The following is a 72,089-nucleotide window of genomic DNA, read 5'->3' as shown; positions in this document are numbered from 1 at the left end:
GTGACGGTACCTTAACCCGTCTACAGATGAGTCAGATAGCCTTTCAGACGATTACTCACCTAACAAAGACTAAAATTGAACAAGTTATGAAATTTCCTCTACACTTATTAGCTTTAATAATTAACCTCCCTCTGACCGAATCATGGAACAAATCTGGCATTAGGAGAATTGGGAATATTCACAATGGGATTAAATTCCTTACATTCCGCAAGATAAAATCTAAATACAACTCACCCTCTTCTGAACTGGTCCTTTTTACTATGCTAAAGGACAGTATACAAAAACTCCTGACCGGTAAAGCCTTGAATCTTGAAATCCTTTCTTCACTGCTGTGCAACCTAAATAATAAAAACATTTGGAGCCGAAGTAACCTATATAGTTACAGTGCCTTGCGAACGTATTCAGCCCCCTGGAACTTTTCAACCTTTTCCCACATATCATGCTTCAAACATGAAGATACCAAATGTAAATTTTTGGTGAAGAATCAACAACAAGTGGAACACAGTTGTGAAGTTGAACGAAATTTATTGGTTATTTTAAATTTTTGTGGAAATTCAAAAACTGAAAAGTGGGGCGTGCAATATTATTCGGCCCCTTTACTTTCAGTGCAGCAAACTCAGTCCAGAAGTTCATTGTGGATCTCTGAATGATCCAATGTTGTCCTAAATGCCTAATGATGATAAATGTAATCCACCTGTGTGTAATCAAGTCTCTGTATAAATGCACCTGCTCTGTGATAGTCTCAGGGTTCTGTTTGAAGCACAGAGAGCATCATGAAGACCAAGGAACACAACAGGCAGGTCCGTGATACTGTTGTGGAGAAGTTTAAATCCGGATTTGGATACAAAATGATTTCCTAAACTTTAAACATCCCAAGGAGCACTGTGCAAGCCATCATATTGAAATGGAAGGAGCATCATACCACTGCAAATCTACCCGGCCATCCCTCTAAACTTTCATCTCAAACAAGAAGAAGGCTGATCAGAGATGCAGCCAAGAGGCCCATGATCACTCTGGATGAACTGCAGAGATCTACATCTGAGGTGGGACAGTCTGTCCACAGGACAACAATCAGTCGTACACTGCACAAATCTGGCCTTTATGGAAGAGTGGCAAGAAGAAAGCCATTTCTCAAAGATAACCATAAAAAGTGTTGTTTAAAGTTTGCAACAAGCCACCTGGGAGACACACCAAACATGTGGAAGAAGGTGCTCCAGTCAGATGAAACCAAAATTGAACTTTTTGGCAACAATGCCAAATGATATGTTTGGCGTAAAGGCAACACAGCTCATCACCCTGAACACACCATCCCCACTGTCAAACATGGTGGTGGCAGCATCATGGTTTGGGCCTGCTTTTCTTCAGCAGGGACAGGGAAGATAGATAAAATTGATGGGAAGATGGATGGAGCCAAATACAGGACCATTCTTGAAGAAAACCTGTTAAAGTCTGCAAAAGACCTGAGACTGGAACGGAGATTTGTCTTCCAACAAGACAATGATCCCAAACATAAAGCAAAATCTACAATGGAATGGTTCACAAATAAACATATCCAGGTGTTAGAATGGCCAAGTCAAAATTCAGCCCTCAATCCAATCGAAAATCTGTGGAAAGAGCTGAAAACTGCTGTTCACAAACGATCTCCATCGAACCTCACTGAGCTCGAGCTGTTTGCCAAGGAAGAATGGGCAAGAATTTCAGTCTCTAGATGTACAAAACTGATAGAGACATACCCCAAGCGACTTGCAGCTGTAATCGCAGCAAAAGGTGGTGCAACAAAGTATTAAGTTAAAGGGGCCGAATAATATTGCACGCCCCACTTTCAGTTTTTGAATTTCCACAAAAATTTAAAATAACCAATAAATTTCGTTCAACTTCACAATTGTGTTCCACTTGTTGATTCTTCACCAAAAATTTGCATTTGGTATCTTTATGTTTGAAGCATGGTATGTGAGAAAAGGTCGAAATGTTCCAGGGGGCCGAATACTTTTGGAAGGCACTGTACTTTATCAAGGACAACGTTAGCGCTAAAAACGTATATATGAAGAGGTGGAAGTCCGACCTTGGTACAGACTTGGGAACTGAACAATGGGACAGCGCTACAAAAAACACATGCCAGTCAAACATATCAATGGCTTTCCATGAGTCCTACTTTAAAATAAGGACAAGATGGTATCTAACGCCCATCATCTTTGTCACATATAAACCAGGAACACTCTCCCTTATGTTGGAGAGACTGTGGACAACAGGTTAATCTCTTTTACTTATTTTGGGGTTGTCCGATAATAAAAAATCTCTGGTTCCAGGTATCGCGCCATATTAACTCCTTTTCTGAAATGTTGTGATCACCCCTCAAAGGGCGCTTCTTTCCCTTGACATGGAGCAATTTGACCCCTCGGTTAGATATGTCATCATACAGATACTCCTAGTGGTCAAAAATGCATTGGCATTCTGGTGGAAAAAAACCCAAACACCCAAATTCTCAGATATTTTGGATAAAATTCACCAACATAGCGCTCTGGAATGGAGATTTGTGGCTAACAATAGCAGTGTTTATAAATATTCTAAGAAATGGAAGATCTGGAACAGCAAATTTAACCCCTTCATGACCCAGCCTATTTTTTAAAATAAATTATTAATTAATTATTATTAATAATTATTATTACTTATAATTAATTAATTAACTATTAATTCTGACCAGTGTCCCTTTATGAGGTAATAACTCATAAACGGATCCTAGCGGTTCTTAGTTTGTTTTTTCGTGACATATTGGGCTTCATGTTAGTGGTATATTTAGGTCGATAATTTTTGCATTTATTTCTGAAAAAATTGAAATTTGGCTAAAATTTAGAAAATTTTGCAATTTTCAAATTTTGAATTTTTATTCTGTTAAACAAGAGAGTTATGTGACACAAAATAGTTAATAAATAACATTACCCACATGTCTACTTTACGTCAGCACTCTTTTGGAAACAAATTTTTTTTTTTGCTAGGAAGTTATAAGGGTTAAAATTTCTCATTTTTACAACGAAATTTACAAAACCATTTTTTTAGGGACCACCTCACATTTGAAGTCAGTTTGAGGGGTCTATATGGCTGAAAATACCCAAAAGGGACACCATTCTAAAAACTGCACCCCTCAAGGTACTCAAAACCACATTCAAGAAGTTTATTAACCCTTCAGGTGCTTCACAGCAGCAGAAGCAACATGGAAGGAAAAAATTAACATTTAACTTTTTAGTCACAAAAACGATCTTTTAGCAACAATTTTTTTATTTTCCCAAGGGTAAAAAGGGAAACTGGACCCCAAAAGTTATTGTACAATTTGTCCTGAGTACGCCGATACCCCATATGTGGGGGGGAACCACTGTTTGGGCGCACGACAGGGCTCGGAAGGGAAGGAGCGCCATTTGACTTTTTCAATGAAAAATTGGCTCCAATCTTTAGCGGACACCATGTCGCGTTTGGAGAGCCCCTGTGTGCCTAAACATTGGAGCTCCCCCACAACTGACCCCATTTTGGAAACTAGACCCCCCAAGGAGCTCATCTAGATGCATAGTGAGCACTTTGAACCCCCAGGTGCTTCACAAATTGATCTGTAAAAATGAAAAAGTACTTTTCTTTCACAAAAAATGTCTTTTATCCTCAATTTTTTCATTTTCACATGGGCAACAGGATAAAATGGATCCTAAAATTTGTTGGGCAATTTCTCCTGAGTACACCGATACCTCATATGTGGTCACAAACCACTGTTTGTGCACACGGCAAGGCTCGGAAGGGAAGGAGCGTCATTTTACTTTTGAATGAAAAATTAGCTCCAATCGCTAGCGGACACAATGTCGCGTTTGGAGAGCCCCTGTGTGCCTAAACATTGGAGCTCCTCCACATGTGACCCCATTTTGGAAATTAGACCCCCCAAGGAACTTATCTAGATGCATAGTGAGCACTTTGAATCCCCAGGTGCTTCACAAATTGATCCGTAAAAATGAAAAAGTACTTTTTTTTCACAAAAAAAATCTTTTAGCCTCAATTTGTTCATTTCCACATGGGCAACAGGATAAAATGGATCCTAAAATTTATTGGGCAATTTCTCCTGAGTACACTGATACCTCACATGTGGGGGTAAACCACTGTTTAGGCACACGGCAGGGCCCGGAAGGGAAGGAGCGCCATTTGACTTTTTGAATGAAAAATTAGCTCCAATCGTTAGCGGACACCATGTCGCGTTTGGAGAGCCCCTGTGTGCCTAAACATTGGAGCTCCCCCACATGTGACCCCATTTTTGGAAACTAGACCTCCCATGGAACTAATCTAGATGTGCGGTGACCACTTTAAACCCCCAAGTGCTTCACAGAAGTTTATAACCCAGAGCTGTGAAAATAAAAAATCATTTTTCTTTCCTCAAAAATTATTTTTTAGCCCGCAATTTTTTATTTTCACAAGAGTAACAGGAGAAATTGGACCCCAAAAGTTGTTGTCCAGTTTGTCCTGAGTACACTGATACCCCATATGTGGGGGTAAACCACTGCTTGGGCACACGTCGAGGCTCGGAAGCGAAGTAGTGACTTTTGATGGAATGGTCCGCGGGCGTCACGTTGCGTTTGCAGAGCCCCTGATGTGCCTAAACAGTAGAAACCCCCCACAATTGACCCTCTTTTGGAAACTAGACCCCCCAAGGAACTTATCTAGATATGTGGTGAGCACTTTGAACCCCCAAGTGCTTCACAGAAGTTTACAAAGCAGAGCCATGGAAATAAAAAATCATTTTTCTTTCCTCAAAAATGATGTTTAGCAAGCAATTTTTTATTTTCAAAAGGGTAACAGGAAAAATTGGACCCCCAAATTTGTTGCCCAGTTTGTCCTGTGTACACTGATACCCCATATGTGGGGGTAAACCACTGTTTGGGCACACATTGGGGCTCGGAAGGGAAGTAGTGACTTTTGAAATGCAGACTTTGATGGAATGGTCTGCGGGCGTCACGTTGCGTTGATAATTGTTGCCCAGTTTGTCCTGAGTATGCTGTTACCCCATATGTGGGGGTAAACCACTGATTGGGTGCACGTCGGGGCTCGGAAGGGAGGGAGCACCATTTGACTTTTTCAACGCGAGATTGGCTGGAATCAATGGTGGCGCCATGTTGCGTTTGGAGACCCCTGATGTGCCTAAAAAGAGGAAGCCCCTCAATTCTAACTCCAACACTCACCCCTACACACCCCTAACCCTAATCCCAACTCTAGCCATGACCCTAATCACAACCCTAACCCCAACACACCCCTAACCACAACCCTAACCTCGACACACCCATAACCCTAATCCCAACTCTAACCCTGACCCTGATCCCAACCCTAACCACAACCCTAACCCCAACACACCCCTAACCATAACCCTAACCACAGGCCTAATCTTAACCCTATTTCCAATCCTAGCCCTAATTCCAACCCTAACTCTAATTCCAACCCTAACCCTAAGGCTATGTGCCCACGTTGCGGATTCGTGTGAGATTTTTCTGCACCATTTTTGAAAAATCCACAGGTAAAGGGCACTGCATTTTACCTGCGGATTTACCGTGGATTTCCAGTGTTTTTTTGTGGGGATTTCAGCTGCGGATTCCTATTGAAGAACAGGTGTAAAACGCTGCGGAATCCGCACAAAGAATTGACATGCTGCGGAAAATACAACACAGCGTTTCCGCGCGGTATATTCCGCACCATGGGAACAGCGGATTTGGTTATCCATAGGTTTACATGGTACAGTAAACCTGATGGAAAACTGCTATGAATCTGCAGCGGCCAATCCGCTGTGGATCCGCAGCCAAATCCGCACCGTGTGCACATAGCCTAATTCTAACCCTAACCCTAGTTCTAACCCTAATGCTAACCCTAGCCCTAACCCTAACCCTAGTGCAGAAAAAAAAATATTTTCTTTATTTTATTATTGTCCCTACCTATGGGGGTGATAAAGGGGGGGTTCATTTACTATATTTTTTATTTTGATCACTGTGATAAGTTTTATCACAGTGATCAAAATGTACCTGTAACGAATCTGCCGGCCGGCAGATTCGGCGGGCGCACTGCGCATGCGGCCGCCATTTTGAAATATGGCGACGCCCATGGAACAGACGGACGGACTCCGGGAGGCTCGGTAAGTATGAGGGGGATATCGGAGCACGGGGGGGTGGATCGGAGCACGGGGGGAGCAGGCAGGAGGACGGGGGAGCGGACAGGTGGACGGAGGGGACAACAGGACAGAACGGAGGACTGGGGAGGCGATCGGTGGCGGTGGGGGGGCAAATCAGGGTTTCCAGCCATGGCTGGATTGTAATATTTCACCACTTTTTATAGGTGAAATATTACGAATTTCTCTGATTAGCTGTTGCACTTTCAACAGCCAATCAGAGCGATCGTAGCCACGAGGGGGTGAAGCCACCCCCCCCCCCCGGCTGAAGTACCACTCCCCCTGTCCTTGCAGAACTGCAGGGACGCGATCCCTCCATGACGCCACATAGGCGTCACAGGTCGGATTGGCACCGACTTTCATGACGCCTACGTGGCGAAGGGGTTAAGGTTTAAAATTGCCATTTTGTGCCTCTTTCCTCGGAATTGTATACATTTAAGTATGACATCTACATACAACATTCTTCAAATTGCAAATCAGTATTTGTTTGTTAGAGACTGTTATTAGGTTTCTCTAACTTTATTGATCCCTTCCTCTGTCCACTGTTAACCCTTCCCTTCCCCTCTCTCATTTCCCTAATCCGTTTTTAATACAAAAACCTAATAAAAATATTTTTAAAAGAAAAATGAAAATATGGGACTAGTGTATGCAATATTACTGTGCAAAAAGGGAAATAATAAAAGTGCAGATGTGCTGCTAAGTGCTAAACTGATAATTATCACACACATGTCCTTTGTATTTTAGGTATATATATATATGTAAGCAAATTTCCCAGCTTTGTAAAAACCCGGCCTCCTCTAACCTTGTGCAGCCATGGGTTCTAAGCAGCTGCCGAGCTCTCTGACAATGGTGGAGGCCACGAAGCAGGAGAAGGATATAAGAAGATAACAAAGCGTTCTCAAGTTGCCCTTTCCTCAGTTCTAAATGTTATTAAGAAATAGCAGTTACCAGGAAGACAAAGCAATATATTTCTAATATTAATGCGCCAGTAATGGGGAATCTCCACATACCTTCACCTGCAGAGCCGCACACCACATATATGGCTGCTCTGTGCGCACAGGACCTGTGATGAGGTCACAGGAGGGAGGAGTCAGGGGTCACATGATCAGGGGCCTCAGTGTGTGCAGGACTGTGCTGTGCTGGTTGTCATGGTGCTGGATGAGGGGAAGTTTATGTGTGGGGTCAGGAGGGGTTTACAGTGTGGATGTAGCAGAGCCGTGTGTGTACGAGGTGTACGGAGCGGAGCCGTGTGTGTACGAGGTGTACGGAGCGGAGCCGTGTGTGTACGAGGTGTCCGGAGCGGAGCCGTGTGTGTACGAGGTGTACGGAGCGGAGCCGTGTGTGTACGAGGTGTACGGAGCGGAGCCGTGTGTGTACGAGGTGTACGGAGCGGAGCCGTGTGTGTACGAGGTGTACGGAGCGGAGCCGTGTGTGTACGAGGTGTCCGGAGCGGAGCCGTGTGTGTACGAGGTGTACGGAGAGGAGCCGTGTGTGTACGAGGTGTACGGAGCGGAGCCGTGTGTGTACGAGGTGTACGGAGCGGAGCCGTGTGTGTACGAGGTGTACGGAGCGGAGCCGTGTGTGTACGAGGTGTACGGAGCGGAGCCGTGTGTGTACGAGGTGTACGGAGCGGAGCCGTGTGTGTACGAGGTGTCCGGAGCGGAGCCGTGTGTGTACGAGGTGTACGGAGAGGAGCCGTGTGTGTATGAGGTGTACGGAGCGGAGCCGTGTGTGTACGAGGTGTACGGAGCGGAGCCGTGTGTGTACGAGGTGTACGGAGCGGAGCCGTGTGTGTACGAGGTGTATGGAGCGGAGCCGTGTGTATGAGGTGTATGGAGCAGAGCTTTGTTTGTTTAATAAGTAGATTTTTTTTATAAAACAATGATTGGATCCATCTCAATATTACATGTATTGTTTTCCAATATTTCCTCTCTATTATTCCTATCTGTGTATTATCGTCTTGCGTCTTTTTCCTCCTTCCTAATATTATTCTGTGTTCCGCAGCTGCAGGAGAAAATGGCGAAAGTGATGACTATCATGAAGGAGAATCTTCTCCAGACACAGGCGAGGGTCTATGACCAACAGCGAGACTGAGGCAGTTCCAGCCCGTGAACCCCATGTTAGTGCTTTCACATGTAAAGCACCATGGAATAAATGGCGCTATAAAAATATAATAATAATAAGATAATAATAGTGCTTATCTGTATGGTGGAGAGCAAGTTCCTAGCTAAGTGGAAAGGCCCATATGAGGTGGTGGAAAACTGGGTGAAGATAATTACAAGGTATACAGCTGGGCCGAAGGAAGCCGCACCAAGTCTTATCATGTGAACTTGCTAAAACTTTGACGAGACGGAGAATTGCTCGACGTCCCTTGCCTGGGAGCCAGTCCCTAAGCCACAGTGGACAATGTCACTGTTGCGGAGACTCTAACTCCCACCCAGAGGCAACAGTGTCGGGAGCTGTTGCAGCAGAACCATGACCTGTTCTCAGAGCTGTCAAGGCATACTCAGGTGGTAGAGCATGACATGTTAACAGAACCGCATGTCAGGGAGAACCTCAAGCCCTATAGAATTCCGGAAGCACGTCAGGAGGGGCTTTCAAATAAGGTGAAGAGGATGCTAGATCTCGGGGAGATAGAGGACTCGAAAAGTGGATGATCGAGTCCAGTCTTCCTCGTGCCAAAGCCTGATGGTGAGTGGCGGTTCTGCAACGACTACAGCAAGCTGAATGAAGTCTAAAGATTTGATGCATACCCGATGTCTTATGTGGACGAGCTCATTGAGAGACTTGGTCCCGCCAGGTACATTACAACCCTAGACCTGACGAAGGGCTATTGGTAAATCCCGATGTCCCATAGTGTCAAGGAGAAGATGGCCTTCTCGATGCCTGATGGGTGTTTTCAATACAGCAGAATGTCCTTAGGTCTTCAGTGGGCCACGGTAAATTTCCAGAGGGCGATGGATCGGATCCTGACTCTGCATAAGAAGTATGCCGCAGCGTACTTCGATGACATTGTGGTCTTTAGGCCTGACTGGGCTAGTCATCTGCCAAAGGTACAGACAGTTAAGGATGCTTTAAGAAATGCGGGGTTCACCATAATTCCGAAAAAGTATGCCACGTACCAAGGCTATGTCATTAGGAGGGGTGAAATTAAGCTACAAATAAACAAGATCGAGGCGATTCAAGAGTGGCTGCAACCACTCTCCAAGAAGCAAGTGAGGGCGTTTCTTGGAATTGTGGGGTTACTATCGGCTATTCATTCTGAGTTTCGCTATAACAGCCGCGTCATTCATAGAGAAAATAACAGGTGCCTTTAAGAAGATCTAACACTTTCTTACTTTTTAGAGGATAGAAATGAAAACAATATTGAATTGTGTGGATAAAACAAATCTTGTTTAAAGTTCATTCAAAAAATTGATTAGAAAAATGAAAAGTAAGTTCATAGCGCACAAAAATATGTATTAGATTATAGAAGAGAAAACAAGCATTCAGTGGTTCTTACATATGGTCTTTAGGTATGATGTGGTCCAGGTTGGAGATTCTCAAGGTCTGAGAGCTCTGTCTGAACAGGAGTTAGGTCGTCTTCTGTACTATTTTGACCCATAGACTTACATTGGTTGCTCTTTTTCCTGTCTCATAACCACATATGGCGATTTGCCGCTATGTTCATAGCCTCTACCATATTAGAACAACACTAGTAACTTATGGAATATGATTTTTAATTATTTGCACATTACCTCATTTTGAAATACTTAAGCCTATAGCCTATGACCTTTGAGAACCATTTACTATCTCCAAATAGCTACATATTGACAGTTCTGACAAAAGCCCTATAGTCCTGACAGAGAACAGCTGTATCTACCAAAGTCCTCAGAATAACTCAGTCACCCACTAACCAGAGTAAAACTTAACTGCGTGTGTTAAGTAATCTATATTTTTCATTCGTAAGAAGATGGCAGGCCCCGGACAAGACCGCGACGCCCATCGGACCGGATCACAGCGGGACCGCCCCTGGGAGAGTATAATCTAACCTCTTTTTGTTATCTTTCAGGTTAAATTGGGGGCTTATCTACAGCATTACAGAATGCTGTAGATAAGCCCCTGATGCCGGTGGCCTTAGCTCACCTTCGATTTTGGGGGTGACAGGTTCCCTTTAACAAACCCTTGTCTTTCTTTATCTCATTTGTCCACATATACCAAGGAAAATTATTTATTTGTGACAAACTGAACTGTATCGGGAGGATTTTCAGATTTCTTGTGCCTGTTGATGTAATATTTATACTTCCTACCTTTTTTGAGAGTTTTAACATTTTCCCCAATACAATATAAACCGATGTTCAGACTTTCAGCTTGTACACAAGATGAAAAGAATGCAGAAACAACTTCTTTTTCCGACATAACTTGGAAACAAATCTTGTCAGCACTTACTGGTGTCACCAAGTCATGGATCGTGTGTACATTCTCCACTCTGGCATGTGATGAGGTATGATTATGGAAACATTAATAATTAATGACTGTATCCTGTCCAGGTAGACACATTGCCTTAGAAACAACATTTAAGAATGAGGAAATATCTAATTGTTCAGTGTTTGTGCCATCAAATGCAAAATCTGTGTCCTGTAACTGATAATATAGCAATTGTGTTTGACGAACAGGAATTCCCAGAACAGTTATAGGGACCAGGGTTTCTTCTCTTCCCGACAACCATTGTTCTATTCCTATTTCCATGCTAATGAGATGTGATTGACACTGGGGATATGTAGAAGATATTTTCCCATTAGACATGTTAAAAGTCCATATTATAGTCATAAACACTCCATCTCATAATGAAGGTTTAGCTTGGAACTGAGTGATTTGGAAAGGAGTAGATGGTTAAAACCTTGTCTACTGCTGACCATCCATTTCATTCACATCTTTACATTGTTTGTAGTTATTTTTACTTAAAACGCAACACTGGTAAAGTCCAGAATCCTAAGGAGATGGATTATCTACAGAGAAAATAAAATTCTTATTCAACCAACTCACATTACCGGATTGACCTCTGTGTATAACATTTGTTGGACGATTAGAAAAACTTCCCAAAAATAATCTATTTATGGTCCATGTTAATGGAGATTCTCAAGGTAACTCTAACCTTGTGTTGCATTTTAATAAAAAAGGAAACATTTTTTTGAATATGTATTGCTTGTGGAGTAACCCTTACTTCTGGAGCTATAGTATTTGTTACTGTAATAACTACAGCTACCTGTACTTGTACTGGTTCTCTGTAAGTTCCATGTTTTTACCCAATCTTCATCTCCTTCTGTAACAGAAAGTAATGAAGGATCCAAAATGTTCCCAAAAAGTTGTGTCGTTAAACAAATATTTGTTTTGGATCTTCCATCTTTCTGTTTTGTGATCACATCATTTGTAATATCACCTGAGCACACAGCTTTTTCTTCACCTCTTACCTCTATATTCCAGTATAACAGATCTGTACGATTATATTCCCATGTGCCTATCTTATTATTGTGTATGCAGCGCCCCAGAGTCCTGGTCGTTGCAGTACTGACGCTCCGCCGCTAAGGGGAGTGATGATACGTCTGATGGCACCTAAGGAGTTCACCTGACCAGGTATCACAGTCACACATTACACGTCACACTCTGGCCACCAGGGGAGCAAAGGGTTCTATGATTAGGCCACTCCTCACAATCTGGTAAAACTGGGGGCCGGACAGAAAGTTTGAGAGAAGCTGACTAGGTTGGAACCAGGCAACATCCTGTGGCAGAGAGAGTTGCAGGGGAAGATTCAGGGGGGGTCCCTGTCAGGGGTGGGTGTTGTGAATTCGGTTTGTGGGCTCCCCCGGTGGTCTGTTATGGTAGTGCCTCCTATGTGCCTTCCTCCATCTCTGATTACCTGTCGCCACCCTCTAGGGGAGTTTCCTATTTAAGGCTGCTTGGCTGTTAGTCATATGCCGGCCAACAATGTGCTAGTAGCATTCTGTTGCATTCACCTGCCTCAAGTTCCAGTTCAGCTAAGTTGTATTTTGTTTCTTGTTTTTGCTATTTTTGTCCAGCTATCTGCAATGTGACTCTTCAGTGCTGGAAGCTCTTGTGGACAGAAAATTACTACTCCAGTGGCATGAGTTGTCACTGGAGTTTAAAGTAATTTCTGGATGGTGTTTTTGAATAGTGATTTTTAGGTCGACCGTGAAGTAACACTTTCCTGTCCTTCTGCTATCTAGTAAGCGGACCTCACTGTGCTAAATCTGCTGTTCATCCTACGTATGTCATTTCCTCTGAACTCACCGTCAATATCTGTGGGGGCCTACTATCATCTTTTGGGGTTCCTCACTGGAGGTAAGGCAGGCCTGTATATTCCTCTTATAGGGGTAGTTAGATCTCCGGCTGGCGCGTGGTGTCTAGGGCATCGTAGGTACATCCCCCGGCTACTGTAAGTGTTGGGTCAGGTTCAGGTCACGGTCGACCTTAGTTTCCATCACCCGAGAGCTAGTCCGTTTTGTATTTTTATTCTCCTGGTCATTGGGGTAACCATAACAGTTTGGCCGGCCTGTAAAAATCTATGTGTTAAAAGATGCACTAAAGCAGGAAGGAGGAGAAAAGGTTTTTTTTTTTTTTTTTTCTGTGTTTGAAAGTGCACCTTAGTTTGATCATTTGTATTCCTTGCTTAAACTGCAGTCTTCAGCCTTTTTTTTTCTCCTCTCCTCTTAACCTCTGAATGCTTGGGTTACACCCATTTGAATATGGATCCACAGAGTTTAGTTGCAGGTTTGAATAACCTTGCGACAAAAGTACAGAACCTACAAGATTTTGTTATACGTGCTCCAATGTCTGAACCTAAGATTCCTCTGCCTGAATACTTTACCGGAGACAGATCCCGGTTTTTGAGTTTCAGAGAAAATTGCAAATTGTTTTTGTCTCTGAGATCTCACTCTGCTGGTGATCATACTCAACAAGTTAAAATTGTTATCTCTCTATTGCGCGGCGACCCACAAAGTTGGGCATTTGCATTATCGCCAGGGGATCCTGCGTTGTTAAATGTAGATGCGTTTTTTCAGGCTTTGGGGTTGCTTTATGAAGAGCCTAATTTGGAGATTTTGGCTGAGAAAGCCTTGATAGCTCTTTCCCAAGGGCAAGATGAAGCTGAGATATACTGCCAGAAATTCCGTAAATGGTCGGTGCTTACTAGATGGAATGAGTGCGCTTTAGCAGCTAATTTCAGAGAAGGTCTCTCTGATGCCGTGAAGGATGTCATGGTGGGGTTCCCTGTGCCTGCAGGTCTGAATGATGCCATGAAATTGGCTATCCAGATTGATCGGCGTTTGCGGGAGCGCAAATCTGTGCACCATATGGCGGGGTCTTCTGAGGAAAAATCTGTGCACCATATGGCGGTATCTTCTGAGCAAAAACCTGTGCACCATATGGCGGTGTCTTCTGAGCAAAGACCTGTGCACCATTTGGCGGTGACCTCTGAAAAGGCATTAGAGCATATGCAATGCGATCGTGTTTTGTCTAGAGGCGAACGTCAAAATTACAGGCGCAAAAATGGATTGTGCTTCTACTGTGGAGATCCAGCTCATGTTATATCAGCATGCTCTAAACGTATAAATAAGGTTGATAAAAAGGTTGATAAATCTTTTTCTACAGGTACCTTGCAGTCAAAATTTCTTTTGTCCGTGACATTGATTTGTACCTTGTCATCTGTTACTGTGAATGCTTATGTGGATTCTGGCGCCGCTCTGAGTCTCATGGATTGGTCCTTTGCCAAGCGTTGTGGGTTTGATTTGGAGCCATTGGAAGTTTCTATTCCCCTGAAGGGTATTGATTCTACACCTTTGGCTAGCAATAAACCACAATATTGGACACAAGTGACTATGCGTCTTACCCCAGACCATCAGGAGATTATTCGTTTCCTTGTGTTATATAACCTACATGATGTCTTGGTGCTTGGATTGCCATGGTTACAGATTCATAATCCCGTCTTGGACTGGAAATCTATGTCTGTGTTGAGCTGGGGATGTCGGGGTATTCATGGGGATGCACCTTTGGTTCCTATTTCTTCATCTACTCCCTCTGAGATCCCAGCATTTCTGTCAGATTTTTATGATGTCTTTCAAGAGCCTAAAGTTGATTCTCTCCCTCCTCACAGAGAGTGTGACTGCGCTATTGAATTGATCCCCGGTAGTAAATTTCCTAAGGGTCGCTTGTTTAATTTGTCTGTACCTGAACATACTGCTATGCGGGAGTATATCAGAGAATCCTTGGAAAAGGGTCATATTCGCCCCTCGTTGTCTCCACTAGGGGCAGGATTTTTCTTTGTAGGTAAAAAGGATGGTTCATTGAGACCTTGTATCGACTATCGACTTTTGAATAAGATTACAGTTAAATACCAGTACCCGTTACCTTTACTGACTGATCTGTTTGCTCGTATAAAGGGGGCTAAGTGGTTCACTAAGATCGATCTACGTGGTGCGTATAATTTGGTGCGGATTAAGCAGGGGGATGAGTGGAAGACCGCATTTAATACGCCTGAAGGCCATTTTGAGTATTTGGTAATGCCTTTTGGTCTCGCAAATGCCCCTTCCGTTTTTCAGTCCTTTATGCACGATATTTTCCGTGAATATCTGGATAAGTTTATGATTGTGTATTTGGATGATATTCTTGTTTTTTCGGAGGACTGGGAATCTCACGTTCAACAGGTCAGGAGAGTTTTTCAGGTTTTGCGAGCTAATTCTCTTTTTGTAAAGGGTTCAAAGTGTAGTTTTGGAGTTCAGAGAATTTCCTTTTTGGGATATATTTTTTCCCCTTCATCTATGGAGATGGACCCTGTCAAGGTCCAGGCCATTTGTGATTGGATGCAACCTACTTCTTTGAAGAGTCTGCAAAAGTTCTTGGGTTTTGCTAATTTCTATCGCCGATTTATAGCGGGTTTTTCTGCCATTGCTAAACCTTTGACTGATTTGACCAAAAAGGGTGCTGATGTTGCTAATTGGTCCTCTGCGGCTGTGGAGGCCTTTCAAGAGCTTAAGCGCCGCTTTTCTTCCGCTCCTGTGTTGCGCCAACCTGATGTGTTACTTCCGTTCCAGGTTGAGGTGGATGCTTCGGAGATCGGAGCAGGTGCAGTTTTGTCGCAGAAAGATCCTGACTGCTCAGTAATGAGACCATGTGCGTTTTTCTCCCGAAAGTTTTCGCCCGCTGAGCGAAATTATGATGTGGGAAATCGGGAACTTCTGGCCATGAAGTGGGCGTTTGAGGAGTGGCGTCATTGGCTTGAGGGTGCTAGACACCAGGTGGTGGTCCTCACTGACCACAAGAATCTAATTTATCTTGAGTCGGCCAGGCGTCTGAATCCTAGACAGGCGCGCTGGTCGTTGTTTTTCTCCCGATTTAACTTTGTGGTGTCATATCTGCCTGGGTCCAAGAATGTGAAGGCGGATGCCCTCTCTAGGAGTTTTGAGCCTGACTCGCCTGGTGATTCCGAACCTACCGGCATCCTGAAGGATGGGGTGATATTGTCAGCTGTCTCCCCAGACCTGCGGCGTTCTTTGCAGGAGTTTCAGGTGGATAGGCCTGATCGCTGTCCGCCTGGTAGACTGTTTGTCCCTGATGATTGGACCAGTAGAGTTATCTCGGAGGTTCATTCTTCCGCGTTGACAGGTCATCCTGGAATTTTTGGCACCAGGGATTTGGTGTCTAGGTCCTTCTGGTGGCCTTCTTTGTCTCGAGATGTGCGCATGTTTGTGCAGTCTTGTGATGTTTCTGCTCGGGCCAAGCCCTGCTGTTCTAGGGCCAGTGGGTTGTTGTTGCCCTTGCCTATTCCTAAGAGGCCTTGGACGCACATCTCTATGGACTTTATTTCTGACCTTCCGGTTTCTCGTAGGATGTCTGTCATCTGGGTGATTTGTGACCGTTTTTCCAAGATGGTTCATTTGGTACCTTTACCCAAATTGCCCTCCTCCTCTGAGTTGGTTCCTCTATTTTTTCAGAATGTGGTGCGTTTGCATGGTATTCCTGAGAATATAGTGTCTGACAGGGGTACTCAGTTTGTGTCTAGATTTTGGCGGACGTTCTGTGCCAGGATGGGCATCGACTTGTCTTTTTCGTCTGCATTCCATCCTCAGACTAATGGCCAGACTGAGCGTACTAATCAGACCTTGGAGACTTACTTGAGGTGTTTTGTGTCCGCTGATCAGGATGATTGGCTTGACTTTTTGCCATTGGCAGAGTTTGCCCTTAACAATCGGGCCAGTTCTGCCACTTTGGTTTCTCCATTTTTTTGTAATTCAGGGTTTCACCCTCGGTTTTCGTCCGGTCAATTGGAGTCTTCGGATTGTCCTGGAGTGGATGCTGTGGTTGATAAGATGCATCGGATTTGGGGACAGGTTGTGGACAATCTGAAGTTGTCCCAGGAGAAGACTCAACAGTTCACTAATCGTCATCGGCGTATTGGTCCTCGTCTTTGTGTTGGGGACCTGGTGTGGCTGTCTTCTCGATTTGTTCCTATGAAGGTCTCGTCTCCTAAGTTTAAGCCTCGGTTTATCGGCCCTTATAGGATTCTGGAGGTTCTTAATCCGGTGTCCTTTCGTTTGGACCTCCCAGCATCTTTTAATATCCATAATGTTTTCCATCGGTCATTATTGCGGAGGTATGAGGTACCGGTTGTTCCTTCTGCTGATCCACCTGCTCCTGTGTTGGTTGAGGGTGAATTGGAGTACGTTGTGGAAAAGATCTTGGACTCCCGTGTTTCCAGACGGAAACTTCAGTATCTGGTTAAGTGGAAGGGTTATGGCCAGGAGGATAATTCTTGGGTGACAGCATCCGATGTTCATGCTCCTGATTTGGTTCGTGCATTTCATAGTGCTCATCCAGATCGCCCTGGTGGTTCTGGTGAGGGTTCGGTGCCCCCTCCTTAAGGGGGGGGTACTGTTGTGAATTCGGTTTGTGGGCTCCCCCGGTGGTCTGTTATGGTAGTGCCTCCTATGTGCCTTCCTCCATCTCTGATTACCTGTCGCCACCCTCTAGGGGAGTTTCCTATTTAAGGCTGCTTGGCTGTTAGTCATATGCCGGCCAACAATGTGCTAGTAGCATTCTGTTGCATTCACCTGCCTCAAGTTCCAGTTCAGCTAAGTTGTATTTTGTTTCTTGTTTTTGCTATTTTTGTCCAGCTATCTGCAATGTGACTCTTCAGTGCTGGAAGCTCTTGTGGACAGAAAATTACTACTCCAGTGGCATGAGTTGTCACTGGAGTTTAAAGTAATTTCTGGATGGTGTTTTTGAATAGTGATTTTTAGGTCGACCGTGAAGTAACACTTTCCTGTCCTTCTGCTATCTAGTAAGCGGACCTCACTGTGCTAAATCTGCTGTTCATCCTACGTATGTCATTTCCTCTGAACTCACCGTCAATATCTGTGGGGGCCTACTATCATCTTTTGGGGTTCCTCACTGGAGGTAAGGCAGGCCTGTATATTCCTCTTATAGGGGTAGTTAGATCTCCGGCTGGCGCGTGGTGTCTAGGGCATCGTAGGTACATCCCCCGGCTACTGTAAGTGTTGGGTCAGGTTCAGGTCACGGTCGACCTTAGTTTCCATCACCCGAGAGCTAGTCCGTTTTGTATTTTTATTCTCCTGGTCATTGGGGTAACCATAACAGGTGGGATCCTGATGGAGGCCTAGCGAACAGAACAGAACGTTACGTAACCGCGCCTGCACTTCATTGCGGCGGTATCTTAAGAAAGGACAAGAAGCGAGGTTTATTGTGGAGAAGTGAGAAACGAGATCGCAGCACAAAGGAGATAAAGCCAGTAGGAGTCGTACCGTAAGATCGAGGCACCATCCTACTGAGGCACGTAGCCGGTGGTCGGAACGCAGAGGAAGTATTGGGCTCCAAGCATTACTTCAAACCACCGGCAGGACAGTTAACTATAGGTTGGCTGTCTCACATAAATCACCTAAGCAGACATAGGGGGCAATTGTGGGAGAGGGGCGACTAGAGTCCCGGAAGAACTCCAGGCCTACCCGTCATACGGGTGCGTCCTAGCCATATCATCTGGGGGACGGAGAAGAACATCAGAACAGATACGAGTTGTGAGAAATAACATCAGAACAGACACAACAGTTGTGAGGACTATCCCGTGATGCTCAGCAGGGAGGTACTACAACACACAGGCGCTAGAAGGTAGGCACTGATTTCCACCTGCGAAGGGAACTCTGGATGTGCCTTCGGACCGGCCGGTCTCAGCCAGCCCTGTTAGCAGTGCTCTGGATTGCGGATCCTGAAGCCTTCAGTAAAGAGGTAAAGAGACTGCAACCCTGTGTCCTCGTTATTCATCGCGACTTGCACCACGCACCACCATCACACCTTTCATTGGACGCCCCTTAGCAGGGTCACGGACCGAGCCTAGCCACCGTGACAACCCCAGAACCGAGACAGAGGGGCCCGGTACCGAGTACCCCGCGGCCCTGCGTCTGGGGGCGCTCCATGTATATAATCTCCTTGCAACTGTGTAAACCCAGTCTTAGGTCCTGTGGTAGCATGTAATATTATGTCAGTGTCGTGTATGAAGTGTAGCTCAATACAGCATTTTACACCAAAGCCCATGCAAATGTTTCCGGTAATATTTACTGAATCGTCCAGTATTTCTCTATCTATTAGGTTTTGTAGACTTGATCCTCTTGGTATCCGTGAATGTAGAGTTCTTTTGAAAGGTTCATTCATTTCACTAGTATTCGTTCCATGATGTAAAATATCTTCTGCATAGATCACAGTTGAAATAATACAAAGTAGCAGAAATGTAATTCCCATCAGATAGTAGCTTTTCCTGGGAAATGTCTTCTTCTCCTGAAGGATTGATGTTGAATCCCTTCCATCAAGGACATGGTGTTTCATATTCCAGCTCTTATTGGAATCCATTTCTTCCTAAAAGAAATGCAGTATCATTATTTTGCAATATACAATTTGCATTGATAGACATGTACCCACACTGTTGTCTGCGGGTATTTTTAACCACATTAGATGCTTGTTGTACAAGAATCATACCTTGTCCCATGGTTTCGATTATCTGCAAGGGACCTTCCCAGTTACTTTCTCATGGTCCACTCTCCCTGAAAGTTTTAATCATGAACTTGAATTTGGATTCATATGGTGGCTCCATTCTCTGCATTCTTGATGCAACATGTGGAAGAATAGTTTTCCGGCAACAATTGCAACCATTTGGACCTTGCAACAGCATCTTTTTGAGGTGTGAACAAAAATGGTTCATGTGGAAAAATCAATGGCATTTTTCTTCCTGTCATTAGTTCAAAAGGAGTAAATTGAGTTGTGGAAGAAGTTGTTCCTCTCACACTCAACAGTACAAAAGGTACGGCATCGACCCAAGTATTGCCTTTGTCCAATAACATCTTGGCAATTCGGGATTTTATTGTTCTATTCATCCTTTCCACAATACCAGCAGACTGTGGATGGTAAGGTACATGGAATTGTTGTTGTACCCCCAGAATAGTACAAACTACAGGAAAAATCATGCAAGCAAAGTGACTTCATTGATCAGAGGAGATCATTCTTGGGATCCCCAAGTACAAAAGACATGTTTAACTAATGCTCTAACTGTAGACAAAGCATCATCTTTCCTGACATGTAAAATTTCTATCCATTTAGAGAAAACATATACTACAACCAATGCATACCCGAGACCATTTTTACGTGATGGTAACAGACCAATGTAGTCGATTTGTAATGTGGACCATGGACCATCTGCAGGTGTGGTTCGGAGTAGTGGCGGTTTCTGTCCTTTTGGTCTTGGATAAATTTGGGCACAAATGAGACATAATTGAACAATACTTTATACAGTCTCTTCCATCTTTTCCCAGTAAAATATCTCTCTGAGAAAGCCTAACAATTTCTGTTGACCCATGATTATATTTTGTGAACTCAACCTATAGATGTTTTGGTAGAACAGGACACAACTCCCCATTTAAGTCCTGGCACAAAACCCCGTTTTCACAAACAAAGGGAGGTTTTGGATCAACCTGGGAAGCAACAAGAGATGTGTCTTTTTCTTGTTCTTCCACAAAAGAAGGGATATGCATGTCTGTTCTTTAACCCCTTCATGACCCAGCCTATTTTGGCCTTAATGACCTTGCCGTTTTTTGCAATTCTGACCAGTGTCCCTTTATGAGGTAATAACTCAGGAACGCTTCAACGGATCCTAGCGATTCTGAGATTGTTTTTTCGTGACATATTGGGCTTCATGTTAGTGGTAAATTTAGGTCGATAATTTCTGAGTTTATTTGTGAAAAAAATGGAAATTTGGCAAAAATTTTGAAAATTTTGCAATTTTCACATTTTGAATTTTTATTCTGTTAAACCAGAGAGTTATGTGACACAAAATAGTTAATAAATACCATTTCCCACATGTCTACTTTACATCAGCACAATTTTGGAAAGAAAATTTTTTTTTTGCTAGGAAGTTATAAGGGTTAAAATTTGACCAGTGATTTCTCATTTTTACAACAAAATTTACAAAACCATTTTTTTTAGGGACCACCTCACATTTGAAGTCATTTTGAGGGTTCTATATGGCTGTAAATACCCAAAAGTGACACCATTCTAAAAACTGCACCCCTCAAGGTGCTCAAAACCACATTCAAGAAGTTTATTAACCCTTCAGGTGTTTCACAGCAGCAGAAGCAACATGGAAGTAAAAAATGAACATTTAACTTTTTAGTCACAAAAATGATCTTTTAGCAAAATTTTTTTTATTTTCCCAAGGGTAAATGGAGAAACTGGACCACGAACGTTGTTGTCCAATTTGTCCTGAGTACGCTGATACCTCATATGTGGGGGTAAACCACTGTTTGGGCGCACGGCAGAACTCGGAAGGGAAGGAGCGCCATTTGACTTTTTCAATGAAAAATTGGCTCCAATCTTTAGCGGACACCATGTCGCGTTTGGAGAGCCCCCGTGTGCCTAAACATTGGAGCTCCCCCACAAGTGACCCCATTTTGGAAACTAGACCCCCCAAGGAACTTATCTAGAAGCATAGTGAGCACTTTAAACCCTCAGGTGCTTCACAAATTGATCCGTAAAAATGAAAAAGTAAATTTTTTTCACACAAAATTTCTTTTAGCCTCAATTTTTTCATTTTCACATGGGCAACAGGATAAAATGGATCCTAAAATTTGTTGGGCAATTTCTCCTGAGTACGCCGATACCTCATATGTGGGGGTAAACCACTGTTTGGGTGCACGGCAAGGCTCGGAAGGGGAGGCGTGCCATTTGACTTTTTGAATGGAAAATTAGCTCCAATCGTTAGCGGACACCATGTCGCGTTTGGAGAGCCCCTGTGTGCCTAAACATTGGAGCTCCCCTACAAGTGACCTCATTTTGGAAACTAGACCCCCCAAGGAACTTCTCTAGATGCATAGTGAGCACTTATAACCCCCAGGTGCTTCACAGAAGTTTATAACGCAGAGCCGTGAAAATAAAAAATAATTTTTCTGTCCTCAAAAATGATTTTTAGCCCAGAATTTTTTATTTTCCCAAGGGTAATAGGACAAACTGGACAACAACATTTGGGGTCCAATTTCTCCTGAGTACGATGATACCCCATATGTGGGGGTAAACCACTGTTTGGGTGCACGGCAGGGCTCGGAAGGGAAGGCACGCCATTTGGCTTTTTGAATGGAAAATTAGCTCCAATCATTAGCGGACACCATGTCGCGTTTGGAGAGCCCCTGTGTGCCTAAACATTGGAGCTCCCGCACAAGTGACCCCATTTTGGAAACTAGACCTCCCAAGGAACTAATCTAGATGTGTGGTGAGCACTTTGAACCCCCAAGTGCTTCACAGAAGTTTATAACGCAGAGCCATGAAAATAAAAAATAATTTTTCTTTTCTCAAAAATGATTTTTTAGCCCACAATTTTTTATTTTCCCAAGGGTAACAGGAGAAATTGGACCCCAAAAGTTGTTGTCCAGTTTCTCCTGAGTACGCTGATACCCCATATGTGGGGGTAAACCACTGTTTTGGCACACGTCGGGGTTCGGAAGGGAAGTAGTGACGTTTTGAAATGCAGACTTTGATGGAATGCTCTGCGGGCGTCAGGTTGCGTTTGCAGAGCCCCTGATGTGCCTAAACAGTAGGAACTCCCCACAAGTGACTCCATTTTGGAAACTAGACCCCCAAGGGAACTTATCTAGATGTGTGGTGAGCACTTTGAACCAAGTGCTTCACAGAAGTTTATAACGCAGAGCCGTGAAAATAATAAATGTGTTTCCTTTCCTCAAAAATATTTTTTTAGCCCAGAATTTGTTATTTTTGCAAGGGTAACAGGAGAAATTGGACCCCAACAGTTGTTTCCCAGTTTGTCCTGAGTACGCTGGTACCCCAAATGTGGGGGTAAACCACTGTTTGGGCGCACGTCGGGGCTTGGAAGGGAGGGAGCACCATTTGACTTTTTGAACGCAAGATTGGCTGGAATCAATGGTGGCGCCATGTTGCGTTTGGAGACCCCTGATGTGCTTAAACAGTGGAAACCTCTCAATTCTAACTTCAACACTAACCCCAACACACCCCTAATCCTAATCCCAACTGTAGCCATAACCCTAATCACAACCCTAACCCCAACACACCCCTAACCACAACCCTAACCCCAACACACCTGTAACCCTAATTCCAACCCTAATCTTAACCCTAATCCCAACCCTAACCCTAATCCCAACCCTAACCACAACTGTAACCCCAACACACCCCTAACCCTATCCGTAACCCTAACCACAAGCCTAAACTTAACGAAGTAAGGAAGGCGTTCCAGCTCCATAAAATTCAAATGCTTTATTTCTCCATTAAAAATTGGTGTAATACAAACAGTCCTTGCCTTAGCGCAAAAGTCCAAGTACAGAGTACATGCGACGCGTTTCGATCGTACCCGATCTTAGTCAATGCATGATTTTCTGAGATTTGCAATGATTGTTATCTAGTGTTCATGGACCAATCCAGTGATCAATGCTGGTCACATGGTTATTACCACAGGTCCTGAACACATGAACTTCGCCGCAGCTGCGGAAATTGCACACAAGTGTGGTTAAAATACTGAATGGCATATCATAAATATACATACAAAACAATCAACAATGCAAAGATTAATACAAAGATAAATTCAAAGAATAAGAATGGAATAAATTCAGCAGTAATGGTACATAATTTCATTTTTACGATTCAGGCCAAATGGATATCTGGTTCGCAAATTATATATCCAAAAAGCTTCTCTGGTTAGAAGCTGTCTTTTGAGACCTCCACCCCGCTGTGACAGTTTAGTTTGTTCTATGCCCTGGATTGTCATCATAGATGTATTACCTGAATGACACATGATAAAGTGTTTGGCAGCAGCTGATATATTTTTACCTTGGATATTAGTGCTTCCTAGGTCCCTTAAATGCTCTGTGAATCTAGTTTTCAGCTTTCTCGTAGTGCACCCTATGTATGACAAATTACATTCTCTACAGTCAATTTTGTACACTACATTCTTTGAGTGACAATTAATAAAAAATTTTATTTGGAAAGTTTTGTTTTTATCCTTATCTTGGAATGTGTTATTTGTTAATGCGTACCTGCATGTACTGCACGCAGTGACACCACATTTGTAAAAGCCTTTACATTGTAACCATGTACTAGAAGCCGGCTGTGATTGAAAGAGACTAGGTGATAAAGAGCTGCCAATAGTTGGCGCTCTCCTGGCCACAATAATACCACGCTGCAGAATTACCTAGCCAAGAATATGATCCCACGGGGCTTAAGGATAAAAAAAGTCTCCACGGTGTTGTATTCAGAGAACTTTCAAAGGGAGTGGAATCAGATCCTAACAAATTGCTCACTAAATCTGATGAAATTGTTGGTGAAACATGAAGAGTTAAAACTTGGTGATTTCTTCAATATTTTTTTGTACTTCACCAAACAAATTTGAACAAATTTATCCGTAATCTTACAATAAAAAAACATTTTTTCAACAGTGAAGAGGAGAGAAACATAGAACCTGAAAAACAGGGGCTTAATGAGTTTGCACATATGGACTTCAGTGAGCAATTAGCGCTTGTATGTCTTCAAGATCTGTCCACACAGGGTGCAACAGGGTTTTCATCAAATGATCAGTCTGCTTGCTTTAACACTAAAAATCCATACTTCTACCCTATCCAGTCCAGGGTGGAATGTATGGATAAATTCCAAGAAATGATGGAGAAAGATTTAAAACATCTCAAAGACAATATTACTAAAACAAACAAGAGCAACCTCACATATAGACAAAAAAAGCCCTCAGGGAACTGAAAGAAATGAAAAATATTATCATTAAAAAAAGTGATAAGGGGGGCATGATAGTAATTATGAACATAAAAGATTATAAAGAAAAAATGTTAGAATTACTAATGGATAATGAAACTTACGGTAAAATGAAAGGCAATCCATCTAAACAATACAATGAGGAAATAAATATCATGGTAAATGAAGGTTTGAGTTTGGGTGTCCTTAGTAAAAAGCAGGCTGATTATTTATATGTTCCCAATCCCAAAATGCCCATATTATACGGTTTGCCTAAGGTGCATAAAGGAGTGGGTTTGCCGGCTATGAGACCCATAGTGTCGGGTATAGGGTCAATGAATGAACATCTCTGTGAGTGGGTGGACTCCGTCTTACAACCTCTTGTTGTTAAATTACCAGGCTATGTTAAAGATTCTAGGGAAGTTCTCAAAACCTTTTCAAATAAAATATGGCAGAAAAATTATTCATGGTTGTGCTGTGATGTTATATCACTGTACACATGCATACCACATACCCTGGCAATGGAAGCGCTACGTGATCACTTGAAAAATTTCAGCTCCTATACCCAGGATCTAATTAATTATGTGTTGCAAGTCACTTTTTTTCTTCTAAAACACAATATTTTTTCATTTGAAAATACGGTGTATGAGCAGAGGACAGGCGTTCCAATGGGGGCTAAGTATTCTCCCTCATTGGCAAATCTGACTATGGCGTATTGGGAACGCAAATATATCTACAGTGTGAACAATCCCTTTGCCGGGTCCATGGTCTGGTACGGCAGATACATCGATGACACCCTAATTATTTGGGGTGGCGATGTGTCTGCCGTACCGGATTTCATTGGATACATCAACGGCAACGATTTTGGTATCAAATTCACCCACAAATGGAATAAAAATACTATTTCATTTTTAGATCTAGACTTGATGGGGGTAGAAAATCAGATTGTTGACAGCAAGACGCACATAAAACCCATCAGTGGGAATACTGTGCTACATGCGAGGAGTAGCCACCCCAAACATACTATAAAGTCAATTCCGGTGGGAGAATATACGCGGCACAAGAGAAATTGTAGTAGTGAAATATCTAAAAAGGAGGAATTTGATGGCTTAAGAGTGCAGCTAAAAGAAAGACAGTATCCTGACTGGACCCTAAATAGAGCACAAAAAATAGTGGATAAAAAACCTGGAGATAGTCTTTTAACCCTAGATAGGGAGAATAAAAGAGAAAGAGAAGGTAAAAGTAAGAAACCATATGTTTGTTTCCAATACAGCAGCCAGTTCAACGAAATTAAAAATATAATATTGAAAAGGTTACCTATATTGCAGGAAGACGATTTACTATCAGATATTCTCAAAGATGGGCTTAATATTGTGGCCAGGAGAGCGCCAACTATTGGCAGCTCGTTATCACCTAGTCTCTTTCAATCACAGCCGGCTTCTAGTACATGGTTACAATGTAAAGGCTTTTACAAATGTGGTGTCACTGCGTGCAGTACATGCAGGTACGCATTAACAAATAACACATTCCAAGATAAGGATAAAAACAAAACTTTCCAAATAAAATTTTTTATTAATTGTCACTCAAAGAATGTAGTGTACAAAATTGACTGTAGAGAATGTAATTTGTCATACATAGGGTGCACTACGAGAAAGCTGAAAACTAGATTCACAGAGCACTTAATGGACCTAGGAAGCACTAATATCCAAGGTAAAAATATATCAGCTGCTGCCAAACACTTTATCATGTGTCATTCAGGTAATACATCTATGATGACAATCCAGGGCATAGAACAATCTAAACTGTCACAGCGGGGTGGAGATATCAAAAGACAGCTTCTAACCAGAGAAGCTTTTTGGATATATAATTTGCGAACCAGATATCCATTTGGCCTGAATCGTAAAAATGAAATTATGTACCATTACTGCTGAATTTATTCCATTCTTATTCTTTGAATTTATCTTTGCATTGTTGATTGTTTTGTATGTATATTTATGATATGTCATTCAGTATTTTAACCACACTTGTGTGCAATTTCCGCAGCTGCGGCGAAGTTCATGTGTTCAGGACCTGTGGTAATAACCATGTGACCAGCATTGATCACTGGATTGGTCCATGAACACTAGATAACAATCATTGCAAATCTCAGAAAATCATGCATTGACTAAGATCGGGTACGATCGAAACGCGTCGCATGTACTCTGTACTTGGACTTTTGCGCTAAGGCAAGGACTGTTTGTATTACACCAATTTTTAATGGAGAAATAAAGCATTTGAATTTTATGGAGCTGGAACGCCTTCCTTACTTCGTTATGTATATCCATCTTAGTCCAAGATGATGTTCCGTGCACCTGCCTGGATTGGTGAGCTGGCTGTGGCTTCTTATAGCCTTTTCTTTTTGCACATCAGCCTAAACTTAACCCTATTTCCAACCCTAGCCCTAATTCCAACCCTAACTCTAATTCCAACCCTAACCCTAAGGCTATGTGCCCACGTTGTGGATTCGTGTGACATTTTTCCACACGATTTTTGAAAAATCTGCAGGTAAAAGGCACTGCGTTTTACCTGCGGATTTACAGCAGATTTACAGTGTTTTTTTGTGCGGATTTCACCTGCGGATTCCTATTGAGGAACAGGTGTAAAACGCTGCAGAATCCGCACAAAGAATTGACATGCTGCGGAAAATACAACGCAGCGTTTCTGCACGGAATTTTCCGCACCATGGGCACAGCGGATTTGGTTTTCCATAGGTGTACATGGTACTGTAAACCTGATGGAAAACTGCAACGAATTCGCAGCGGCCAATCCGCTGCGGATCCGCGGCCAATCCGCTGCGGATCCGCGGCCAATACGCTGCGGATCCGCAGCCAAATCCGCACTGTGTGCACATGCCATAACCCTAACCCTACCCCTACCCGTAACCCTAACCCTAACCCTACCCCTAGTTCTAACCCTAGTTGAAACCCTAACCCTAGTGGAAAAAGAAAAAAAAATATTTTCTTAATTTTATTATTGTCCCTACCTATGGGGGTGATAAAGGGGGGGTTTATTTATTATTTTTTTTATTTTGATCGCTGTGATAGAACCTACCACAGCGATCAAAATGTACTTGTAACGAATCTGCCGGCCGGCAGATTCGGCGGGCGCACTAAGCATGCGCCCGCCATTTTGGAAGATGGCGGTGCCCATGGAGAAGACGGACGGGCACCGGGAGCCTCGGTAAGTATAAGGGGGGGAGATCGGGGCACGGGGGGGGGGGGCGTCGGAGCACGGGGGGTGGCATAGGAGCAGGGGAGGAGCGGACAGGAGGACGGTGGAGCGGAGCACAGGACGGAGGGGACTACGGGACAGATCGGTGGCTTGGGGGGGCGATCGGTGGGGTGGGGGGGGCTCACATCAGGGTTTCCAGCCATGGCCGATGATATTGCAGCATCGGCCATGGCTGGATTGTAATATTTCACCAGTTTTTTAGGTGAAATATTACAAATCGCTCTGATTGGCTGTTGAAAGTGAAACTGCCAATCAGAGCGATCGTAGCCACGGGGGGGGTGAAGCCACCCCCCCTGGGCTGAAGTTCCACTCCCCCTGTCCCTGCAGATCGGGTGAAATTGGAGTTAACCCTTTCACCCGATCTGCAGGGACGCGATCATTCCATGACGCCACATAGGCGTCATGGGTCGGATTGGCACCGACTTTCATGACGCCTACGTGGCGTCAAAGGTCGGGAAGGGGTTAAACTGCTAAAATCTCTAAAGTTTCAGAGTGAAACACTTCTTCTCCTGTCAGGGCTGCTTCTTTGGCTAACATATCTGTGGTTGCATTTCCAACAGATAATTCATCAAATTTTTTATGGGCAGGGACTTTGACAATAGCAAAACCATTAGGGTTTTTGATGCCATCACAAAAATTGTTTTCAGTGTGTCACTATGTACAAGAGTCTTATTAGAAGAATCTACATAACCTCTTTTCCCCAAACTGGCAAATAATCTGTCAGTAATCTAACAACATAGAAGCTATCACTGTAGATTCTATGTTCAGCTGTAGTACCATTTTTATCACTTCTAGCTCTGCCCTTTGAGCTGAAAAATGACACAGTAATTCGTGTTCTACAAGCTGTCCTCTTTTGGGATAAATAATGGCATATCCTGAATAGTAGTGCCCATCTGAATAAAATCTGGAACCATCTACAAAAACTGGTTCATCTGTTGCCTCTGCCTTCCTTCTGAAAAGCAATGGACTAGGATCATGAAAAGACTGTAAACAATCATGAGTTTGCCCTTCATATTGCATCAACTGAGGAAGAACATATTCGGCCTTATAATCTACCTCAATTTGTTTGGGAGACAATGACACTAACCAATGAGCAAATCTCTGTGACACACCTGGGATATTGTTCTCAAAGAGAAGTTTTAGTGTAGAATGAGGAGTTTGCAAAGTGATTTTGTTGAACCCAACAATGTGTTCAATTACTTTAACTGCAAAGTATACACCTACCAAGTGTCTTGCACAGGTTTCAAAACCTCTTTCAACAGGTGAGAGAAGCTTGGAAAAATAGCCCAAAATTCTCCACTCTTCTCCCTACAACTGTAGCAGCACAGCAGACACAGATGTCTCTGATGTGTGTACTTGCAAAGCAAATGGAGCCGAAGGATCTACTGTGGACAAAGCAGGTGCATTTTGTAAATTCATTTTCAATTGTTCAAATGAAGTTTGTTGTTCCTCACCCCAGGGACCAAAGTAATCACCATTTTCACCTTTTAAAATATCATACAAGGGTCTGGCCTTGTCTGCAAAATTGTCAATGAAGTCCCTTGAATAGTTCTAACCCTAATACCCAAGAAATGTCACAATGCCTTCTATGATGTTGGAATTGGTAGAGAAGCAATTGCCTCTATTCTTTCCTGCAGTAGCTATCTTTTTCCTGGACTCAAGAACACTCGTAAAAACCTGACCTGGGATTGCATCAATTTGACCTTTTTGGTGTTCAATTTCAACCCTACATCATGCAGCAGCTCAAACAATTCTGTCAGAAGAGTAACATGTGATTCTTTATCCTCAGTAGACAACAGAATATCATCAACATATTGCAAAATACAATCTGGCCTAGAAAATCTAGATAATACCTTTTGCAACGCCTGATGGAAAACACTAGGTGACAAATGTGCTCCTTGAAGTAACCTACAAAACAGATATTGTTCATCCAAGAAAGTAAATGCAAACTTGTACTGACAACTCTTTTCAAGAGGTCAGTGCTCAGTCAGAAGGCTAATGAATACAGATTTCAAAAAACTGATCGTCAAATCCAAACGTAGACTAAGTGTGAACAGTTTCTGAACCTAGAGTCACCAACTCATAAACAGTCAAATAAATAAGGCAGCACACTATAGCGCTAAAACATGCAAACATGAAAATTGAACTGCATTACTGCACAAGAAATATGAAAAAATGAGAGCGTTTAGCGCATAAATTTGCCAATTCATGTGTACCTGGTAGCCACATTAGGGCATCTCTCGTATACCAGGTCCTAAACTTTTTTTGAAATTTATATTCATTAGCCTTCTGACTGAGCACTCCGCCTCTTAGCCACAGGTGTTTGAATTGCAGCAGGTCCATTACCCCTCCACAGAGAGAGAGAAATTTAGTCTAAGAGGTTTCACAGGTACCCATTCAGATGAAGACGTTTATTCTCAGCGAGGAAAGGAAAGTTTAGGACCTGGTATACGAGAGATGCCCTAATGTGGCTACCAGGTACCCATGAATTGGCCAATTTATGAGCTAAACGCACTCATTTTTTCATATTTCTAGTGCAGTAATGCAGTTCAATTTTCAGGTTTCATGTTTGCATGTTTTAGCGCTACAGTGTGCTGCCTTATTTATTTGATAGAATCAATTGATTCTGGAGGCAATTTATACTGACGTTGTGGTGGAAGATCTCGCCCTTCCACATTTACAACAACATCCTTCATTGTACCAACCTCATTCCTGAACAGAGCCCAAAGAAAAAGGAAAAAGCTGTACAATTTCTGTCAGTACCTCATCACCACCAGTTTCAGGCCACAAATGATCTGTTGACACAACATCATTTAAGCAAATACTTCCAACATGGCTATAATCACTAGGGTCAATGACTTCAGGTTTACAACCATTAGAATCTTTCCAGATCACTTGATTTCCTAGATCGACTACCCAACCGAATTTCTGCACAAAATCTGTGCCAAGTATATTTTCAGAATCACGACAATAGCAAATGACAATTCCTGTTTTGAAAGAACTAGGTATTTTGAACGTCACATTGATAACCAAGGTTGCTTTAGTTCCACCTTTCCACTAAAACCAACAATAGTACAAACTGGTGAATCTGGTTGTAGCTTCAAATCAAGATTTGTAACACTTAATTGAGCTCATGTATCAATAAGAAATGCAACATTCTGTCCTGCTAAATTTCCATTGATAAATGGCCTTCCACAGTCATCCAATGTAAGGAGTCACAAATTCCAATGGATGGGGTGTAGGAGTAGTCTGTGATTGTCAGAAGATGGAGGAGATGGGAGAAGACCAATGTCCTTTTTAAAAGCACTTGGAATTCTGTCCCTGGACTCAGTCTCCTTTACTGTCCTCTCTCTGATCTGTCGGATTAATGGTGCATACGGTGGCTGCGTTTGTCTGTTGTCAGTCTGAGTGAGTGCAGAAGAATGTAATGGAGGTGCAGAAGGTTTGGTGGATGATTTTGGCATGAGTCCATTTTCCCTTCCAAGCTTACCTGTTCCTTGTCTACCTGTCTCTGATTCTGCTCTCAAGAATTTTCTGCACTGCCATTTTAAGTGTCCAGGTATACCACAAAAATAACAATGGTATTGTTCCTTTGTGTAGTATTTTTACCTCTATGATCAATGTAATCTCTGTTCTTGGATGTTCCTGTGGGTCTAGGTTTCAGCTGACTTCTTTCTCATGAACTACAGCTATTTCAATCACTAAAAACTGTTGCTTCTTGCAATGATGGCTGAGCACTAGCCAATTGCTCTGAGGCAGGATCTAAATATTTGAACATTTTTACAAAAAATCTGATCATGGTTGTTGGCTCCGCATGAGGCCTAAGATCCATCACCATCCTAAAGGCCTGTTCAAATTTTACCAAAAATGCAAATGGGTCATCATTAATATTAGTTCGTACATTTTCCAGAACATCAATTGTCGGAGTGGCTTCGCCGGTTGTAAACAATATTGATTGTCTAAAGGTACCTTCACACTAAGCGACGCTGCAGCGATACAGACAACGATGCCGATCGCTGCAGCGTCGCTATTTAGTCGTTGTGTGGTCGCTGGAGAGCTGTCACACAGACGGCTCTCCAGCGACCAACGATGCTGAAGTCGCTGGGTAACCAGGGTAAACATCGGGTTACTAAGCGCAGGACCGCGCTTAGTAACCTGATGTTTACCCTGGTTACCATTGTAAAAGTAAAAAAAAAAAACACATACTCACATTCCGGTGCCCGGCGTCCGCTTCCCTGCACTCCTCCTGCATCCTGTGTCAGCGCCGAACATTTCCGGCATCTCCCACAGAGCACAGCGGTGACGTCACCGCTCTGCTTTACGGCCGGCACTTACACAGGATGCAGGAGGAGTGCAGGGAAGCGGACGCCGGGCACCGGAATGTGAGTATGTAGTGTTTTTTTTTTTTTTACTTTTGCAATGGTAACCAGGGTAAACATCGGGTTACTAAGCGCGGCCCTGCACTTAGTAACCCGATGTTTACCCTGGTTACCAGTGAAGACATCGCTGGACCGGTGTCACACACACCGATTCAGCGATGTCACCGGGAGATCCAGCGACGAAATAAAGTTCTGGACTTTCAGCAACAACCAGCGATGGCACAGCAGGATCCTGATCGCTGCTGCGTGTCAAACACAACGATATCGCTATCCAGGACGCTGCAACGTCAAGGATCGCTAGCGATATCGTTGTAAAGTCGCTTACTATGAAGGTACCTTAAGTCTGTCTTCTTTTGTACTATGCGTCAATTCATTATCATTTAATCTGGGTGTGGTCTGTAACCTTTTTCCCATATGTGAGGGTAACCATACTTTGAATATCTTGTTTTTTTGTTCATCTTTAAGATTGAACTTATCTGTGTTTGATTCAAAAATGTCCACATTATATAAGGCATCCATCTTGTCACTGAAGTTTGGAATGTCTTTTACAATTTTCTTTAACTGATCGTGTATTTTCAGATTAATTTGTGCTGCTCTGTCATGGAATTTTTTCTGTTGTAGTTCATCTGCTTGTAAATCTTCTACTGAAACATCTGGATTTTGTGTGTCTGGTACAAATGATGTGGCGGCATTGTCTTCCTGTTTGTTTGATTGTATAACAACAGAAGCCTTTTTTATATCTTGGTGCAATTTGGACAATAATTCTGTTCGAGTATCAATTTGATCTTCCAATTGTTCATTATGTTCTGACAAAATCAAACAATTTGGACAATCGAAGTAATCCCCGTCAGACTCTTGTGTGTTACCTTGGGTGTCAGTATGACCAATGTCTTGTGTGATGGTACATGCTTTATGTATTTGTGTTTCAGTTTTCTCAAAGACTAAATTATTGTACACTCGGACCATGTGCGTGACATTTTGAAGCTTTCTCTGTAACTTGTTTTACTGAAAAAACCTCTTATCAATTTTAAGATTCTCTTCTTCACATTGGCTATACAAACTAGATCATAATTGTGAATCTGTATGGCTATGAACAAACTTAAACTCCATATTACTTTTCTTAGAATAATCATGAATAAAATCAATTTTCTCACCTATGGAATGTCTTTTCCTCCAGTGGATTGATCCAACCGTCAATGGATGGTCCTCCGTACCTTTACTGACTCCTCAGACCTCCGCCTGGATGGGACACTTGCAGCTCTTTATGGTTGGAGACACAAATCTTCACTCCTCTGTAGGCTCTGTCTGATCCTTGTGACGTGAAATAGTGGAATTCCTGCACCTTGAACAACAGGTGTTTAGCAGAGCTCTCCTCCCCCTGTGTGCAAGGAAAAGGAATCCACCCAAAATAGCACAAAAATCAGATTTGGCTGGGCTCCCCAAAATATTAGAAAAAATAACACTTTCTTCCTCTTGTTTTTAAGTAAGAGCACGCTGAGGATAGAAAGGATCGCAATATTGAATTGTGTGGATAAAACAAATCTTGTTTAACCCCCTTACTGACCTCGGACGGGATAGTACGTCCGATGTCAGCTCCCCTGATTTGATGCAGGGCTCCGCGGTGAGCCCGCATCAAAGCCGGGACATGTCAGCTGTTTTGAACAGCTGACATGTGTCTGCAATAGCGGCGGGTGAAATCGCGATTCACCCGCCGCTATTAACTAGTTAAATGCCGCTGTCAAACGCAGACAGCGGCATTTAACTACCGCATCCAGCCGGGCGGCCGGAAATGACGTCATCGCCGACCCCCGTCACATGATCCGAGGTCGGCGATGCTTGTATATTGTAACCATAGAGGTCCTTGAGACCTCTATGGTTACTGATCGCCGGTAGCTGTGAGCGCCACCCTGTGGTCGGCACTCACAGCACACCTGATTTTCTGCTACATAGCAGCGAACCGCAGATCGCTGCTATGTAGCAGAGCCAATCGTGCTGTGCCTGCTTCTAGCCTCCCATGGAGGCTATTGAAGCATGGCAAAAGTTAAAAAAAAGTAAAAAAAAATGGGAAAAAAATAAAATAAAACATAAAAGTTTAAATCACCCCCCTTTCGCCCCAATCAAAATAAATCAATAAAAAAATAATCAAACCTACACATATTTGGTATCGCCGCGTTCAGAATCGCCCGATCTATCAATAAAAAAAGCATTAACCTGATCGCTAAACAGCGTAACGAGAAAAAAATTCGAAACGCCAGAATTACGTTTTTTGGGTCGCCGCGACATTGCATTAAAATGCAATAACGGGCGATCAAAAGAACGTATCTGCACCGAAATGCTATCATTAAAAACGCCAGCTCAGCACGCAAAAAATAAGCCCTCACCTGACCCCAGATCACGAAAAATGGAGACACTACGAGTATCGGAAAATGGTGCATTTTTTTATTTTTTATTATTTGCAAAGTTTGGAATTTTTTTTCACCACTTAGGTGAACAATAACCCAGTCATGTTAGGTGTCTATGAACTCGTACTGACCTGGAGAATCATAATGGCTGGTCAGTTTTAGCATTTAGTGAACCTAGCAAAAAAGCCAAACAAAAAACAAGTGTGGGACTGCACTTTTTTTGCAATTTCACTGCACTTGGAATTTTTTTCCCGTTTTCTAGTACAAGACATGGTAAAAACAATGATGTGGTTCAAAAGTACAACTCGTCCCACAAAAAATAAGCCCTCACATGGCCAAATTGACAGAAAAATAAAAAAGTTATGGCTCTGGGAAGGAGGGGAGTGAAAAACGAACAAGGGAAAACGGAAAATCCCAAGGTCATGAAGGGGTTAATGTTTATTCACAAAGTGATTACAAAAATGAAGAAAAGTAAGTTCATAGCACCCAAAAATAAGTGTTAGATTATAAAAGAGAAAACAAGCATTCAGTGGTTCTTACATATGGTCTTGAAGTTGATGTGGTCCGGGTTGGAGATTCGTAAAGTATGAGAGATCTCCTGAACAAGAGTTAGGTCGGCTTATATACTATTTTGACCCATAGACTTACATTGGTTTCTATTTTTCCTGTCTCATAACAACATAAGATGATCTGCCGCTATGTTTATAGCCTCTACCGTATTAGAAGAACACTAGCAACTTGCGGAATATGCATATTAGTTATTTGTACATTACCTCATTTTGAAATGCTTAAGCATATAGCCTGTGACCTTTAAGAACCATTTACTATCTCCAAATAGCAACATATTGACAGTTCTGACAAAAGCCCCATAGTTCTGACAAACAGAGAACAGATGTATCGGCCAAAATCCTTAGAATAACTCAGTCCCTCAATATACAGAGTATCTATTTGCTAGTTAGAACCTGCTTATGTTAAGTAATCTATATTTTTTTATTATTGAAATACTAATATTTTACAGTGGCTTACCCTCCTTCTGGAGTGTGTCAATGACTGCCTTCTAGACATCTGTCCAGTGAGCAGTCTTCCTCATGATTGTGGAGCCTACTGAAACAGACTAAGGGACCTTTTTTGAACGTTTAGGAAGCCACTGCAGGTGTTTTTATTCTAATTTACTGACATAATGACTTTTGGGTTTTCATTGGCTGTAGGATATAGTCATTAACAGAAATAAACGCTTGAGATAGATCACTCTGTAATGAATAATATAAGAGTTTAATTTTTTGCATTGAAGAAATGAAATAAATTAACTTTTAATACTAATAATTAATAATTATTAATAATAATATTCTAATTTAGTTAGAAGCACTTGTATGTGACTATGTAAAAACAAATTAAGAACTTAAAAAAAGCTTCTCCCCTGTGTGAATTCTTTGGTGGCTAGAAAGAGATGGTTTCTTCACAAAATATTTCCCACATTCTAAAATGAAAAAGGCTTCTCCCCTGTGTGGGTTTTCTGGTGGCTAACAAGATTCGCTTTCCTGGAAAAACATTTCCCACATTCTGAACAGGAAAAAGGCTTCTCTCCTGTGTGAGATCTATGATGTTTGATAAGACCTGATTTATCTAGAAAACATTTCCCACATTCTGAACAGGAAAAAGGCTTCTCCCCTGTGTGGGTTTTCTGGTGGCTAACAAGATTCGCTTTGTGGTTAAAACATTTCCCACATTCTGAACAGGAAAAAGGCTTCTCTCCTGTGTGAGATCTAAGATGTTTGATAAGACCTGATTTATCTAGAAAACATTTCCCACATTCTGAACAGGAAAAAGGCTTCTCCCCTGTGTGAGATCTAAGATGTTTGATAAGACCTGATTTATCTACAAAACATTTCCCACATTCTGAACACGAAAAAGGCTTCTCTCCTGTGTGGGTTTTCTGGTGGCTAACAAGATTCGCTTTCCTGTTAAAACATTTCCCACATTCTGAACATGAAAAAGGCTTCTCTCCTGTGTGGGTTTTCTGGTGGCTAACAAGATTCGCTTTGTGGTTAAAACATTTCCCACATTCTGAACAGGAAAAAGGCTTCTCTCCTGTGTGAGTTATTTGGTGGGTAACAAGCTGCGCTTTCCGAATAAAACATTTCCCACATTCTGAACATGAAAATGGCTTCTTCCCTGTGTGAATTCTCTGGTGACTGTCGAAATCTGATTTCTGGTTAAAACATCTCCCACACTTGGAACAAGAAAATCTATTGTCCGCTTTGTGAAATTTTTGTTGCTTGAGAAATGACTTTTCTAGAGGAAAACTATTTCCATATTCTGAAACCGAAAATGTCTTCATTGTTTTAGGAGCAGTTTGATTTTTAATGCTTATTTTGTGACTTTGATTTTCATTAGTACTATGTAATGAATCAGAAGACAGGACCTGTTCCAAATGATCAGATGACAGATCTTTGCTGTGAAGGGATGATGGTATATTTGGAGTAATGGCATTCACTTCAATTGTATCCTGTGGGATCTCAAGATTATCTGATTTAAACATTGAAGATGTCGGCTGTCCTGCTGATCTCCTGGTACGGTCATCTGCCAAGAATAAAACCAATTATTATTTTAGAATAAAATATCCTTGAATTCTATAATTTTTGAACATTTCTACTTAAACGGTCTGCAAAGATGGCAAGTTATGCAAAATTATTGAATTATTCACCAAGACAATGACAGTTTATAGTTTACTAGACTGTGCTCAAAACCACATTAAGCATCCATGCTTTTGGCATTACTATAGTGAGAAGAAACCACTTATTTTACGGCAAGTGTATCTCCTGGAGCACAATCTGCTCATATCTGGAAACTGCAGTGCAGTCAAAATAGTCACTATTCCTATAGATTAATTTATTGAGGGTTATAATTTACAAAATGGAGTCACTTTATAGGGATTTCATCAGATCTGGTTTTCTGCAATTTTGTCATATTAGGGATTCTGCAAATGGTGTGCCCCATCTCCTCTGCGATCTGCTCCTGCAACGCCTGCTTCGGACACCAGACGCGGCTTACGAATTCTGCAGGCGATGCTGGTAACAGAGGTGGGGTTGGAACCAGAAGCTCTTGGCGGTGCAGGCTCTTCCCAGCCACTAAGATTAGGGTGCCTGGTATCTGTAGTACCATCCAGTCTGGCAGTATGGGTGTGTGTGTATTCAGCTGCAGTAATCTCTTCCCTGTTTTAGCCAATTGGAAAGCACCAAACATTTTTTAATTAGATAAATTTGTATTAACGATATTTACAACAGATCACATGTTAATTCATACTCATTTTATGTTTTACAGTAAATTAACCCCCCGATGGAGACGATATCAGGAGCAAACAATAATTCGTCCATAGTTGACGATATCAAACAGAGTTCCAGTTTACCATAAGTTGTACTCTATAATACTATATACTGGTATAACATAAATTAATCCTATCCAACCACGGATGTCATAATTTATGGAAGAAATCCAGCTTGTCCCTCCTGGTGTAATGTTTTTCTCAAGCTCAGTTATGTGGTTCGTTTGACCAATGAATTCACGTCTGGACGGAGGCTCCTCCCTAACCCAATATTTTGCAATCAGTTTCCTTGCAGCAAACGATAATCTTGCAATTACAATTTTAGTCGTATTGTCAGTTAATATTTCCTCCACATACCCTAATATACATATCAATGGATCCCTAGGGATAACGTACCCATACACCACTCCAATGCAGTTCAACACTACAAATCCAATAGGAGGACAATCTGGGACAATGCCAAAGCACATGCAATATGTCCGTCTGAGATTGCGAACACCTTGGACAATCAGAGTTGGACTTCAAAAGCACCACACCTTACTACAGCTTGAAGCATATTGCCGGAATCTGCCAGATACAGCCTTGATCTCCTCTAGTTCAGTCCTCTGTGCTCAGCTCCCGGCTTGTGTATTTGTTTCCTGTTGTGACCCCGGCCTGTTTACTGACTACTCTTATGTCTTCCGAGTTAGGGTACTGTCACACAGTCACACTTTGGACGCTACGACGGCACGATCCGTGACGTCGCGTCGTATGAGTATCGCTCCAGCGTCGTAGACTGCGGTCACACTTTGCAATCACGGCGCTGGAGCGATGCCGAAGTCCTCGGGTAACCAGGGTAAACATCGGGTTACTAAGCGCGGCCCTGCGCTTAGTTACCCAACGTTTACCCTGGTTACAAGCGAACACATCGCTGGATCGCTGTCACACACAACGATCCAGCGATGTCAGCGGGTGATCAAGCGACGAAAGAAAGTTCCAAACGATCTGCTACGACGTACGATTCTCAGCGGGGTCCCTGATCGCTGCTGCGTGTCAGACACAGCGATATCGTATGGATATCGCTGGAACGTCACGGATCGTACCGTCGTAGCGATTAAAGTGTGACTGTGTGACAATACCCTTAGTATTTTCTCTGGCCTCTTGGTTCTGACACGGTTATCTGTCTATTCTTCTTCCCATCTTACTCCACAGAACAGCAGGTAACACTGGGCTTCAAGCCTAGGGGTCTCTGTGTAAGTCCAAATCCATGTAGAGGGGTTAAAGAAGTTAAAGGGTAATGGGCAAAATTGTGACTATAGACAATTACACATCTACTGAAATGATCAAGCTGAACAATCATCCTCAGGAAAAAAAAAAAAAGAGCAATGGTGAAACTTCTCTGGAGTAATTGGAGTATGGGACTCGGTGGCTCTAAGCAATATAAACTATCGTAAGGACCAATATTTTCTGTCAGATAAATGTCAAGAAGAAATATTAGACATTTAAATAGAACTTTTTATAATAGTGCAGAGCTGAGGGATCTTAAATTTAGATCTCAGATATTTGGTAACTGAAACCTTTTTCTAAACACTACCAGGGAGTTACAGACTCAGATAAGTGAGGCAGGTCGATCCCACCACATTCAAACTATCATGCAGAATGAACATGTATCAAAAAAAAAAAAAAAAAAATTACATCCTCAACAACATATGTATGAGGGGAGAACTCCAACACTAAACCGGAGTTGCACTCATTTATGGTGGACTACTGGAGCTACTATGAGTCCTGAACAGAAGAGTAGAGAAAGTATTAGCGCCCCCATTTCAGGAGAGATTACTGCACAATCCGAATTAACGTATATACTCGAGTATAAGCCGACCCGAGTATAAGCCGAGACCCCTAATTTTGCCACAAAAAAACTGGGAAAACTTAATGACTCGAGTATAAGCCTAGGGTGGAAAATGCAGCAGCTACCGGTAAATGTCAAAAATAAAAATAGATACCAATAAAAGTACAATTAATTGAGACATCAGTAGGTTAAGTGTTTTTGAATATCCATATTGAATCAGGAGCCCCATATAATGCTCCATACAGTTCATGATGGGCCTCATAAGATGCTCCATACAAAATAAGCCCCATATAATGCTGCACCAATGCTGATTATGGCCCCATAAGAAGCTCCATACAGACATTTGCCCCATATAATGCTCCAGAAATGCTGATTATGGCCCCATAAGATGCTCCATAAAGTCATTTGCCCCATATGCTGTTACTGCGATAAAAAAAAATTATACTCGAGTACCGTATATACTCGAGAATAAGCCGAGATTTTCAGCCCAAATTTTTGGGCTGAAAGTGCCCCCTCGGCTTATCCTCGAGTCACGGTCGGCGGGTGAAGGGGAGAGGGCGCCCGAGGCATACTTACCTAGTCCCGGCGATCCTGACGCTCCCCCTGCCCGTCCCACGGTCTCCGGGAGCAGCAGCTCTTCCCCTGTACAGTGGTCACGTGGGACCGCTCATTAGAGAAATTAATAGGCTGCTCCACCTCCCATAGGGGCGGAGCCGCATAATTCATTTCTCTAATCAGAGGTGCCGGTGACCGCTGACAGAGGAAGAGGCTGCGGCACCGAAGAACAGCTGTCCGGGGGAAGGAGCGGGACGCCAGGAGCAGGTAAGTATTACATATTCACCTGTCCTCGTTCCACACGCCGGGCGCCGTGCCATCTTCCCGGCGTCTCTCCGCACTGATTGTGCAGGTCAGAGGGCGCGATGACACATATAGTGTGCGCGCCGCCCTCTGCCTGATCAGTCAGTGCGGAGAGACGCCGGGACGGGACGCTGAGGAGCTGCAAGCAAGAGAGGTGAGTATGTGTTTATTATTTTTATTGCAGCAGCAGCAGCACAGCTATGGGGCAATAATGGACGGTGCAGAGCACTGTATGGCACAGCTATGGGGCAATAATGGTGCAGAGCACTATATGGCACAGCTATGGGGCAATAATGGTGCAGAGCACTATATGGCACAGCTATGGGGCAATAATGGTGCAGAGCACTGTATGGCACAGCTATGGGGCAATAATGGTGCAGAGCACTATATGGCACAGCTATGGGGCAATAATGGACGGTGCAGAGCACTATATGGCACAGCTATGGGGCAATAATGGTGCAGAGCACTATATGGCACAGCTATGGGGCAATGAACGGTGCAGAGCACTATATGGCACAGCTATGGGGCAATAATGGTGCAGAGCACTATGTGGCACAGCTATGGGGCAATAATGGTGCAGAGCACTATATGGCACAGCTATGGGGCAATAATGGACGGTGCAGAGCACTATATGGCACAGCTATGGGGCAATAATGGTGCAGAGCACTATATGGCACAGCTATGGGGCAATAATGGTGCAGAGCACTATATGGCACAGCTATGGGGCAATAATGGACGGTGCAGAGCACTATATGGCACAGCTATGGGGCAATAATGGTGCAGAGCACTATATGGCAAAGCTATGTGGCCATAATGAACGGTATGGAGCATCTATTTTTATTTTTGAAATTCACCGGTAGCTGCTGCATTTTCCACCCTAGGCTTATACTCGAGTCAATAAGTTTTCCCAGTTTTTTGTGGCAAAATTAGGGGGGGTCGGCTTATACTCGGGTCGGCTTATACTGGAGTATATACGGTATTTAGGATTGAAAACATGAAAACATAATGTAATTTATGACGTGGAGTGAATCCATGAAACCAGGGCTCGAGCCATGAGACAACACATCTCCTGCAGGCGTGAATAAATGTACAGTGGGTACAGAAAGTATTCAGACCCCTTTACATTTTTCACTCTTTGTTTCATTGCAGCCATTCGGTAAATTCAAAAAAGTTCATTTTTCTCCTTAATGTACACTCTGCACCCCATCTTGACTGAAAACAAATCAGAAACGTAGAAATGTTTGCAAATTTAATATAAAAGAAAAACTGAAATATCACATGGTCATAAGTATGCAGCCCCTTTGCTCAGACACTCATATTTAAGTCCCATGCTGTCCATTTCCTTGTGATCCTCCTTGAGATGGTTCTACGCCTTCATTGGAGGCCAGCTGGGTTTAATTAACCCCCGAAGCCATTTTCAGTTTTGCGTTTTCGTTGTTCACTCCCCTTCTTCTCAGAGACATAACTTTTTTATTTTTCCATCAATATGGCCATGTGAGGGCTTGTTTTTGCGGGACGAGTTGTACTTTTGAATGACACCATTGATTTTACCATGTTGTGTACTAGAAAACGGGAAAAAATTCCAAGTGCGGTGAAATTTAAAAAATAAAAGTGCAATCTCACACTTGTTATTTGTTTGGGTTTTTTGCTACATTCATTAAACTGACCGGCCATTATGATTCTCCAGGTCATTACGAGTTCATAAACACCAAACATGTCTAGGTTCTTTTTTATCTATGTGGTGAAAAAAAAAAAAAACTTTGTTAAAAAATAAAATTTGCGCCATTTTCCGATACCCGTAGTGTCTCATTTTTCGTGATCTCGGGTTGGGTGAGGGCTTTTTTTTTTGCGCGCCGAGCTGATGTTTTTAATGACACCATGTTGGCGCAGATACAATCTTTTGATCGCCCATTGTTGCATTTTAATGCAATGTCGCGGTGACAAAAAAAACATAATTCTGGCTTTTTGACTTTTTTTCTCGCTATGTCGTTTAGCAACCAGATTAATCCTTTTTTTTTTTTTTTTACAGATCAGGCGATTCTGAACGCAGCGGCGCCAAATATGTGTATGTTTGATTTTATTTTTATTGTTTTATTTTGAATGGGCGAAAGGGGGCTGATTTGAATTTTTATATTTTTAAAAACTTTTTTGTTTTACTTTTGGCATGCTTCAATGGGATTGCTAAAAAAGACATGAAGGACTCCCAGACTATGAAAAATAAGATTCTCTGGTCTGATGAGACAAAGATGGACCTTTTTAGTGATAATTCTAAGCGGTATGTGTGGAGAAAACCAGGCACTGCTCATCACCTGCCCAATACAATCCCAACAGTGAAACATGATGGTGGCAGCATCATGTTATGGGGGTGTTTTTCAGCTGTAGGGACAGGACGACTGGTTGTCATTGAAGGAAACATGAATGCGGCCAAGTGCAGAGATATCCTGGATGAAAACCACTTTCAGAGTGCTATGGACCTCAGACTTGGCCGAAGGTTCACCTTCCAAAAAGACATTGACCCTAAGCACACAGCTAAAATAACAGAGGAGTGGCTTCAGAACACCTCTGTGACCATTCTTGACTGATCCAGCCAGAGCCCTGACCTAGACCCAATTGAGCATCTCTGGAAAGACCTGAAAATGGCTGTCCACCAACGTTCACCATCCCACCTGACCAAACTGGAGAGGATCTGCAAGGAAGAATGGCAGAGGATCCCCAAATCCAGGTGTGAAAAACTTGTTGCATCATTCCCAAGAAGACTCATGGCTGTACTAGATCTAAAGGTGCTTCTACTCAATACTGAGCAAAGGGTCTGAATACTTATGACCATGTGATATTTCAGTTTTTATTTTTTAATAAATTTGCAAAAATTACTACATTCTTGTTTTTTTCAGTCAAGATGGGGTGCAGAATGTACATAATAGGATGACCAGCCAGAGAGATGATATTAGGAAAGGTGCGATCTGTCTGTTTAGACATTTTGCTTTAGAATATGAACGAGATCCCACCAGTTTAAGACTCAATATATTAGAACAAATATCAGAACATGTGTCTAATAGGTCCCAAAGACTTGTGACTAGAGAATCCTATTGGATGTTTAAACTATCCACACTTATACCGGAGGATTTTCCATGTACGTATATTTTTCTTTATACGGATTTTATTGTGCATCCAATATGCATTTTACATCTATTTGTATAGTTTTGTATATGAAGAAAGGTTTCTATACAAAAACTGCACCATAGGCGCGGTTTAATTAATGAATTAAGCAACTGGAGCAGTGACGCCGTTCTGGAGGATATAAAACATCCACAATGTATCATTTGTATATGTCTGAGGAAGGAGCTGGTTCACATCAGAAATGGGTAGAATATTAAAATGAAAAGTTTGCTGTTTTTTTTACGTTCATTTATTTTGATACCCAACTTTATGGCTCAGCACTTGGCAGAGCTTTTCAAAGCCCTGATTTTTTCCTTCTTCCCACATCAGGGATTTTGGAAGCCAACAGCATCATTACTCTCCGTTTTCTCTAAAAGGCTCATCATAATATTTTTCTAACTTGTCAGCACATTCTACGTACGCTGTCATTTGGCTTTGTAGTTTACTGATCTGGGCAGGTAACGGTCAGAGTCTTCTAATCTCAGGGGGTAGTTGGATCCTCCAGGTTGTAAGTTCTATAGAAAAGGGCTTTCAATGCCCAAAGTCACTTGGACAGTTTTGGGTGGAGGAGAATGTTGTGGTCTAGAGGCAAAATGGTGATCACACGATTGTGATACGGCCGGACTACACCACCGATAAAGCGTCATGTCGGACGCTGCTCATACTAGGGTGTTCGACAGACAGCGGTAATTCCGCTTTTATCCACTATGCGCTCAGTGGCGTTGGCTAGATTTTATCTAGATGGTCCAGGGTTAATTTAGCAGGTGCTCGGATTGCAAGCTGGGCCACGCCCACTGCCTTTAAATAGTTCTTCTGAACATTGGGCGTTGCCGATTATAGCTTCTGTCTTGTGCTTGGTTATCTTGGTCTGGAGTGGTGAGCTAGGAGTTGGAGTATCGTATCTGTTGGTGTATTTCCCTTTGTCTTATTTTCTCCTTCCTATATTTGTATTTGTTTTGCCCTGTGCACTTATAGTGTATTCCTGTGTGACTGCGGCGTGGTGCATATTTTCCGTTATCCTTGTCTGTGCTAACTGTGGGTATTGGTGTATGGTCTCTTCACTGGGTGGTGGGTGGTGGTTTCAGCCTAGGGTTGAAACAGGAGATAGGGTGAGGGTGGAGGCCCAGACATGCACACCATCAGTGTAAACTCTGGGAGAGGGTCAGTCAGGATTTCCCTAGTCTGAGGGAAATTGCAGGGGCCCGGGTTATTAGCTCTTGCCTACCTAGGCTTCCCGTGACATAAAGCAGCCACAGCCGATGACTGAGAAGAATCTGTGACTTCTCTGCATTTAGTGGTCACTACTCACCTGAGTAATCATATGTAGGAATCTCTTCTTTATACTGCTCATCACCCCTCACATATGTCTCTGTAGTATTAATATGGGTCAGATCTTCACCCTGAAACAAATATTGTAAAGGTCACAGACAGATGGAGAAGTCACATCTATGATCAGCTCTAATCCTGCCATCTCCACCGTTCTCATTACACAAGTATAAAACATATAATACTGGTGGACAGAACAACACTGAACACAAGACCTTCACAGCCGTCTACACATTGTGACAGTCACTGGTAAGGTGACAGAGGGGAGATACAGTATGTGTCACTGCGCTTAACGGTGTCAGTAGTGTGAAACCAGAGCATTTTTCTCCAGCACACTACGTGTTGTGAGGGTTAAGTTGCATAAACAGGGCTGGTTTTATGTGGACCTTCACAGAGTGGGTGGGAGAAGGTCCACTTTATCTCCCCTGGCAGACCTGCCAGGACCTGCATGAGAACATGATCATGTGATCAATCACATGATGGGGAAGTTACAGGCTTGGGTTAAAATAACCGAGCTCTACAGGCAGTCTGGGTTCAGCTAGCCTGGAGAGAGGACTCCAGAGGCTTTGTGGCTCGTCGAGTACAGACTGAACCTGTCCTGCTCCAGAGCGGGTGCCACCCACAACAAATGGACTGTGCTGCAGCATTTTATTTTCTTTGATCGTTTTGTTCTTGTGTTAGCGAAGAAGGCTGAGTTTGTTTTCCCCACAAGTTGGTTTATGCTGCCTTACAATACATCAACGATGATTTAAATAGACGGTGGTCCCATTTTTCCTCCCTCAGTGTGCCACCACATGAGTGAACTACCACAACATCATAAAACCTCTTTAACACGTTCATGTCTCCGGTATGTGTGGTGACAGTTTTCACACGTACCGAAGACACGTACACATGTACACCCATTCAAATGAATGGGTCTGTGCACATGTCAGTGTGTTTCCATGGACCGTGTGCCCCGCACGTAGTCATGTCCGTTTTTTACCGTCAGCACAGATGGCAAAACGTACTGCACACGTGCACATGGAGAACACACATTGATGTCTTCCGTGCGACACGCATAAGCACCGTGAAAGAAGAGCTACAGTAAGAGCTGTTTACCGGCGGCAGGTGCTGAAGATGGCTCTCATCATTCTCCCCTGCTCTGCCGGCGGTCAGCGCTGCTAATAACAGTGACAGCAGGAGCGGATGATCAGGGTATTCATCACCCGCCGCCTGCAATATATCGAAATAAATGAATGAAAACCCCGATGTGGGTTCCCCCCTATTTTCTTGAACCAACCAGGAAAACCTCACAGCTGGGGGCTGCAACCCTCAGCTGTCAGCTTCAACAAGGTTGGCTATCAAAAATAGAGGAGTACCCATGCTATTTTTTAAAAATATTTAAATATAGAATTTAAAAAAAATTGTGTGGGGTCCTCCCCATTTTTGACAACCAGCCTTGCTAAAGCTCACAGCTTGGGGCTGGTTTTCTCAGGCTGGTAAGAAGTCATGGATATTGACCCCCCAGCCTAAAAACAGCAGCCTGCAGCTGCCTAGAAAAGGTGCATCTATTAGATGTGTCAATTTTGGCGCTTTGCCCGACTCTTCCCACTTGCCCTGTAGCAGTGGCAAGTGGGGTTAATATTTGAGGGGTTGATTTCATCTTTGTATTGTCAGGTGACATCAAGCCCACAGCATAGTAATTGAGAAGTGTCTAAGACATCTCTCCATTACTAATCCTATAGTTACATGGTAAATAAAGACACAGCCAGAATAAAGTCCTTTAATTAAAAAAATGACTGACTCCTTTAATATTCTCAATACCATACTTACGACCTCGCCTAATTCCACTGAAGCCCTCGATCTCCTGTAATAAAAATAAAATAACAAAACAACAATATAGCATACCGGTCTGTAATTCTGTTCCACGCCGTGATCCGTGTCTGTGGGATAATTAATTTTCAACCTGGACGGTGCCAAGATGCGACCGTCCAGGTTGAGAACCACTGGTGAATGAGCTGATGAGAGCGCAGCATCATTTACCAGCGGTGACATCATCGAGGCCAGGCTGAACTGCGGTGACCTTAGTACCGTGGGAAAATGCTAGTGATGATTTCACCGCTTGTCACTGAGGCTGCACTCGCAGCCGCTCAATCACCATGGTTTTCAGCCTGGATGGTCGCATCTTAGCACCGTCCAGCTTGCAAACTATTTAGCCCCCAGACATGGATTACAGCGTGGGACAGAACGAGGGACAGGTATGGTATATTGTTGTTTTTTTTATTTTACTTTTATTATAGATCGAGGGCTTCGGTGGAATTAGACGATGCAGTAACTATGGTTTAATTGAGAGTAATAAAAGGAGGGGGCGTGTCCTAGCTGGCCATGTGAGCGGACGCATAGAAGAGCGCTCCCGCTGCTAAAGGGCTAATTATCCTGTGCAGATGCTGCTGACCAGACTTTTCAGCCACATACCGGCTGGCTGAGGGTCAGGGGAGCAAAGCGGTGCTGAGCGGTGGACCCCGCATTGGAGGCAATGACCAGGCGGCGACATAAGGATGCGGGTGCTGGTGATGCAGGAGCCAGCCAAGATGGCGCCGATGCCAGAGAAGACGCTGACAAGGAGAACCCCGCATGTCAGAGGCGTATGGAGGTGGCGGCGAAGCTTCAGCAGTATGCCAGAGTGGATGCTGCCGAGGGGGCAGAGAAAGGAACCGGAGCTGGAGCGGGTATGGAGGAGGAGGATGCGGTCTTGGCTGCAAAGCATGAGGTACAGAAGGGGAGGGAGAAAAGCAGCATGGCGGGGGCAAAAGGGGGACCTGAAGATTTGATACAGGAAGATGAGCCGACCCTCAGGGATGTTTTTGCGTTGGTCTCCTCATGCAAGAAGTCCCTAAATACTCTGACCCTTCAGATGCAGGAGGTAAAAGTGGAAACAGCACAGATAAATGCAGCCCTGCAAAAGATGGACAGACGTATGGGAGTGGTGGAAGAGAGGGTGAGCACAGCAGAAGACCATATAGTAAAACTGCAAAAAGCGGAGAAAAAGTTCGCCCAAGCAATATCAGAGCTCGTTGCCAAAAATGAGGATCTGGAAAACAGATCCAGAAGGAATAAAATACGTATAGTGGGTCTGCCAGAAAAAACTGAGGGGAGAAACCCCACGGAGTTTATTGAAAGCTGGCTGATGGAGAAAATTGGGGGCACAGTGTTGACAAAAGTTTTTGCTGTTGAGAGAGCTCATAGGGTCCCGCCGCAGCCCTCCGCCCCAGGAGCGAATCCCTGTACCATGCTTGCCAAAATACTGAATTACAGGGACAGAGACATTATCCTCAGGAAGGCTAGAGAAATGGAGGTCAAAAGATTGCTATTTACCCGGATTATTCTGCTGGGGTTCAGAAACAGAGAATAAAGTTCACTGGAGTCAAGAGACGACTGAGGGAGCTGGGAGTGCAATACTCTATGCTGTTCCCCGCAAAGTTGAGACTGGTGGCTTTTGATAAAACCCATTTTTTCCTGACTCCAGAGGATGCTACCCAGTGGATTGATACTAATGCTAAAAAACTTAAGGAAAAATGATAATTACTTACGGGTAATTTGATTTTCCAGAACCATGACAGCACCGCACATGAGAGATGGCATCCGCCCCCAGGAACAGGCAACCTACAGCAGAGATAAAAGAATGGGGCGGCCACTCTCTCCTCAGTTTGTTTCAGAGTATGGAAGATGACCGCTTTGTTAGTACACATTCATATATCATATTTACATTGTATAGCTGTATATTAGCTCTTATCTATATGTCAAAAGAATGTGTATATATATATATTTTTTTTTTTTTTTTTTTTTGTGAATCACACAACCATCACCAAGATAGGGCGGGAATTAATGGGTGCTGTCATGGTTCTGGAAAATCAAATTACCCGTAAGTAATTATCATTTTTTCCCTTCACCATGACAGCACCGCACATGAGAGGAAGAAATAGAAGACTCCTTAGGGTGGGACAACAGCAGATAACACCTTTCTCCCGAAAGACAAGTTTGATAGACCTAAGTCTAGCCTATAATGACGGAAGAAGGTAGAGGGTGAGGACCATACTGCCGCCCTACAAATCTGCTCGACCGAGGCGTTTGCCGTTTCCGCCCAGGATGTGGCAATGGCACGCGTGGAGTGGGCCGTAACACCCTGTGGGGGAATTTGGCCAGATGAGGAGTACGAAAGTGAAATAGCCGTACGCAACCACCGTGCAATAGTTGCCTTTGAGGCCTTTTTTCCCCTGTTTGTCCCCTGGAAGGTGACAAAAAGGGCTGATGACAGACGCCAAGATTTTGTGGCTTCTATGTATTGAAGCAGGCAGCGTCTGACATCAAGACAATGGAAGGTTTGCTCTCCCTGGGATTTTGGTTGAGGACAAAATGAGGGTAAGATAATTTACTGGTCCCTATGAAATTTAGAATTGACCTTTGGTAGGAAGGCCGGGTCAGTTTTGATAATTACTCTGTCATCCTGGAAGGTAGTGAAAGGGGGGTTCACTGAAAGTACGGCGGGCTGACGTTAGAGCAACCAGGAGGACAGTTTTAAGGGTCAAAGAGTTTATTGAAATAGAATCAAGAGGCTCAAAGGGGGAAACAGAGCATTTAAAACTAAATTTAGATCCCAGGGAGCCACCTTGGGAGATAATTTTGAGGGTCTAGATGTAAAGGCAGCTCGGATGAACCTATAGACCCAAGGGTGGTCAGCAAGTTTGTGATCAAACAGCACACCCAGGGCGGAGACATGCACCTTCAGGGTGCTAGTAGATAGCCCTCTGTTGTGAACTCTATTTCTGGGCTCCCTCTTGTGGTCACAAGTGGTACTGTGTAGTGCTGTCTTTCTGCAGGTTTGTGGCTGGCATCAGCTGTCTCGTTATATGTGGGTGGTTTCCTATTTAGCTCACTGGAACTCTCAGTTCTATGCCTGCTGTCAATGTATTCAGTGCTATTCTGATTCCTTCTGACTACCTTGCTCCCAGTCTCTTCAAGAGAAGCTAAGTTTCCGTTTGTGCATTTTTTGATCATCAGTGTTCAATATGTTTCTTGTCCAGCTTGCTAATATGTGATTCCTTGCTTGCTGGTAGCTCTAGGGGGCTGAGTTTCTCCCCCCACACCGTTAGTTGGTGTGGGGGTTCTTGAATTCTCAGCGTGGATATTTTGTAGGGTTTTCTGCTGACCGCACAGCTCTCTATCTTCTGCTATCTAGTTTTAGCGGGCCTCATTTGCTGAATCTGTTTTCATTGCTACGTGTGTCTTTTCCCCCTTACCTCACCGTTATTATTTGTTGGGGGCTTCCTATATCTTTGGGGTTATTTCTCTTGAGGCAAGTGAGGTCTTGCTTTCTCTTTAGGGGTAGTTAGTTCCTCAGGCTGCGTCGAGACGTCCAGGCTTTTAGGCACATTCACCGGCTACCTTTAGTGTGTTTGGTTAGGATCAGGTTTGCGGTCAGTCCAGTTACCACCTCCCTAGAACTTGTTCTATACTTAGCAACTTAGCTAGTAGTTCTGTGATCCCCAGCCACTGGGATCACAACAGCCCTCTCTCCAACCCTTTTTGGAGAAATTCTAAAATTTCTTTTACCGGGACTTCTTGGCCCGTCTGGGACAACTGTCGCCCCGAAAATTCCAGGAATTTTTGCCAAATTTTTTGATATTTTTCTGAGGTGACTTTTTTCCTGCTAGTGAGCAATGTGGTCACTAAAGGGTTCGAGAATCCTTTTGCTAGTAGAAATCCCCTCTCAAGTTCCAGGCGGTGAGATGTAGCCCGTGTACTTGAGGGTGTTGAACTGGTCCCTGGTGTAGGAGATCCAATGTATCTGGAAGGATCCACGGGTCCGAGATAGACATGCGTCTGAGCCACATGAACCATGCCCTTCTCGGCCAAAAGGGAGCTATGAGTATTACTCGTGCCTTGTCTTCCCGAATTTTCCTGAGGACTGTCGGGATTAACGGTATTGGGGGAAAAGCGTATGCCAGATGGAAGTTCCACTGGTATAGAAACGCGTCTACCCCTTCCGGTTGTTCTCTTGGGTTTAGAGAATAGAACTTCTTCACTTTCCGATTTAGTTTTGTGGCGAATAAGTCTACTTCTGGAACACCCCAGTTGGCACATATTTTCCCAAAGACCTCCTGGCTCAGGGCCCACTCCCCTTGATGTAATGGGTGACGGCTTAGGAAATCGGCTACTTGATTCTCTGATCCTCTTAAGTATGTCCCGGTTAGAGAGAGAAGGTTGTTTTCGGCCCACAAGAAAAGTTCTTTGGCTTCTGCCATAAGGGATGGTGATCTTGTGCCCCCTTGGCGATTTATATAAGCTATTGTTGTGTTGTTGTCGGATAACACCACCACATGCCTTCCTTGTAATCTTTCTCCTATTTGAAGAAACGCTTGTCTCACCGCTGACAGTTCTTTTAGATTGGAAGACGCTGCTGTCATTGAGGGCTCCCATTGACCTTGTAGGACCTGATCCCCCACATGCGCTCCCCATCCCCATGGGCTCGCATCGGTGGTGAGGATTACTGGATTTTGTAATGACCACGGTACCGCTTTGCTCAGATTTTCTGGTTTTAACCACCATTTTAGTGAGTCTTGGACCCTTAGAGATAGGAGAATCTTCCGATTCAGATTGTAAGGATTTCTTGCTTGCTCGGCTAGTACCTGCCATTGCAACTCTCTCGTGTGGCTTTGGGCCCACCGCGTTGCTGGAATTGTCGCCGTTAGAACTCCCAGGAGCGACATTGCATTCCGTAGAGAGATAGATTGTTGCCGCTGAAGAAGTTGTACCTTCTGTTGGATAGACTGAATTTTCCTCTGTGGGAGCATACACTCCTGTTTGCTGAAATCTAGTAGGATCCCGAGGAATTCTTGAGGCTGTGTTGGGACAAGTCTTGATTTCTTCAGATTTATCATCCACCCCAATTTCGTTAACACGTCTAGAACTGTTGTGACTGCTTTCTCGCAATCTTCTTTGCTGTTTGCTATCACCAAGAAATCGTCCAAATAAGGCACCAGTAATATGTCTTGTTTTCTGATGAAGGACGCCACTTCGGAAATAATTTTGGTAAATACGCGGGGTGCTATGGCTATGCTATGGCTACCCCAAATGGAAGACATTGATACTGTAGGTGGGTGGGAGTTTTTTCGAGGTTTACTAGCAGTATGAGATATTGCTGATGTTGGATTGCGATTGGCACATGGTAATAAGCGTCTGTAAGATCGATTACTGCCATATAACAGTTTGGGTTGAGCACTTTTATCGCCGTCTTTAGAGTCTCCATCTTGAATTTCTCTATTTGAATGTAACGATTTAAGGCCCTCAAGTTGAATATTACTCTCAACGAGCCGTCTGGTTTTGGTGTTAGGAACAGGGTGCTGTAGAACCCTTTCCCTATTTCCTGATGAGGAACCCTTACTAATACCTCTTTTTGTATGAGGAGATGAACTTCTCTTTCCAGAGTGGCCTGATTATTTCCCGCCACTTGGGTCATTTTCACACCATTTGGTGGGAGGTTGGAGAATTTGAGTTTCAGACCTTCCGATAATAGGTTGGTTATCCACTGAGAAGCCGGCAGTGCCGCCCAGTGGTGGACGAACCATCGGAGTCTTCCCCCCACCGAAATCCTGGCGTCATTGGTGTTTGGGATCAGACTTAGGGGGAGGCTTGTTGAAAAGGAATCCTTTTTCTTTTCGATCTCTCCAAGGTCTGCCCTGGCCAGACCTGTCATCTGAACGGCCGCGGGTCCCCCTGTATCCAGATCCCCGAAAGGACGAACGGGAAGTCTCCCATCGGTGCCTAGGAAAGGAAGGAGGTGGAAACCGCTTCTTTTTGTCAGACGCTTTTTCAAGAATCTCGTCCAGAGCTTTACCGAAAAGATATTGCCCTTCACAGGGTACTCCGCAGAGTTTGACTTTTGACTGGAAGTCAGCCGCCCAATTCTTCAGCCATAATGCTCTACGCCCAGAGTTGGATAAAGCACAAGCACGTGCGGCCCCCCTGACAGAATCAATTGATGCATCTGCCAGGAATTTTGCGGCACCTTGTAGGGAGGGCAATGCCTCCAGTAGTCTCTCTCGTGGGCACTTATTTTTGATTTGGTCACTTAACTCCTCCAGCCACTTGACCATAGCACGTGCCGTGCAAGTGGCCGCAACCCCGGGTTTAAATGACCATGTTGATGCCTCCCAAGCTGATTTTAGAAAGGCATCTGCCTTCTTGTCAAGGGGGTCTTTTAGGGCTCCCATATCCTCAAAGGGCAATGCTACCCCTTTAGAGGTGCTGGCTATGGCGGCGTCTAATTTAGGAGCCTTTTCCCATTTTTCACATACCGCTTCATCAAAGGGGTACTTGCGTTTTAAGGCTTGAGGAATGGAGATCTTCTTATTGGGCTTTTTCCATTCTTTCTTAATTAGATTCAGTATATTATCATGGAAGGGAAAGACCTTTCGCTTCTTCCCCTCCAAGTTACTGAACATGCTATCCTGAACTGACCGCGGCTCCTTTGGGATTTCCACCCCCATAGTTGCTCTGACTAGTTTGAGCAGTTTTCCAATATCCTCTGACTGGAAATACGGGTGGCCATACTCCTCATCCGAGGAGTCTAAGTCTGAGGCATCAGAGGGGGTTAACGCTCCCGGCTCATCCCCTGAATCTATGTCTGACCCCTGTTCACTTGCTGGGGGAGGGGGGTTTTTCTTTAGCCGCCTGATGTTTCAGCTGCTCTTTGACTGTGGATTTAACTTCTTCCCGTATTATTGTCCTAATGTTCTGTAATAAGGAAGGTGATTCTTTTGCGACTGTTTTATCTATACAGGCCCGGCAGATTCTTTTGGTATATAGCTTAGGGAGTGTCACCTTACACCGTGGACAAGCCCTATTCTTTTGTTTGGAGGTGGCTTTCCTTCCCTAAAAAGACACAGTATATAGTGTATCAGTGTGTGTGATCTTGCCTTACAAAGGCACTCACCCCTCCAGGACCCCGGATACCGCGGTAGCTTGCGCCTCCTCAGACATTCTGGGTGCAGGCATCTCCAGATCCATCCCTGGTTCGGTCATTGTAGCAGGCAAACTGCGTGCTGTAGAGGACCAGCGGCTAATCGGTTGCTCCCCGTATATAGAAGGAGCGGTGTGCGCGCCTCTGGAACAGCTTCCGCCCGGAAGTGTCCAGCACACCGGCTCCTTCGGCGTGTGACGTCACTTCCGGCGCGACCGGAAGTAGTCATCCTTCACTTCGGCGGCCGGCGTCAGTGAAGGACACGCCCCCTGCCCCGGACCTGCCTCCTGCCCAGAGCGGTCGCCGGGGAGTCCAGCGAGGGGAAAAAGGCACGGTACAGCAGCTCCTTCACCCGGACAGCACCGCACGCAGTGCCGCCGAGCATGGCTGGTCCCCCCCGCGGACCTCGGCCTCCGGACTGGAATCATCAGAGGGTATCCCTCCGGAGGTATGAGCTCTGCCACAGGCGTCCACCTGCAGGAACAGGAAACGAAACTGAGGAGAGAGTGGCCGCCCCATTCTTTTATCTCTGCTGCAGGTTTCCTGTTCCTGGGGGCGGATGCCATCTCTCATGTGCGGTGCTGTCATGGTGAAGGGAAAAAAGGCGAATGACATGTCGGGGAGATCTGGATGGGAGTTATTTCTCTGTCGCTGGAGGAGGGATCTGCGTTTAATAGCATAATTGCTAAAGGGATGAGCAACTGTTGAGGGCTGAGCTGGGCCATATTGAGTGATTGGCCGGAGGGGGCAGTAACGGTTAATAAGTTTAGGGGAGGAGGGTTACGCGGGGTACTGCAAGTTTGTTTTGTAGTTTCTCTACATGTTAATATAAGTTGGAATGTCTGTTGTGTGTTTGTTTGTTTTTTTTAAAAAACAACAAAAAACATCGTGTGGGTAATTCTGATTGTCGCGGCAGCGGGAGGCGAGTGGAGAGGGCAAAGCAAGGGAGAGTGTTCGCAATGGGCGGTGGAGCCCCACTCTTGATAAGAGGTAGAATGTGTAGTATTGGGTGGGTTAGGGGGGCAAGTTGGGGGTTGGCGTGAGGGATTAGACAGCTCATACTTGGGAATGAGGATACTATGAAGGATGATGAGTCACATGATTGGGGGCCGCATTAAAATATTGAGTTGGAACGCGAGAGGCCTTGCAGATAAGTCTCGGCGGGCGGCGAGTCTGCAGTATGTTCGAGAACAGAGAGTCTCAATGATATGTCTGCTGGAGACGCACTTAGTGCGGGAGAAGGTGGATGTATTAAATAGGCGCTGGATCCTAAAGGCATACCATTCTACCTTCTCTACGTATTCTAGGGGTGTGTCAGTGTTGGTACCTGTGGGAGTGCAGTATGAAGAGGTTATGGTACAGGTGGATGAGGATGGTCAGTATGTGGTGGTGCAATATAAAATACACAGAGTGTTGGTGTGTATAGTGGCAATGTATATTCCGCCCCCATACTCAATTAAGAAAATTAGATAGGTGTTGGAAAGGGTGGAACGCTGCGGCCCGATACCATTTCTAATCATTGGTGATCTTAATAATATATGTGATGACTTTTAAAAATAAAAACTCCCAGAATAGGACAGTGGGACACATTACTACGTTTGGGACTTATATTCGCGAAGTTGGTATGACTGACCTATGGAGAGTTAGACATGTTGGGGAAAGGGGGTATTCATGTTATTCATCAGCTCATAGTACTCTATCCAGAAATGATCTGGCACTAGGAAATCGTCTGTTGGACACGATGGTGGGGGATGTGCGATATTTAGCTAGGGCCCTCTCGGACCATAGTCCAATTGAGGTGGAGTTCCGACTGATGGGGACACAGGCTGCGAACAGGAGAGAGTGGGAAATTCACCCTAACTGGCTGCACAGTATAGATTTAGATAAGATAAGACAGGAGTTGGCAGAATTTTTTGTGCTGAATGATGGGAGTGTAGATGCTCTTACTGTATGGGAAGCCACGAAGGCGTACTTAAGAGGGCTGTTGTTTAGAGATATTAGTAGATGTAAGCAGAAGACGAGAGAGGCAGAGAAGGCAGCGATTGATGGGCTAAGGGTAGCGGAGGATGAGATGGTAATAATGGGTACTCCTGAAGCTGGGAACAGATTAAAGGCAGCTCAAAGTCACCTGGAGAAAATTTTGTTGGGGAAGGCTGAAAGGAAGCGGGAATTTCTGAAGCTGGCTTACTATCAGGAGGGTGAGACGGTCGGTCACATGCTGTCGCTGGTGGCTTCTGCCCAGAGGAGTACTTCATTTGTCCATTCTCTGGTTTCCGGGAGTGGTACGAGTGTCTCCGAAAATTCTTAGACTTTGGAGGTCTTTGCGGACTTTAACGTGGACCTATATTCCTCTCGGGTAGACGAGTTGGCGGGAGACACTGTGCCGTTCCTTGAAGGACTGGGGCTCCCGAGGTTCAGTGACACAGATAGAGAGGGCTTGGAGGCTCCCGACACGGAGGAGGAACTGGGTCGGGCATTACAGTCCATGGCTAATGGGAAGGCGCCTGGAGTGGATGGGTTTCCCGCTGAGATCTATAAAAATATGGGGGAGGTGCCAATTCCCAGATTAAAGGCGGTCCTAGATGAGGCTAAGAGTAGAGGGTATCTGCCAGCATCCATGAGAGAAGCCATAATAGCGGTGATTCCTAAGGAAAGGAAAGACTTGGGGCACCCTGAGTCGTACTGGCCAATCTCCTTGCTTACTATGGATGTCAAGCTTCTGGCCAAGGTGTTGGCGACGCGGTTGACGAGTGTCATCTCCAACCTGGTGCACCCAGACCAATCTGGCTTTATGCCTGATAGATCCACGGCGGTCAACCTAAGGATGATGTTTATGAATCTGCAGCTTAGGTCCGACAACTGTGACCAGAGTTATTGCATCCTTAGATGCCCATAAGGCATTCGACAGTGTGGAATGGGGATATCTCTGGCAGGTGTTGCAGTGTATGGGGTTTGGCTCGCAGTTTGTGTCCTGGATTCAGCAGCTGTACTCGCAGCCGGTGGCTAGAGTCAGGGTAAATGGGGAGTTATCACGGACTATACAATTAGCTAGAGGGACAAGGCAGGAGTGTCCGCTCTCTCCTCTTGTTTGCTCTGGCTGTGGAACCATTGGCTGCTAAACTTCGACAGTCTGACGAAGTGTCTGGGTTTAAATATGGGATAATTGAAGAGAAGGTGGCGCTGTACGTGGACGATATTCTACTGTTTCTGGCTGACCCGGTCGCTTCCTTGGGGGGGGGGGGGCATTGGGCTTATTGAAAGATTTGGCTCATTGTCGGGGCTGATGATAAATTGGAGTAAGTCGATTCTGTTTAGAGTTGATGACGTGGGGGAGGATGGGAGTGAGCTTCCTGAGGATGGGCGACTTAAGGTGGTAAGACAATTTTAATACTTGGGGATATGGATCTCTATGCCTGTTACGGACTACATACATAGGAATCTGACTCCGATCTTAGGCGTTCTTAAGGCAAAAGTGGATGCCTGGATTAAGTTGCATTTATCTGTGGTGGGCAGAGTGAATCTCATCAAAATGATTTTTATGCCGAAAATTCTATATGTTCTTCATAATGCGCCAGTTTGGATACCGCGAGGGAAATTTAGGCAGATTAACTCCCTGTTAAGGAATTTGTTATGGGAGAGACATCATCCACGTATCAGACTGGAGAAGCTTCAGCGACCCAAGGAAGATGGGGGCTTGGCACTGCCAACCCTGAAGTATATTTTCTTGCAGCCCAAAGTCAGCATTTAAAGAGCTGGGCGCATAAGGGGTCGTCCAGTGCAGTACAGCAATTGATGTAAAAGGTGACAAAAAGAAGGCCAGTAATACAGTGTCTGGAGGATGGATCCCTGGGGGCTTTGGGGAAATTGTATCCAACTATATTATTGATATGTAAGCTGTGGGGTAGACTGAAACATATACGTGGGATTACGGGGCTGACCAGATTCTCCCCGTTATGGCATAATAATAATTTACCGGAGTTTGTGGCACTGGGGGTGTTACCAGAATGGCAGGCCAAGGGAATTCACTACGTGTATCAGATAATTGAGAAGAGGGTGTTGAAATCCTTTTCCCAATTACAGGTGGAGTTCGGTCTCGGGCCTGCGGGGGAATATCAGTATTTGCGGATGAGACAACGCACTTGGAGCTCAGAATAGGGACGGAGGCATCAGAATTCAAAGGGATATAGTGTTGGAGTATGTGTGTGGTGAAGGGACTACTAGGGGAGTTATTTCCACTCTTTATAAAGACTTGCTGCACACTTTCCTGTTAAGGTTTCCAATACTGGCGAGAGCTAAGTGTCATGTCGGACGCTATTCACACTAGGGCGTCCGACAGACAGCGGTAATTCCGCATTCGTCCACTATGCGCTCAGTGGCACCGGCTAGATTTCATCTAGGTTGTCCGGGGTTAATCTAGCTGGTACTCGGATTGGAGGCTGGGTCTCGCCCACTGCCTTTAAATAGTTCTGCTGAACTTTGGGCGTCGCCGATTATAGCTTATGTCTTGTGCCTGGTGATCTCGGTCTGGAGTGGTGGTCTAGGAGAGGAATATCGTATCTGGTGGTGTATTATCCTTCGTCATATTTCTCCTTCCTATATTTGTATTTGTTTTGCCCTGTGCACAGTATAGTGTTTTCCTGTGTGTCTGCGGCGTGGTGCGTTTTTTAGTTTTCCCTGTCTGTGCTTTCTGTAGGGGTTGGTGTGAGATTTTATCACTGGGTGGCGGGTGGAGGTTTCAGCTTAGTACTGAAACAGGAGTCAGGGTCAGGCCTGGCGGCCCAGACATGCACACCTTTAGTGTAAACTCTGGGAGAGGGACAGACAGGGTTTCCCTAGTCTGAGGGATATTGCAGGGGCCTGGGTAATCAGCTGTAGTCTACCCAGTACCCCCGTGACACTAAGTGGGAGAGGGATCTGGGCCCAATGGAGAATGAAACTTGGGAATCGGTGTTGGAGTGGGTCCCACGGCTGTCGCTGAGCGAATCGAATAGGCTGTCACCGTATAGGCTGCCACAGCTTTATGTAATACACAGAGTTTACAAGTCTCCGGAGGTATTGTATAAGGCAGGACAAAGTGATGATTCTGAGTGCCCGAGGTGTAAGTCTACAAATGCTGATATATTTCATATGATGTGGACGTGTCTGAGACTGGCTGCTTTCTGGTTGGTGGTTTTGAGTCGTGTGGAAGGAGTGTACAGATGCACGGTGCCAAGGGACCCGATGGTGTGCTTGCTGGGATACGTGGATGAGATTGGAGTGGATAACACCCTGAAGATAGCTATTGCCAGATTGCTGTATATGGCCCGGAAGGTAATAGCACGAAATTGGATTAAGGATGAACCGCCTCCAAGAAGAGAATTCCTCCAATATGTGAAGCAGGGCCTGATATTGGAAAAGGGGTTTTATAAGAAAAGAGGGAAAATAGAAACGTTTGATAAATTGTGGTCTTCGTGGCTTGCCATGGGATAGGTTCGCTATAGAGGACGGGTGAGTCACGGTCCTGAATTGGTGAAAACACAACATGAGGCCTGCAGGCCTAAATGAGATGATAGTCATTCTATAGTTTTGATGGTCGAGCTAATAAAAGAGGTGGGCTGTCTTATAGGGAGGGGGCGGGATAAGTTGGGAATGGGGGGGTTGTTTCGGGGGAAAACCTTGTATTGAAAACAAGAATGTAACATGTAAATTGTAATGTTATTCTTAATAAAAATTTGAGTTAAAAAAAAAAAGATTAATAAAGGAATCTGTGTCATTTTTTCAATTAAAGGATTTTATTCTGGCTGTGTCTTTATTTACATACTGTACTGTATAGCATTAGTAATGGATAGGTGTCTTATAGACACTTCTCCATTACTAAGCCATGGGCTTGATGTCACCTGACAATATAAAGGTGACATCAACCCCACAAATATTAACCCCAATTGCCACCACTACAGGGCAAGTGGGAAGTCCCGGGCAAAGCACCAGAATTGGCGCATCTAATAGATGCGCCTTTTCTGGGCAGCTGTGGGCTGCTGTTTTTAGGCTGGAGGGGGGCCAAAAGCAATGACCCCTTACCAGTATGAGAATACCAGCCCCCAGCTGTGAGCTTTAGCGAGGTAGGTTACCAAAAATGCGGGGGACCCCATGCCGCTTTTTTACAATTATTTATGAAAGTATTTAAAAACAAACATAGCGTGGGGACCCCAGTGTGAGGATATGGCCACTTACTAAAGACTAGAGGACAAATGGACGTGGAGCGGAGTCCACAGCTCTAAGACAGAAAGACTTTTTCCAGCACGGAGCACCGGTGACATCAATATCATTGTACTTTAATAGTTAATTTGCTTGCTGTGTTTTATTAGTGATTTTCTTGCTGTTTTATTAGTGATTTTCTTGCTGTGTTTTATTAGTGATTTTCTTGCCGTTTTATTAGTGATTTCCTTGCTCAGCAGTTCATGCTCAGGAATCAATGTTTCTATTCAGTGGCAGTCAGCAGAGGAAGACGAGCAGGCTAGAGTTTATGTGAACCTAAGGGTACTGTCACACAGTGGCACTTTGATCGCTACGACGGTACGATCCGTGACGTTCCAGCGATATCCATACGATATCGCTGTTTCTGACACGCAGCAGCGATAAGGGACCCTGCTGAGAATCGTACGTCGTAGCAGATCGTTTGGAACTTTATTTCGTCGCTGGATCTCCCGCTGTCATCGCTGGATCGTTGTGTGTGACAGCGATCCAGCGATGCGTTCGCTTGTAACCAGGGTAAACATCGGGTTACTAAGCGCAGGGCCGCGCTTAGTAACCCAATGTTTACCGTGGTTACCAGCGTAAAAGTAAAAAAAAAAAAAAACAGTACATACTCACATTCCGGTGTCCTTCAGGTCCCTTGCCGTCTGCTTCCCGCACTAACTGACTGCCGGCCGTAAGGCAGTGGCACAGCACAGCAGTGACGTCACCGCTGTGCTCTGCTTTCACTTTACGGCGGCACTCAGTCAGAGCGGGAAGCAGACGGCAAGGGACCTGAAGGACACCGGAATGTGAGTATGTACTGTTTGTATTTTTTTACTTTTACGCTGGTAACCACGGTAAACATCGGGTTACTAAGCGCGGCCCTGCGCTTAGTAACCCGATGTTTACCCTGGTTACCCGGGGCCTTCGGCATCGTTGGTCGCTGGAGAGCGGTCTGTGTGACAGCTCCCCAGCGACCACACAACGACTTTCCAACGATCACGGCCAGGTCGTATCGCTGGTCGTGATCATTGGAAAGTAGCAGAGTGTGACAGTACCCTAAGGACAGACTCTATCAATCTCATTTGTATCAGGGTCTCTCTCCCATTGTACTCCCAAACCTAGGCCCATTGTGTGGTTGGGGATAGTAGACTCAGGGAGCCATCACCACGGGAGGTCTCACATACAGTCCCAGCTGATGGAATATGCTTTGTTCTGTAAGCTAAAGGAAAATGTTTAAGGGGGCGGGAGAAAAAGACATAGGGTTGAATCAGGCAGTTGTTGGAGGGATTTTGATGGAAGAGGATCCAAGCTGGAATGGATGGATGATCTATGGAGCTTTGGAGATTGTTGGCTGGAGGGGTATCCATGAGCTACGATCGGGATATCCATTGTCTGGAGGAACATAGGCTGTGACTGCACACTATAGCAGCTGGAGATACAAACCAAAAGTTGGGAGACCGTGGGCATCGCCTGGTATGGAGCCAGTGGGACTACCGATCTCAGATTGGGAACTTCTGGACTGAGGACATTCTATGTTGGCCATCCACCTGGATCTGTTGTACAACCATGGATGTATGGAATAAAAAAAATTAGTTGCATCGTTAACCTGCCTAGGTGATTTTTTATAACCTACAACCTCAGATCTCCACACCCTCTATTCTTGATAACCAGCCTTGCTGAAGCTGACAGCTGAGGGTTGCAGCCCCCAGCTGTGAGTTTTGCCTGGTTGGTTCAAGAAAATAGGGGGGAACCCACACCGGGTTTTTCATTCATTTATTTAATTATATCGCAAGTGGCGGCTGAGGAATACCCCGATCATCCGCTCCTGCTGTCACTGTTATTAGCGGCAGCAAGTGTCGGATGATGGGAGTAGAAGTCTCAAAAGCCCCCACCTGCTGTCATCGTTCAGACTTTAATATAACTCATCATTCTCTTCTGCTCCTGACGATCGCCGGCAGAGCAAGGGAGAACGATGAGAGCCGTCTTCAGCACCCGACACCGGAGAACAGCGCTTACAGTAGCACTTCTTCCCCGGCGGCAGTCTGTGTGGTACTGAGGCGGTACACGGTTGCCACACGTGTGCTGCAAGTATTACACACACGGACACGGATATCTCCGGTATTGGTTTTTCCAGGATCAGAAATTAACGGAAGTGTGAAAGTCGCCTAAGGGAGATCTCATGACACCTTCTCTCCATCTACCTGATGATCCTGAGGAACATTGGGATCTTCCTGTTTACAGTCCTGTGGAAGAAGAGGACGGGGACATCTCTCTGGTGTTGTCCTCTTACTGGATAGATCTGGAGGAAACACATACAGGGACTGAATTCATTCTTTACATACTGATAATTATAGGCCGTGTGTAATTAGTCCTGTCTATTACCTGGTGATGTGAGGGGCTGGGGAACCTCCATCATGACGTCCTTGTACAGATCTCTGTGTCCTTCTAAATACTCCCACTCCTCCATGGAGAAATAGACGGCGACATCCTGACACCTTATAGGAACCTGACACATACAGTGATACCGTCATCTCCCCGAACCCTTCATAGCGTTACTGTATAATGTCCCAGCATTCCCAGCAGTGTCACCTCTCCAGTCAGCAGCTCAATCATCTTGTAGCTGAGTTCTAGGATCTTCTGGTCATTGATGCCCTCTTGTATCAGGGGGCGAGGTGGAGGCCCTGTGATTGGGCTCAGGGGTCTTCCCCATCCCTCAGACACAGGGTCCTGACAGCGCTCACTAGAGGTCTTCTTCACTACTGTGTAATCCTGGTTATGGAGAGACACATTAATAAATCTCACTACAGACATTTCCAGAGTCCTCACCTCTCCAGTTCTGTCCATCTGTTATTCCCACAGATAAGAATGATGTAATGTGACGTCATCAGAATCTCTCACCTCTCCAGTAAGCCGGAAGAGGATCTCTAGGGTGAGGTGTAATATCCTCTCCGCCATCTTGTCTCTGTCCATATCCATCTGTGATGGGTAAATCAGGAAATTCTCTTATATAGAAGATCTTCACTGAGAGGATCCGATATTGTAGAGACCTGAATGAGAAGAAGATGAGCCGATGTAACATCATAAGAATCCTGTGTAATAATACAATTACTGGAGATAATGAGGGAAACATATGAGGAGATTTATTATTTTACAGTATTTAGTTTCCTTCTTTCCATCTACTAATAAAACCTATATATTTCGGCCACAGACAACAAGCAGTTTCTCCCTCGGAGTCGGCAGCTGAATACGTTCCTCATAGACTCATCTTCCATAACGCTAATTCTCGTCTCATTTCCCGACCCTGGAATCGGCATTAGTAATACTGCAGGAGATATTCATTACACGTGACAGGAGAAATAACGACTTCATGATGAGGACGACATCTCCATCTCCTACTGCGGCTCTAGGAACAGATCTGTCCAGAGTCGGTCACTGACTCCATCCCCACCGGCCTCTATATGGAGGTTTCCCGTCTTCCCCGCACTGGAATCTTCTATCACGTTAGATCTCAGCTCTGAGTCACACACAGAAGTTTGAGGCTTTTATAAGAGACTAGATGGTGGCCCGATTCTAACGCATCGGGTATTCTAGAATATGTATGTCCACATAGTACATTGCCCAGCCACGTATGACACAGGTTAAAAAAATAAAAAATAAACACATACTCACCTTCCGCAGGTGCGTTGTAGCTCTGTCGCCTGTGTGGGGTGCAGGCGGCAGCTTCCGGTCCCAGGGTTTGATGATGTCGCGGTCACTTGACCGTGTCGCGGTCACATGACCGTGACGTCACGGCAGGTCCTTGTCGCGCAGGACTTGTGATGACGTCGCGGTTACATGACCGTGACTTCATGGCAGGTCCTTCTGCCAGACCATCCGTGCCACCGGAACGTGCCGCTTGCATCGCGAGGAGCGGGAAAGGCGGCGTATGTGAGTATATAATCATTTTTTTAAAATTATTTTTAGCATTAGATGTTTTTACTATTGGCGCTGCATAGGCTGCGTCAATAGTAAAAAAACCTTGGGTCACACAGGGTTAATAGCGGCGGTAACGGAGTGCGTTACCCGCGGCATAACGCGGTCCGTTACCGCCGGCATTAACCCTGTGTGAGCGGTGAGCGGAGGGGTGTATGCGGGTGTCAGGCAGTGAGTGCGGGGAGTAAGGAGCGGACATTTTCTTCCAGACTGTGCGCATCGCTGATTGGTCGCGGCAGCCATGACAGGCAGCTGGCGAGGCCAATCAGCGAACGAATAACCGTGACAGAGAGAAAGATGGAAGTGCCCCTTCGACAATTATATATTAGATTGTTGGTAAGAACAAGACCGGAGATATCTGAGGCCGATGTCTCCATGTACGGGGTTTATTTCTCCGGATATGACAGTTTTCTTTGGTACTTTCCCCCATTAGAAGGGACACCGGTGGATATTGGGGTCTTTACCTGCTACAGTCCTGGTGGGATTTACTCGGTACAGTGGCCGCTGGACAAATCTCACCATCAATTCCCCTCAGACTGAAGGAACATCGCTCCTCTACTCGGCTCTATGGATCCAGGATGAAATCCACTGCGGCCCCTGCAAGAAAAGAAGGAGGAAGAGCAGAAGTTGGGGGAGACCACCGTGGCCTGAGATTTCTACGGCTGCTCTGTGCGCACAGGACCTGTGATGAGGTCACAGGAGGGGAGGAGTCAGGGGTCACATGATCAGGGGCCTCAGTGTATGCAGGACTCTGCTGTGCTGGTTGTCATGGTGCTGGATGAGGGGAAGTTCATGTGTGGGGTCAGGAGGGGTTTACAGTGTGGATGTAGCAGAGCCGTGTGTGTACGAGGTGTACGGAGCGGAGCCGTGTGTGTACGAGGTGTACGGAGCGAAGCCGTGTGTGTACGAGGTGTACGGAGCGAAGCCGTGTGTGTACGAGGTGTACGGAGCGGAGCCGTGTGTGTACGAGGTGTACGGAGCGGAGCCGTGTGTGTACGAGGTGTACGGAGCGGAGCCGTGTGTGTACGAGGTGTACGGAGCGGAGCCGCGTGTGTACGAGGTGTACGGAGCGGAGCCGTGTGTGTACGAGGTGTACGGAGCAGAGCCGTGTGTGTACGAGGTGTACGGAGCGGAGCCGTGTGTGTACGAGGTGTACGGAGCGGAGCCGTGTGTGTACGAGGTGTATGGAGTGGAGCCGTGTGTGTACGGGGTGTACGGAGCGGAGCCGTGTGTGTACGAGGTGTACGGAGCGGAGCCGTGTGTGTACGAGGTGTACGGAGCAGAGCCGTGTGTGTACAAGGTGTACGGAGCGGAGCCGTGTGTGTACGAGGTGTACGGAGCGGAGCCGTGTGTGTACGAGGTGTACGGAGCGGAGCCGTGTGTGTACGAGGTGTACGGAGCGGAGCCGTGTGTGTACGAGGTGTATGGAGTGGAGCCGTGTGTGTACGGGGTGTACGGAGCGGAGCCGTGTGTGTACGAGGTGTACGGAGCGGAGCCGTGTGTGTACGAGGTGTACGGAGCAGAGCCGTGTGTGTACGAGGTGTACGGAGCGGAGCCGTGTGTGTACGAAGTGTACGGAGCGGAGCCGTGTGTGTACGAGGTGTACGGAGTGTAGTTGTGTGTGTACGAGGTGTACGGAGCGGAGCCGTGTGTGTACGAGGTGTACGGAGCGGAGCCGTGTGTGTACGAGGTGTACGGAGCAGAGCCGTGTGTGTACGAGGTGTACGGAGCGGAGCCGTGTGTGTACGAGGTGTACGGAGCGGAGCCGTGTGTGTACGAGGTGTACGGAGCGGAGCCGTGTGTGTATGAGGTGTACGGAGCGGAGCCGTGTGTGTATGAGGTGTACGGAGCAGAGCCGTGTGTGTACGAGGTTTATGCAGCGGAGCCGTGTGTGTACGAGGTGTACGGAGCAGAGCCGTGTGTGTACGAGGTGTACGGAGCGGAGCCGTGTGTGTACGAGGTGTACGGAGCGGAGCCGTGTGTGTACGAGGTGTACGGAGCGGAGCCGTGTGTGTATGAGGTGTACGGAGCGGAGCCGTGTGTGTACGAGGTGTACGGAGCGGAGCCGTGTGTACGAGGTGTACGGAGCAGAGCCGTGTGTGTACGAAGTGTACGGAGCGGAGCCGTGTGTGTACGAGGTGTACGGAGCGGAGCCGTGTGTGTACGAGGTGTACGGAGCGGAGCCGTGTGTGTACGAGGTGTACGGAGCAGAGCCGTGTGTGTACGAGGTGTACGGAGCGGAGCCGTGTGTGTACGAGGTGTACGGAGCGGAGCCGTGTGTGTATGAGGTGTACGGAGCGGAGCCGTGTGTGTATGAGGTGTACGGAGCAGAGCCGTGTGTGTACGAGGTTTATGCAGCGGAGCCGTGTGTGTACGAGGTGTACGGAGCAGAGCCGTGTGTGTACGAGGTGTACGGAGCGGAGCCGTGTGTGTACGAGGTGTACGGAGCGGAGCCGTGTGTGTATGAGGTGTACGGAGCGGAGCCGTGTGTACGAGGTGTACGGAGCGGAGCCGTGTGTGTACGAAGTGTACGGAGCGGAGCCGTGTGTGTACGAGGTGTACGGAGCGGAGCCGTGTGTGTACGAGGTGTACGGAGCGGAGCCGTGTGTGTACGAGGTGTACGGAGCAGAGCCGTGTGTGTACGAGGTGTACGGAGCGGAGCCGTGTGTGTACGAGGTGTACGGAGCGGAGCCGTGTGTGTATGAGGTGTACGGAGCGGAGCCGTGTGTGTATGAGGTGTACGGAGCAGAGCCGTGTGTGTACGAGGTTTATGCAGCGGAGCCGTGTGTGTACGAGGTGTACGGAGCAGAGCCGTGTGTGTACGAGGTGTACGGAGCGGAGCCGTGTGTGTACGAGGTGTACGGAGCGGAGCCGTGTGTGTATGAGGTGTACGGAGCGGAGCCGTGTGTGTACGAGGTGTACGGAGCAGAGCCGTGTGTGTATCAGGTGTACGGAGCAGAGCCGTGTGTGTACGAGGTTTATGCAGCGGAGCCGTTTGTGTATGAGGTGGATGGAGCGGAGCCGTGTGTGTACAGAGCAGATCCAGGCGTGTACTGAGCGGATCCCTATTTGGGGTCCTGTGTTCTGACCAACTGTAAACCCCAGCTTCGGTCACAGACCCCTCTGTGCACGTTTTATACACCTGTATACCCCCAGCTTCGGTCACAGACCCCCTCTGTGTACACTGTATACACCCGTATACCCCCAGCTTCACTCACAGACCCCCTCTGTGTACACTGTATACACCCGTATACCCCCAGCTTCGCTCACAGACCCCTCTGTGTACACTGTATACACCTGTATACCCCCAGCTTCGCTCACAGACCCCTCTGTGTACACTGTATACACCTGTATACCCCCAGCTTCTCTCACAGACCCCTCTGTGTACACTGTATACACCCGTATACCCCCAGCTTCGCTCACAGACCCCCCCAGTATACACTGTATACACCCATATACCCCCAGCTTCGCTCACAGACCCCCTCTGTGTACACTGTATACACCCGTATACCCCCAGCTTCTCTCACAGACCCCTCTGTGTACACTGTATACACCCGTATACCCCCAGCTTCGCTCACAGACCCCCTCTGTGTACACTGTATACACCCGTATATACCGCCAGCTTCGCTCACAGACCCCTCTGTGTACGCTGTATATACCCGTATACCCCCAGGCTCTCTATTCCCCCGTATAACTGACCCCGGACACACACGGTAACACTGCGGTCGTCGGCCTCTCGTCTCTCGCACATCTACTGATAACATACGATGAACAGAATCCAGCCCTACTCACTGAATTCTGCCCATCAGCGCAGCTCGACACCCTATTAATTCGACATTGGCGCCCCCACTGCTCGGCCGCTGTCCCTCTAATATCCTATAAATATAATAAAGCCCAACACTTTGCCGGCTCAAAAGGTTTAAAAATATAATAAACCCCATTTGTTTGGAGGCTCAGTTATTAAATGGATCCTTTGTATCCACAACTAGCACCACCCATTATGACACACCGATAACGTATTAAATATGGAGCAATCTGAGTAGGGTAACAAGAAGATTAGCACTCATCCATCAAAGTGTGCCTCAACGTGTTTTGCTCTGCCGCCTCATCAGGAGACCCAATATAATGATGTCAGCTCATGATATATTATGTACATGTGTCCTCTATCGGAGGGTCCTTTTCAGTAGCCCACTTGGCCAGACCTCTCCTCAAACAGCCCCTCACTACCTGTTGAATGAACACAAAGAAAGATACAATCGTACTGCACATGCTCCGCACCAGAACATCAACAATGGCTGAATTTTGCAGTTCCATCTCTTGAATGTGTTCCACACTGGGACTCATAGATAGAAGCATACTGGAGGGTGCGCCAAGTCCCAGAGTGCATGCCCGGAAATGACGAGAAGTGCTGGAGCGCCTGGGCATCCCCCGATTCGTGTCATACTCCAGCGCTGGAACGCATGGACTGGAAGATCACTTGCTCCCATACTGGATTGTGTCCCAAGCTGGAACGCATGCCCAGCATATACCTGTAGTGATCAATGCAAATGTCAAATCAAAAGGAACTGGCAATAGATATATGGGAAAGTCTGCGGGGTCATATATATAAGTACCAGCTTCCTAAAGTGGGAGAGCCACCACCCAGCCCCCTCAGAAAGGGATACCCAATATATTCTAGATTCAGCCCGCACTTCTGCAGAAAATAAGAATAGACAGTCCCTTTTACTGAATAAACAAAAGGAAAAAGAAGGCAGTTCCCAAAATGACATTACAAGGCTTATTGGCACGTTTGATAGAAAACATGACCACGTCCGGAATGTACTTAGGACACATTAGGACATCCTAAGAATGGATCCGGACCCTAGGGAGATGGTGAGGACCACCCGCACGATCACCTATAGGAGAGGACAATCTATGAGAGATCATTTTGCACACAGTCTCCACAAAAACCTACATATGGGGGTACATGGCTGGATAGGAAGACGTGTGGATTCTATAAGTGTGGAGACTCATTTCTGTAAATGGATGAGATCCAACAAATCTTTCACAAGGTCATCCACTGGGAGAACAGAGGGACTTCTCAAATTGTAAGACTGCGGGCGCAGTCTACGTAGCCACATATCTCTGTCCCTTGGATTATCTGGGGAAAATGGAGAGAGTTTAGAAGGAGGGAGAGTGACCCTTTGGGAGACATAAATTATCGTGATACCCCACTAGTGAGACTATTGAGAGGGACACACTATGGGGGATGAATACAATCTGCTTCTCTGTGATAGAAGTGGTCAAACCTAGTCCCGGGTGGGAGATCATGGTAGGAATATGCTGAGAAGAGAAAGTGAGTGGATTTTCAGAATGGATTCACTTACCCTAAAAGGATTAAGTGAACAGATATCGTATGCTTAAAGAGAAAACTCTTTCAATGAGATGGTGTGTCCAAACTTTTGGTCTGTATATATATATATATCCTTCTCACTAAATTAGAATATCATCAAAAGTTAATTTATTTCAGTTCTTCCTTTTCCCACTGCCTTCGCTTTGCCTAGGCACAATCCCTGTGTAACGGAAACCCAGAGGGGAGCCTTGAAACTCCTCTCTGCTCTTTCTCCCTCCTGTTGGAATGTTAATTAACCCAGAGCTGGCTCTGTCCACAAGAAGCATGAGACCTTGAAACTCCTCTCTGCTCCTTCCCCCCCTCCCGTAGGAATTTCTTTGTCTAACTCCATGTGGTTGCTGTGTATGGGAGAGATATTCAATAAGCCTTACGACGACACCAGTGTATGACAGGAATATTCCGGATACATATTTGGAATGTGATTTAACCTCTTTCTGACCTCGGACGGGATAGTACATCCGAGGTCAGATACCGTGCTTTGATGCAGGGCTCCGGTGGTGAGTCCGCATCAAAGCCGGGAAATGTCGCAATAGCTGCGGGTGAAATCGTGATTCACCCGCCGCTATTAACTAGTTAAATGCTGCTGTCAAACGCTCACAGCGGCATTTAACCAGCGCTTCCGGCCGGAAATGAGCGCATCGACGACCCCGTCACATTATCTGGGGTCAGCGATGCATCAGAATGGTAACCATAGAGGTCCTTGAGACCTCTATGGTTACTGATGCCGGCCTGATGTGAGTGCCCCCCTGTGGTCGGCGCCCATAGCACACTTGCATTTCTGCTGCATAGCAGCGATCTGATGATTGCTGCTATGTAGCAGAGCCGATCGAGTAGTGCCAGCTTCTAGCCTCCCATGAAAGCTATTGAAGCATGGCAAAAGTTAAAAAAAAGTTAAAAAAGTGAAAAAAATAAAAAAATATAAAAGTTTAAATCACCCCTCTTTCGCCCCATTCAAAATAAATCAATAAAACGAAATAAAACCTACACATATTTGGTATTGCCGCATTCAGAATCGCCCGATCTATCAATAAAAAAGGATTAACCTGATCACTAAACGGCTTAGCGAGAAAAAAATTCGAGATGCCAAAATTACTTTTTTTGGTTGCCGCGACATTGCATTAAAATGCAATAACGGGCGATCAAAAGAACCTATCTGCACCAAAATGATATCATTAAAAACGCCAGCTCAGCACGCAAAAAATAAGCCCTCAACCGACCCCAGATCATGAAAAATGGAGATGCTACGGGCATCTGAAAATGGCGCAATTTTTTTTTTTTTTTTTTAGCAAATTTTGGAATTTTTTTCACCACTTAGATAAAAGAGAACCTAGACATGTTTTGTGTCTATGAACTCGTAATGACCTGGAGAATCATAATGGCTGGTCAGTTTTAGCATTTAGTGAACCTAGTAAAAAAGCCAATCAAAAAACAAAGTGTGGGATTGCACTTTTTTTGCAATTTCACCGCACTTGGAATTTTTTTCCCGTTTTCTAGTACACGACATGCTAAAACCAATGATGTTGTTCAAAAGTACAACTTGTTTCACAAAAAATAAGCCCTCACTTGGCCATATTGACGGAAAAATAAAAAGTTATGGCTCTGGGAAGAAGGGGAGCAAAAAACGAACACGGAAAAACGGAAAATCCCAAGGTCATGAAGGGGTTAATAGAGCTTCACAACAGGGCCTCTTGCGGAAGTCTGGCCCCAAGAGAACCAGAGAAACGGATTTCTCCTGAACCGTGTGGGATAGTTAGATCACGTTTGGATTCAGTGGAAAGCTAATTTTGATATAAGATGAGGGATGTGTGTGCCGTGATTCTGCTAGGTTCGCAAGTACATCTAGGAGTTTTATAAGTTTTCGTACCAAAATGTGCACCCTGGCAGCTAGAAGAGGGCGCAGGCAAACAAGGCCCTTTAGTGATGTCACAAGCCTGCCTGGGATTTCACTACAGAAAGACCCCCTGATGCACTGGGATATTTGGCTCCACGTACTAGCATGGTTAGCTGAAATGATCTAAGCAAATGTGAGTTTTATCTTTCTTTAATCCATGTTTTTTTTATAATTGCTGTACATACTTTAAATTGTCTCATATTGTAAAATCTTTATATACCTTTTTTTTATAAACACTGCCTAGTCTTTTATGGAGTAAAATATATACAAAATCTACTAGCTTCGTTTTCCCTGCTCTAAAACCCTAAGTCTTCCGCAGTTAATTACGCTACTAAATTGGGTTGGCTCTGAACCCCTCTCTGTGAGAAATCTGAGCTGGTGGCAATGAAGTGTGTTCTGGGCTAGGTGGGTACTGCTGGCAGCGATGGAACGGGGTTTTATAAGCTATTGTCTGGCTGCAGCCTGAGCATTTATAATTCCCTCGCTGCAGTGTGCCTGCTAGCCAGTCCACAGTGAAGCGGCCCGTCCGGCGAATAATTAGCCCAGATGTAGTTCCCTGACTGACCTGAGGGTAAGGGAGAGCTGCAAGTTCCGA

At 44.9% G+C, this 72,089-nt stretch overlaps 1 protein-coding gene across 1 annotated transcript; it reads right to left on the bottom strand.

Moving 5' to 3' along the window:
* Positions 1-34,837: 34,837 nt before the first annotated feature.
* LOC143766695 (uncharacterized) lies at positions 34,838-63,239 on the bottom strand. The gene is made up of 6 exons (XM_077254554.1): positions 63,138-63,239; positions 62,829-63,008; positions 62,622-62,745; positions 62,441-62,538; positions 45,009-45,099; positions 34,838-37,115 (listed from the first exon to the last, which is right to left on the bottom strand). The coding sequence occupies exons 1-6, from the start codon at positions 63,213-63,215 to the stop codon at positions 36,013-36,015; spliced, it is 1,674 nt and encodes a 557-aa protein (XP_077110669.1). The 5' UTR covers positions 63,216-63,239; the 3' UTR covers positions 34,838-36,012.
* Positions 63,240-72,089: the final 8,850 nt, after the last annotated feature.

The sequence above is a fragment of the Ranitomeya variabilis genome, chromosome 4, assembly GCF_051348905.1.
Source record: "Ranitomeya variabilis isolate aRanVar5 chromosome 4, aRanVar5.hap1, whole genome shotgun sequence".
Taxonomy (NCBI): domain Eukaryota; kingdom Metazoa; phylum Chordata; class Amphibia; order Anura; family Dendrobatidae; genus Ranitomeya; species Ranitomeya variabilis.
The sequence above is the reverse complement of the archived record's forward strand: the minus strand, read 5'-3'. Positions and strand labels throughout refer to the sequence as shown.

Excerpts from the sequence above, each read along its gene's own strand:
- LOC143766695 (XM_077254554.1), bottom strand. The coding sequence starts at position 63,215 with ATGGATATGGACAGAGACAAGATGGCGGAGAGGATATTACACCTCACC. Across the intron at positions 63,009-63,137 it reads TCTTCCGGCTTACTGGAGAG|GATTACACAGTAGTGAAGAA; the intron begins GTGAGAGATTCT and ends CTCCATAACCAG. Across the intron at positions 62,746-62,828 it reads TTGAGCTGCTGACTGGAGAG|GTTCCTATAAGGTGTCAGGA; the intron begins GTGACACTGCTG and ends TGTATGTGTCAG.